General features: G+C 34.9%; 5 protein-coding genes and 2 long non-coding RNA genes across 7 annotated transcripts in view; 4 read left to right on the top strand and 3 right to left on the bottom strand.

Annotated features, from left to right (window-relative positions):
- LOC136798875 (uncharacterized) overlaps window positions 1-2388 on the bottom strand; it is a 2799-nt gene extending 411 nt beyond the window's left edge. The window contains exons 1-3 of the long non-coding RNA XR_010845452.1: window positions 2331-2388; window positions 1701-1767; window positions 1-140 (exon numbers count right to left, since the gene is read on the bottom strand). The exon at window positions 1-140 is cut by the window's left edge and continues 411 nt beyond it. This is a non-coding gene — a long non-coding RNA (uncharacterized lncRNA). The remainder of the gene's footprint in view (window positions 141-1700; window positions 1768-2330) is intronic.
- Window positions 2389-19943: 17555 nt separating this feature from the next.
- Window positions 19944-21460, top strand: LOC136798963 (beta-1,3-galactosyltransferase 1-like). Its single transcript, XM_067055649.1, has one exon. The coding sequence runs from the start codon at window positions 19995-19997 to the stop codon at window positions 21366-21368; it is 1374 nt and encodes a 457-aa protein (XP_066911750.1). The 5' UTR covers window positions 19944-19994; the 3' UTR covers window positions 21369-21460.
- A 671-nt stretch (window positions 21461-22131) lies between these two features.
- LOC136798992 (uncharacterized) lies at window positions 22132-23929 on the top strand. Its single transcript, XM_067055679.1, has 2 exons — window positions 22132-22797; window positions 23834-23929. The coding sequence occupies exons 1-2, from the start codon at window positions 22132-22134 to the stop codon at window positions 23927-23929; spliced, it is 762 nt and encodes a 253-aa protein (XP_066911780.1).
- Window positions 23930-31763: 7834 nt separating this feature from the next.
- LOC136798962 (uncharacterized) lies at window positions 31764-51246 on the bottom strand. The gene is made up of 10 exons (XM_067055648.1): window positions 51100-51246; window positions 50571-50904; window positions 49461-49581; window positions 48066-48218; window positions 47481-47668; window positions 42775-42886; window positions 35975-36118; window positions 34552-34723; window positions 33516-33620; window positions 31764-32737 (listed from the first exon to the last, which is right to left on the bottom strand). Exons 1-10 carry the CDS (start codon window positions 51141-51143, stop codon window positions 32563-32565), a joined length of 1548 nt encoding a protein of 515 aa, XP_066911749.1. The 5' UTR covers window positions 51144-51246; the 3' UTR covers window positions 31764-32562.
- Window positions 40240-41052, top strand: LOC136798961 (uncharacterized). The gene is made up of 2 exons (XR_010845463.1): window positions 40240-40444; window positions 40749-41052. It is a non-coding gene; the product is annotated as an uncharacterized lncRNA (long non-coding RNA).
- Window positions 51247-53267: 2021 nt separating the features above from the next.
- On the bottom strand, window positions 53268-54860 carry LOC136798960 (muscarinic acetylcholine receptor M2-like). Its single transcript, XM_067055647.1, has one exon. The coding sequence runs from the start codon at window positions 54838-54840 to the stop codon at window positions 53395-53397; it is 1446 nt and encodes a 481-aa protein (XP_066911748.1). The 5' UTR covers window positions 54841-54860; the 3' UTR covers window positions 53268-53394.
- Window positions 54861-67115: 12255 nt separating this feature from the next.
- LOC136798991 (acid-sensing ion channel 5-like) overlaps window positions 67116-72089 on the top strand; it is a 9502-nt gene continuing 4528 nt past the window's right edge. The window contains exons 1-3 of the mRNA XM_067055678.1: window positions 67116-67314; window positions 67582-67806; window positions 69955-70211. Of these exons, the coding sequence (XP_066911779.1) occupies window positions 67200-67314; window positions 67582-67806; window positions 69955-70211 (597 nt within the window). The 5' untranslated portion in view covers window positions 67116-67199. The remainder of the gene's footprint in view (window positions 67315-67581; window positions 67807-69954; window positions 70212-72089) is intronic.

Below are 72089 nucleotides of genomic sequence, written 5' to 3'. Positions count from 1 at the left end.
GGTGATTAGTATAATATTACACCAAGCAATACCATCCCCATCCGGGATGTCAGAATATAAACGGATGTTCAAGGCTATTGACCATTCTGGAGAAAGGGTTTTTATGGTAGTCAGAAGGTGGTTTTTCTGCAATTGTATTTCTAAAGATTGAAAGAAAAGCAATGGTGGTGAAATAGTTTGATCATAGTATAAGAAAGCCGCGGCTGGAATGATAACATCTGAATTTCTGTTGTTCCATCTCTGTCGTATTTGATGACTATTTGTTGATCAAGAAATCAGCATTTTTAATGGTAAATTTTATTGGTTTGTCATTAACACTCACTTCTCAGAGTGTTTTAAACATTAATGATATGCCCTTGATAATACAATTGCATTATAAAATGGAAAGATCAACAATAAGAAATTTAATAAAGTGCCTCAAATGCCTTCACAATATTTCAGTGAAAATATTTTAGAAATCAATGACAAAGTACATCAAGACAATACTGTGAAAATTTCAAGCCAGCACCTTCAATATTTATCATTCAAACTGATAGGAAAGTTGTCATCTTGAATATGGTTCCTATAATCTCAATTTTGGCGGAAAACTATTGTTTCCACAAAATACCCCTAAAATATTCCAAAATTAGCTCAAGTGTTCTATTGGGTACAGATTTAAAGATATCTAGCAACAAAAAAAGAATTTGTGAAGGAAAATAAGAGCAAAATTTAGAAAACTATCTACCAATAATAAAATGAGCATCTTGATGTTCTTATAAAGCTCGGAGACAGAGATGGAACAGCAATTAACTGAAAAGACAATGCGGTACACATTCCAGCCGCGGCTTTCTTATACTATGGTTTGATACTCTCAACTTGCAATTGATATCCTAATCTTTGGGACAAGCTGGAGTTTTTACAAGCTCTTATTTGATTTGGCTGGTCGTTAACCAGTAATAAAACAATTTTGTTACTTTTTCTAAAGAACGCGTCATCTCTATCACTTCAAATGACCAATTAGTGAAGTATCTTATAAAAACTCCAGCTCATCCCTAATCTTTACTAGAATTATTGACACGCCCTGTTCCAGTTACCGATTCAGAGTCTTTAAGAAAAACATGCTAAATGCCAATGAGAAGTGGAAAATATTTTAGAATAGAGATTTAAAATTTCATAATTCACAGTAATCCAGTAGGGATTCTTATAATTTCTTTACCAATTTTTGACTGAATTTTCTAAGGTGGTTGAACCCACCTATTGTTTAAGACAAGAGGGTATATAGATTGCATTTATTTTGATGACGTTTCACTATAATAATATTATACGATTCTTTATCAAATACCCCCTGTCTCACAGGCTCCCCTTTTGACAGTGTCTTAGCCTATAAAGATTCCTTTGTGTCATTATTTCCAATGAGGAGGTTTGCATTAAATGTAAAAAATTTCTTCCGACAAGCTATCGTGGTCGTGAACATCTGGAAGGTTTAGATAACGAAATTTTGCAAGACCGCGATTTCCGAGATTATTGTGCCACACCAAAATATTTTTAGATATACGTGCAAGGACAATTCATTATTTAAGAGTTTCTAGTGTAGGCGACCACTTCTCCGCTATCGGCATATCTAATTGGGAGAGTAGCCATGACGTTGAACTAGTATGTTGAAACAATGTTAACTGACTGCAGGAGAGAAGTAAAATTGATCGACATCTTGATATTTCTACCTTGTTCTCCAATCAGGATATTTGCTTTTCGTCCATGATTGTTCGTAGGCGTGCTAAGAATACATCCCTGTTCGTGAAAAAAAAACAATATTCCTAATATTAAATCACATGATCCCAATATCAAGACAATTTTATAAACACAAACACATGGGGACACAAAGGCCATCGTTGTAAACAATGATGTTTCTAATCAGGTTAATTAAAAGTTGCATAGTCATGGGATTAAAGAAATTTAGGGGAGTTGCTTAGGCAAAACGAAGTTCAGGGGTGTACCGTCAGACAGGGTACCTTTTCCATATTAGTCCCAGATAGGGTTCCAAATACACATATAAAATTGAAAGAAATCAGGGCTTCGTAGGATGCGTTATCAAAGAAAAGTCTAAAAAGTTTTGAATAAATCTAAAATTTTAGAATCTAATCTTCGTAAAAATAAGTCCAAGGTAGGTTTACACCCTCTTCTCACAAACCCACTGGGATTCCTTCCAAATTGGTCAAAATATCGTCCCAGTTGGAAAATATACTCTAATTTGTGTCCCCGCTGAAAATAAGATGAGCAGATCCTTGCAAAATATTGTGAAATTTCTTCCGTCCCCACTCAAATGCCGGGCATAAAAATAATGGAATACAAACCCCAGTGGAAATATCATATTTTCAAGATATTTCCAGGATTGGAAATCTCTTATTTCGCCCAGTGAAATATTTTTCACATTCTGATAATAAATTAGATATGTAAATATACAGTACATGAAAAAGATAAACTTTGTCATTGTAACTTGATATTTTTTGTAATGAAATTCTCATTCTGTATTGTGAAGAATTCTATGATTTTGTTTTTCATTAAAATTTAAATATCACGGCTTCCCCTTGAAGGGGAATCCTAGCTCTATTATTAAAGGTCTGTGAACATGACTGTTTTAAAATCTTACAACAAAACCAATAGTAACAAGATTCGCAAATATGCGACAAAATATTTCCCAACAACAGCTTTTAAAATTGTAATTGAAATTATTTTCTAACGATGAAACAAAAATTCTTGTCCTTACTTCTTCTTATTCCTTAACTCTATCAATCACTGTAAATAAAGTTATCAAATAAATATACTACTATAGAAAAGAGAGTATTTTACAAATACACCCTGATAAGAATTTGTTTTCTTCGCACACGCACGCGGTGATAGGCGCGAGCGTTGCACGTATAGAGGTTGTTTACATCAAATTTCTCGAGCGATACTTTGTTAAATTAGTTTCCTTGTGGTAACATACACGGAACCGTTCGCGATAGATGATCTAGACATGTTCACGGACTTATATCCGGATGACGGACTTTTGGCTATCATCCATGTTTCTTGCCTTAATAAATATTGTGTATCATGATACTAGCTGGTCTCTCTGCCAGTTTTTTAGAGAAGTTCTAAGAAATTTTACTTCCCATCGACCGGGTCGTAGGTAAAATATCTTAAATTAATGAATGTGAAAATTTTGCTTCGTGTATCTTTTAGACCACCTCTCCATATCAAATATCTGCAATTAATTCAAGATTGAAGAATTCGCAGCGCTTTTTTGGTTGCGGTGGCCCCAAGGTGTACTGGAGATCATTTTATCTACATCATTCATATATACTACTATAGCATGTTATCGTATTGAAATCTTGCCACGTGGGGCATACCCCCTAGATACCCAACAGTAGCCCAAATTCTTTAAGCACAAATTAACTTTTGGATTGGATACATTTTTCAGCATCTATTTTAACTTTAATAATATGGTATTTATTTTAATGATTTAACTCAAATTTTCTCAATTGGCGCTTTATTAAATTTTTGTGAATTTACTTTAGGTGCGGCGCGATATTAAAAGTTCAATTTAGTTTTCATATAAAAATTTCTTTTTTGTCTAAATAATAAATGAAAAAGGAAGCAGCACAGAGAAGGGTTAATAAATTTGGATGTAAATACGGATTATAAACATTGAATATTAAAAATAATATCAAAAGAAAGAAAAATAATATCAAAGTAACTATTTTTTCTTCGATAGCCAGTTAACTGTCCTGGCAAATATATTTTTGATGCCTTTTAAAAAAATTTATGCCCCAATGAATTTTTAACATTTTCACACTTGATTTTGAACTTTGAAATCCATCTTCCGTTCATAAAGACTGGAATGGAGATTTCCGTTAATTCTTCTCAATTCATGATGTAATCTTTTACACGGAAGCACACGAAATAATACGGACTAGTGGCAAAAGTCTTTTGTTATTTTGCCACTAGTTCCGGGTTATCTCGGGTGCTTCCGTGGAAAAGATTACGTCATGAATATCATGAATAGCGAGGTTTAATATTTTGATGAAAATCGCCACGACGGATGGAAAATGCTAGTCATGACGTCATAACTCGAGAATTCCGAACCTCAGTTTTGACAAATCATGTTGCGTATTTTCACAAGTGTATTTCGTTCGTCGCAGGGAATTACCCCCTATTTTCAATATTTTTCAAAACAAAAATCTCTTTGACTTTGTCGAAAAATAGTTTAAAAATCCAAATCCACAAGTGTAGAGGGTTTTCAAATTGACTTCTTTGTCAATCAAAAATATATTTCAATCCACTCAAGTGGAAAATCTTTGTATCGACCTCTTTGTCGAGAATGTATTTCAATCCACTCAAGTGGATAAAGTATACTTTTGCACTGAACTTTTATATCGGTGATCAAGCAATTATTACTCACTCTTGGAATTATTACTCAGTCTGGCACGTAGAAAAGAAAAAAACAAAAAATATGATAAAATATTGCATACACAAACCTCAGATTAACTATAAAAGTTATCTGAAGGGGAAACTGGACTCTGGACGACACTTTCAACCAACTCTTTCAATCTAGAGCAACACAGAGCATAAAAACCAAACGTGAACGCAAAGCTTACTGGGTAATTAGTTTGACAATTAAATATATGAATCTCTTTTATCACCAGTAGAATGGTATATAAACAAAAATATGTACAGGTTAAAAAGAAGAAAATAAAAAACAAGACTACGTTAAATAGAATATATGAACAGTCAACATGCGAGAACAGGGATTTGAACAGGATAAAAGAAAGAAATAAAGAGACAGAGGTCAGATCCCTGTTCTCGCTCTGATGACGTGTTCTTCTAACATTGCTTTGAAAGCAACCCGATTATCATAAACAAGCCAGTTTTGAATATAATCATTGTACTTATCAAAGATATCTGAGGGGAGTTGATCAAAACATTGAATAATACGGTGTCTTTTGCCGAATAGTGTTTCTGTGAAGGATATGTCGTTAAGATCGTTTATTCTTTGACATTTGTCGAGAAAGCTGAATTCTACGTTCGTATGAGTAGACAGTAAAAAGCAGATATAACTCTTGGTAGATTCATTAAGCACTAACTGCCTGAGCAAGTTCAGACGACGTTCATCGATAATGCTGCATACATGGGGAATACTGTACAGTCGATGATTGTCGTTTTTGCTTCTCTTCGATACATTGAATAGAGATTTTAAACAAGCCCTTGCCTGAGAATCAAGGTACTCCATCTCTGATTTTGTAAGTTCAACTAATTCAAGGCCATAGAGAAGTTTTGGTATGACAATTGTGTTGTATATAGAAACAATAGTGCTAGGATGGCAGTTACGGATGCCGGAAGCGATGAGGGAGGTGGCTACAGACCATAACTCTGCTATTCGAGTGTCTCTGTGGTTCTTTAAGCATAGATGATTTTTCTTTTTTGTTCATTGAAATCCGAGATGCGTTTTAGGGTGTCTTGTTGTGATATTTGACAGTCGTTAAGAGTCAGGGTCGGCGATTTGATTTTGGTGGGTCCAGATATGACGAATTGTGTTTTGGTCTTTGCTTGGTTGAATTTAAGCCCGTGTTCCTTACCGAAGGATGCGCAGTGGTCAATAAGAGTTTGAAGGTTTCTGAGGGTAGGACTAAGTAGTAAAATGTCGTCAGCGTAAACTATAATACATGTCTGAAGACCATTTGGTAGTGAGGTGCCAATCTGTAGGGCTTTGATGTTCGAAATATGTTCTTGGGTGTAGATGTTGTACATGTAAGGTGATAGGATGGCTCCTTGGCGAACCCCTAGACTGAGGGTGAACTGCTTTGATTCCCCAGTAGGTACACTAAATAATGTACACTAATGTACACTAATGTCTCTCACTTCAAGAATACTAGGGAGATAAACTTCCACAGTTTTCCATATCCTTAATATTGTTTTTATCTCAATAGTAATAAAATAGCATACGCCAAAGCTTTGGAAAGACTAGCTACTGACACTTATTCATTCTATTATCACACGCTTTCAGATCGCGCGACCGCTTTCAAAAGTTTACATCGAACCTCCCTAAAAAGCCGATTTTAAAAACATTTCCCCCATAAAGCGGGAAATATTAATAACAAGACTACATAAAAAAGAAAAGTTAGTTGGGGAAAAGTGACAAAATCTTCAGGCAAATCTCCGATAAAAACCCTTTCTAGAAGCTGTGACGCTGTGACAAAGATTTTCAAAAAAGTAATTAAGTTTTTCCCGACTTAAACTTTCCCTGGCGAAAAGAACAGTTGGCAATCACCTTTATTTAACTGAAAGAGATAATATTCCGAATATTCATGTAAAAATTCAGACGTAAAAGCTGAAGTTAGAACGACTTTCATTTTTCCCTAACAGCCTATTTCATATGCTTCGTGCGTTTTCGTCATGCTCATAGTTTCTAGATTGACCCCTCCCTTAGGTAATAGGACCCCGCCCTTAAGTGTTAACCCCTTTAGGAAATTAATTTAAAAGTTTATCCCCCCCCCTTAGAAAATCAGTATAAATGTAAAAATTGGAATTTTGCATAATTCAAGGAAGATCCCTCTTATCTAAGAAGACCCCTCTTAGATAAGAAGACCCCCCCCCCTTAACTGACAACTCCCCCTTAGGAAAGTCATACTTTTAACACCCCCTTGCTTTTGGTTCATCAAAACCCAAGAGTAGGGGGGGGTAGAAACTATGTATGCTATATTGTATTCAATTTACAGAGGAAAAATCATCGAGTTTAATTAAAGCCCGAAGGGTTAGAGATAACTTTTTTCATAAATTTAGTCACGAACGTCACTTGCCTCATATTCAAACAATTTCCATGGTGATCATATATTCATAAAGGTCTATTCTCAATCAAGAAAAGTGAAGCCTTAAGCTTCTTTGCACCGCTTTAAAAATGACGAATTGAATCTAGCGCTTTCTTCATTTTCACGCGGGACAGGTAAGGGAAGTGGCACTTTTCTAAGATGGGATACGGGTATGTGCAATCTGAAAACTACTTTTCACATCATCGGGTATATCTCAAAAAAAGCTTATCAACCCACGCTATCACGCTCTCCCAATATTTTGATACTAGCCATAATTTTCATTAAAGTGCCACCGCAAAAGAACGATCAAATGAGTTGTTGAATTTAGTTACTTAGAATGACATCTCATCTAAGGCAAAATTTAGTACAAATATTAACAATTTGTGTCCATCTCATAAATATCCACTTATAGAGCAGAAACATGTAGAGCTTAAAGTTTTTTTATCATCTCTTTTATTACCAATTTTATCATCTCTTTTATTACCAAAATATTGACGAGACAATAGAAATACAGTCAATCTAAGAGTGTTACCGGTACGCCATTAAACTGGAACTAAACTACTGAAAAACGCGCGCGCAAAATTATTCCTTATGCGTGAAACTATGAATGCCATCCTCAGGAACATTAGTTTTTCTAGCATTTTCGACCGGAAAGTTTTTTTTTCGAAAATCGGGCTCCGTCACATTTTGGGCATTGCCATTTTGCATCACTGTGCCAAAAATCAGAAAATTGTAAGAAGGTTGTGTGGTAAATGGCTTGATACTTGAGTACCCGTAGACTAGTAAACTAGTCGTTGAAAACAGACCCATATACGAAAAATTTAAGCTCTAAATAAAAAGAATCGAAGAGGTGAGGCTGCGTGTCTTTTCTGAATTTTCTTTTCTCTCACGCGCGCTGAATATTTGATTAGTGTTTACATTATTTGATTGACAGTTTTATTATAAGTAATAACCGACTAGTTTACTAGTCTAGAGTACCCGTTAAAGAAAATCCTTCCATTTAGCGGGCGGAAGACAAGAAGCAACAATGACAGGCTCATTATTATGGAAGTGAGAATCGAATTATTGGCGAACTTGATGAAATTGTTTGTGTGTTGCAGTCACGGTGATCTTTTTGAATGTCGTTACACCAGTTTTTATGGTAACTGTGAAATGCTCTTTCTTCGATTGGTAACCCATTCTCAAAGTGGAATCAAAACCAACAAAACCAGTGATATCTAAATTGAAAATTTGGTGCAAATTAATAATTTGAAAATAAGTCACACGTACAATGTATATATTATGAAATTGAAAGACATGACCTAGTATAATACTCCTGCTAAAAGTCTAGTGAGGATTTAAATGTCCTTCAAAAGACTTTTAAGAAGGTCTTAAATTATATGAAAGTCAGGATAAAATCACTTACTGGACAATAACTCCTACTATCTAATTTGACGGATTGGGAAATTTTAGACACTTATTATTAAAATTTAAATGATTTTTACTTGAAAATGCTGATTTTCGACAGAATTCATATCATAAAAGGATTTTGCAAAAGCCAGAATAACATTACTTTTATAGAGGTCTGCTTGTACTGCAAAGACCTTCATAGTTTAATGGATTTCTCTTTCGATTTGGATATGTTTTTTTGATCTCGTTCTTAGTGACATTTTCTTTATTATTGACACACCATTCTGTTTTAAGAGGGTTAGTAGTATCACTGTCTATATAACAAAATCAATTTTTTCAGAATCAGTTTTTCTATAAAAGGCAAAAAAAACCACCCTCCTTTGTTTCCAGAAAACATTTCATTAATGTTTTGATAACAAATTTTTTGTTTTGATAACAAATTTTTCAGGATTCAAATCATCAATGTGAACCCATTTATTTTCAATAAATAACCACATGCAAAATGGGCACCACAACTCCTTACAATGGCATGTAATGTGTAGAAATTTTTTTTCACTGTAATTAATCTCCTCAAAAAATCTACATTTTTTGCGCGCGCAGCGCGTATCTCGTTTGGTAAAATGTGCGCACGATATATACTAAATTGCCCTATATGGCTAAACTTTTTTGAAAACTCAGTGTTTCGAGTATGACTACATGACACCAAAATCTCGTGTTTCCTCAGATCGCTCCGTTTTCGCACTAAATCCTCATATTGCAGCAAAAGAACTCCTATGATTGGTTTGTTTTCCCCGTTTTCCCGCGCGTTTATTTATTTGAACCGGTTGCTATTGCCTACCTACAACAACTTGCTCTTCTTGCCAGCACATCAGCGTGCTGTGGATTTGATTGGAATGACACTTATTTGGATCATCTGGCCAGATGATTTGGTTATTTAATACTGTTGGTCTTCATCATAGATTTTCTTCTGATGGTTACAACAAAGAGAGTTGTCTACACTTTCTATACATGATGATTAAACTGCTGTTGTCAAACTATAGCCTAGCTAGGGAAGTACCACCTTTCGTACAACAACTAAAACTGTTGCTCCTTCACAATTTTTCTTTGGTTTTTGTGCTTTATAAAGAGTTGAACTGGATCATGACAAGAAATGGTTGACGATTATATTATTCTTTCCTGGTTTTGATGCTTTGTTTCCATTCTGTTGGTTGGTTGAAATAAAAAACAGAGCAGGATGGACACAATATTTGTCAACTTTCAGAACAAACTAACTGCAATGGGCCATTCCAGTTTTTACCGTGGGTAACTTGCATCAGTGGAGGCTAACATGCATAGCCCTCAAATGAAAGACCTGGCTGGTCATTAAAATACAACTCTCGCAGCTCTACTCTATACCATTTTTGTTTTGATTTAACTTTGTATTTTAATGACCAGTCAGGTCTTTCATTTGAGGGCTATGCATGTTAGCCTCCACTGATGCAAGTTACCCAATCTCACGGTATTCGTTACCCCCGAATGGACGACATGGAATTTCCGTAGCAAATTGCTTTCAAGAAAGTTCGGAATTTCCGTAACAAATCTACAAAATACCTATCCAAAACCGTGGAATTCCGTTACTGTAACCTAAAAAAATCATGGAATTCCAATACTTTAATGCAAAATTAAGTAAAATTCATGGAATTCCGATACTTTCTCTTTAAAGTTTGCCTGGAATTCCGTGCCAAAATTTATTAAAATATTTATCAGATCATGAAAGTTCGTAAATTAGTGTATGTAGTGCGACAAGGGGCAAGCAGGGGGGACACAAATTCCCAAGGCGTACCCTCTCTAACGCGAGCGAAGCGATGGCGCAAATTTTTCAACAATCTTAGCGCTTTTACTACTAAAAACCATCAGCCTTACTGTACTGCTAATAGGCAAGTATGTGTTGCACAAAATTGGGCACAAAATCAAACATTGACAATTTACTGGCGAGTAAATCTTAACTAAAATGCTACCAACCATAACTCAGAACTACTACGTTTTCAGATGAAATACCCTAGTTGTTTTAGAAAGCTGAGGTCGAGAGCTTTCCAACTGTACCAAAATTTTTGCTTAAAAATCCATTTTTAGAGCCAAAATATCGTTATTTGAAAATTGATTTTTATCGAAAAAAAACTTGGAAAAAACGCTACTTTCAAAAACCAGTGCGCTGTCGAAGGGTTAATAGAAAATGGAACGTAAAAATTTAACATGAACATATTTGCCTGAATTCATTTTATTTTGAATTTTTTAAAGTTACAAAATTTGAAAAAAAAGGGAATGGTTTTAGCCAAACAAGAGAATTGAAAATCAAAAACTTTCCTATATCTTTTTGGAAATTAGGTTCATTATGTCTCCTTTACTATCAGAGGAACGTCCTTAAATACTCCACTTTTATTTTATCTATACAACAGTTGAGTCTCTAGTATGACTCAACTTTGAATTATTCTATTTTTTCAGCTTCGAGAGAGGTTTTAAATTCGATTTTAAATCAATTAAACTTTTTTTAATTTTTCTTGCTATTTGGTAGCAAGATAAAAATCTCTCGTCTGTTCAACTTTAAGAAAAGAGCATGCACTAAGATTAAAGTCAGATTAAGGTTTGTGTATAAAAAATATTAAGAAATGAGGTAATTTTTGTTGGAGAGATATTTGTGAGTGGAACAATTTAAAATCAAAAAATTTTTTTAAAAAAATTCAAAAATGAAGATGAAAATGAAGAAGAAAAAAATGAAGATCTTATAGAAAAGTGCTATAACTATCATTTTCACTGAAGTGAATTCTTGATCATCGAACGTCATTACTGTGAAAAATTTCTGAAAAGTAATCATTACATCAAAAGATATCAAACAAAGTTATAAGCTGATTAACGTCTAAAAACCCTGTTTTCTGCTGTTTTCTGCTGTTTTTTGGGGTCAATCACTTATTAACTTTGTATCATAACTTTACATTGAATAAATATTTCAGTGAAATTTCTTCACAGTGACGACCTCCTAAGATCAAAGAATCTCTCCAATGAGAATGAAAGTTATAGCACTTTTCTACAAGATCTTCATTTTTTTCTTCTTAATTTTCATCTTCGTTTTTAGAATTTTTTTAAAGACTTTTTTATTTCAAATTGTTCCACTCACAAATATCTCTCCAACAATACCAAATTTATAAAGATTGAAGAATTCCTTCAAAAGTTATAGGTAAAAGAAAAAAGAGTGCACACCTATCGTGAACAGACTTTAGATCCTGGCCGGGTTTGGATGCAAACCTAAGAATACCGTAAGAATATTCTAGGATGATTTTTCTCAAAAGGTTAAGAATGTTCATGATGAATTGGAAAAACGACATTCTTATAAAAAAAGCGTGTCAGTCAGTCACAAAGATGTGACTCCTGCAGTGTCATATCTTCTCAGATAAGATGTGTGACAACTTGTTTAAAATCGAGCTTAGTCATTGTAAAGGGATTAAAATAAACAAGCAACATAGGAGTTTTTATCCCAACTGAGGAAGAAGTTCCACTGGGGCTATGAAACAGGGGTGTTCTAAAATCAGGATGTCTTTGAGATTAATGCTGGAGTTGGTTTTTATTTTACAAAACTTTCAGACTCCCTCCCACCACTTATTCAAACCTTTGAGTAATTATCAAGTTAGAAGTAAAAAATAAGACAAGTTCATAATTTTTGCAACTAAATTTCAGGTAAATTCGATGACCTACGAACAGTTTTAGTTGCTATATTGGCAAAGCTGGAAGAATCGAAATACCGTTCAGTTACTGTAAGATTCACCAACTTAAACAAAACTGAAACACGCACTGTGTTAAAAACAATTTTGCAATTAAAAAAACAAAAGTCTATAAAATTAATTCGATTTAGCTGCCCAGAGGAGCACCTGGGTTCATTGAGATTCATCATAGTACATCTTTCTCATATGTACTATGTACTATGGATTCATGAAAAACCTCTTCAAGGATTGAATTACTAAACTTGAAAAAAAAAAACATGAAAAAAACAAGCGTCTTTTACTTTCAATTTGTCTAAACATTGTTCAAATCATTTCTAGTCAATTCCAACCCTTTTTGTCAATAAATTTTGTCCACAATTAATCATTGACATGTCCGGTCATAAGATCAGGTGTTTAGAGATTGATCCAAACTCAACGAGGGAACTGAGAACTAGCCAAACTTTGCAATTTTCGTGTTTTGAATCCTTAAAAAGGGAATTTCCCTAATTAGCATCGAGGCCACGCCCTTTTTGTCAATAAATTTTGTCCACAATTAATCATTGACATGTCCGGTCATAAGATCAGGTGTTTAGGGATTGATCCAAACTCAACGAGGGAACTGAGAATTAGCCAAACTTTGCAATTTTCGTGTTTTGAATCCTAAAAAAGGGAATTTCCCTAATTAGCATCGAGGCCGCGCCCTTTTTGTCAATAAATTTTGTCCACAATTAATCAATGACATGTCCGGTCATAAGATCAAGTGTTTAGAAATTGATCCAAACTCAACGAGGGGACTGAGAACTAGCCAAAGTAGTGAGGTTTCTTTAAGTTTCTTTTAACTCTAGCAAGTGTCAAATTTGTCTATTTTTATTTAGTGGTTTACGGTATCTTGGCAGTCGATTTAAAAAAAATTTCTAGTCGACCCCAACCATGGTAGGGCCTGTATGTTTTTCCCTTTTACATGATCATCAAAGATATATCTACTCTTCTCCACTAAATATTTCCTTCCTCATTATGCTTAGGCAATAATGAATTAGTAAAAGTTTAGCAACTGGTGGGTGGGGGGGGGGTGCGTCATTTAAAAAAAATTGGCTTTGGCCCCTCCAGAAAAATTTTCCCACAACGCCACTGCTGATTATGGCAGAATACAAAAATTAACCCAGTTCTTAAGTTCATTTTACACTGAAATTTTGCTGCTTTTCTTCTGAGCTTCCCCCAAATCATTGGATACACTACGCTTGAGATATCAAAATTGAGACGGGGGTCATATTGGAAATTTGAAAATCACAACAGGGAACTTTGGCAAGATATTGGATATAAATTATTTATACATTTTGGAAAATTAAGTTATTTTTCTATAATAATCAGGGTGTGGCATACCATTTAAGCTTATAGAAAAAAGTTCTGATCGAAAACAGTTTTCAAAGCTCTATAGAATCTTACTGGTAAAAAACTCTAAATACAGCACGTACAGGAAAAACAAATTCAGTCCTTTGAGCTTTGCCCAAAATCATTATTTTTCTAAAAGGTTGGTAAGAGCCCTTGCCATTTTTCAATAGCAAAATGGTTCCTTTTTCTGGAAAAATATAAACCCCGTCTTTATCAAAAAGTCGCTTCCCGCTAAATCATTGCGACAAGTTTTAGTCAAGTGACTGAAATACGGCAGGGTGACTGAAGCGAATTAGAAAAACCTGCAGTTTAGACCCACAAAATCGAGGAAGGTAAAGTGCTAATTCATCCATCGTCCTAAGTTGATCAGGATCTAGACAAATCAGAAGCTAACCTTTTTCGTCGCAGAAAAACACATATAAAGAGAAGACTCATGTAACATTATTTCCAGACCATCAAAAAAGAACGATAAATAACTATTAAAAAGCAATAAAAAGAACGACAAATACTAACCCTAACCCTAACCTTAACCCTGACATATTTTAGCCATCCCAAATCCCGACCTTGTTAGTGACTACCACTCTAGACTAGAGTCTACTTCTGACTGAACTTTGCTTTTTGATGATTTTGAGTCCAGGGAAGTAGACACCCCCTACTCACAGAGCCACTGGGCCAATATATCGTCTCCAGTGGAGAATTATATTTCAATTGTTGTCCCCACTGAAAATAATCTATTAAATCAATCCTTACTGCTAAATATTGCTTTTTTTACCTCCCCATTGAATTTTCTGCCTTGAAAACAGTAGAACTTAGATCCTCAGCCATAACAAAATATGGGAATATCAATCCCAATCGAGTTTTAGTCCTTTATTCTTACCCCCACTGGCTGAAAAAATCCTAATGGGTCTTTGAGAAGGGCTGATGAGTGGGTGTGAGTAGACTAGATGATTTCGCCATCTTGATTTTTTTCACTTTCGTATTCAAAAATTATGTTATATGAATACAAGAAAATAATAATAAATATGTTCCATCCCTTAATCAAAGTTTTCTGTTTGTTTTTCGACCGGGGAGCACTGACCTTGAGGGCCGATGGGGACATGCCGCTGGGGTTTGAAAAGTGGACCCTGTCAGATATGAAGCTTTGGTAAAATTGGAGCCCTGTCAGTACGAATATTTGGAATTTTTTCCCTTTTTCACCCTAATAGTGGGAAAACTGACCAAAAACCAGACGGAAAAGTGGAAAATTTTCTGATTTCCACCTTAAAAATTGTCTGAAATAACCAAAAGTAGACCCTGTCGAATACACATTTTGAAAATTAGTAATTTTGGGACCCTGTCTAAAAAAGGGACCCTGACCACCGGCACGTCCTAGTACCCGATTTTGCCTAAGTTTCCCCTAGCCTAGTTTGATTCTAGTAGTCCACCTCAAGCAGACTAAATAATCAAGTCTACCAAATCACACCAGCCACTTATCAGCATCATCCAGTCCATCAAAAAGCTACTTTACGATGTTTAGCAACTAGCTGTTGAAGAACTAAAAATTTCGCATGCGTATAAGTCTCCATTTGGGTGAGCGGGAACATTATATGAACTAACTCTAAAGGCAAAAAGGCGGGCAAAAAAAAGACTGAAAGACTGAAAGCTTTACAAAGTATTTTTTAAAGTGAAATGTTCTAGATCATATTATGAGGTTATCGATTGTGGCTTTTTGAAAGATCGTTATTAAAGTACAAATTTTTGTATAGTTCCTGCCATGTGGGGGGGGCATACGGTTTTTCAGAATTGCGGAAATCGACCCTTTTTTCTTCGGAATTTCGGAAATCAGGCAAAATTCCTTCGGTATTTTGGAATTCTGAAATTGTTTCGGTATCGGAAATCCATGAATTTTTGCTTGGAAATATCGGTATTATAAAGTTTTTATCCCCTTTTTTCGGAATTCATACATGAAAAATCAAATTTGATGAAAAATTAGTCAGAACGAGGAAAAATACCCCAAAAAATCGGTATCGGAATTGTAAGTATTTTTTTACAGAATTTTGGAAATTTTGGCAAAATTATTAGGTATTTCGGAAATTGCAAACCCCGTACGCCCCAACCGCCATCGCAATAATGTATGTTAGTCGTTTATTTTTATGAATTCTGGACAGGATTTTTACAAATTATTTGATTAAAGGGAAAGATAGCAAGGACGGGTCAGGTTGTTTGGCCATTTATTTGCGATCTATAAACAGAGATCAGAGAAGTTGCTATTCAGTAAACTTTAAAAGTAATAGTTTACGTTTCGTAGGAATCAATGTTCTGGAAGTCTTATGGTTGAATTTCCACTATGCAACCTCATTAATTTTCAAAAAAAAATGCTTCTTGAATATTTTGAATTAAAAGGGGGTGATAGTTTAGTTAAATTTCATATAGTAGAAAAAAATCTTTCTTGATGATTAAATTTATTTTCGTAGTAAACTTGCAAATTTTCATAATTTTTTATCTATGGTGTTTTCAAATTCTGCCATCTTGTCCAATTTTAATTGTATCGTATCCCACAATGACTTGGATTGCATTGATTTGGAATGTGCAATGTGCACATAGGGCGCGTTCACACCGGAAAGTTTACTTAATTAAATCTATCAAAGTTAAACAAAGAGATTTATGATGGATGAATGCACTGGTTTATTACAGTTCTTTGTAGGTTCACGAGATCTATTATAACACGGTAATTGATTTTGCTTAAGGCTTCTCATTGGCTGATTTTTTATTGAGAGTTTCGATTTCACCCGTGATTGGTTGATATTGGTATCCATACATCACTTGAAATCCGCAAACATATTTGTTCTAATGGTCTTACTCATTAACAACACCGTTTTCACTATTTCTGATTTTTTCCTCAGTTCATTCTTTTTTGAAATCGTAAAACTTTTTGTTCACTGCACGCATTCTTTGTTTATGCTTCCTTAATAAAATCTTTTGTTTTAAGGGAAGCCTCTGCCCTACCCTTAAGACAATAGAGCTTACGACTCTTAATTAAGGAAGATCGATTAAAAATTACAATACTACGCGTTCTACTCTTTGTTAAATGCACGTTCTGTATTGTAGTCAACAAAAGATTCTCCTAACTACATTTTTATTAAGGAAGGTCTGTAGTGTGAACACGACCATAGTGTGGGGGGCGTACGGAAAAGCGGTTTTGAGCGGTTTGTCGGTTTCGGCCCCTTTTTTTGTCGGTTTATCGGTGAAGAGCTCGAAATATGTCGGTTTATCGGTGAAGGGAAAACATCACGGTGTCGGTGATTGAGCTGTTTTTGTTCGGTTTATCGGTTTTTGGAAGTCCCGTACGCCCCCCCCCCCCCATAGTCTTTTTTCTATGTTTTAAAAGTAATTTAATTTGAAATAAGTTTGGATTATAATTTTGAAACAAAAAAAGTGATTCTCAAAAAAACATAATTCAAATACAATTCAAATTATACAATCCAAAAGTAGTTCAAGGATTGCTTTTGAAATATCTTTTTGAGATGCATTTGAAATGCATAATTCAATTCAAATACAATTCAAATTATACAATACAAGAGCAATTCATGAACTACCTGTGATTTAACTGCTAAATGTGTATGAATTATGAATTGAATTGTAACTCAACCTTCTTTGAAATACATTTGAATTGCACAATTCACATTTTTAAGGGTATCAATGAACGCAGAGCCTGGGCTTTTGCGAGGAAGCGTAAAATTGTTCGGGGCTCAAATAGTAGAGTAGAATGGATTAGAGTTCTTCTAACTTCTTTCGGCTACATAAACTACACTAGACTTTCATTATATTTCGACTTGATTTATTGGAACTGGAAATCATTTAATTTTCAGTTGCACTTTACCCCAGGGGGGGTACTTAGGCAAAAATAGGTGCTGGGTATGTGCGGACGGTAAGGGTCGGGTTTTTCACCTTTCAAAGTCTCTCTAAGGGTTACAAAAATCAGGAAATTTCAAAATAGTCTCTCTAAGGGTGGGAAAAATCACGATTTTTAGAAAAAAAATTTGATTTTGAGAGAAAAAATTACAAAAAATTCTCACTAAGGGTAGGAAATTTTTGAAAATCAGGGAAAATTTTTCGAAAAAGTCTCTCTAAGGGTCACTTTTTCACTAAAATTTGGTCTCTCTAAGGGTCGGTTTTCGGAGGTCCCATCCGCACATACCCCTCATTCACCAACCCTAGTACCCCCCCGGGCACTTTACTGGACAAAGACGATCTACAGTAACTTTGGTTAGTTTGTCAGCTTTATCTACTGTTCTCTTTTCAGTAGCATGGTGAATTGACCAAAATTTGGACGATTGGGGAGGCAATTTTCCAGTTTTGGAAAATTAAAAGTAAAATACACGTTTTTTTACTATAAGGAACTTTAACTAGGCTCCGAGCCGGGAGTTCCATATTTTTCTAGAGTATTTCAGCCTGAAAGTTCCTTATCAAGTTCCTTGTTTAACAAGCTGCTAAGATAGGATCTGCTAAGTGTAAAACCATTGTATAAGTATAGCAATGGACTATAGTGCAGAAAAAACGTTTATTGAATGGTTTTCGTCAATACTAAGTGTCAGCTTTTTGTTTAGGATTTAGTCAATGTGAGCAAGTCCAAGTTTAACTCTCTGTTCCTTAAGTTGTATTCTTATTTTCAGCCTGAGCAGTTCCTTAACAACTCCTTCCCTTCCGGACCGTTTTCAGCCTCAAGTTCATTACAAAGGTGCTTCTTATAAAAAAACATGTAATAGATCAAAGCAACGATTAATCTCATTTTTAAATGTTTTTCTGAACTCGTGTATCTTAGGGGCTTGACCAGGACTGAGTGGGAGCGAACAAACGAATATATATCATGTAATGAAAAAATAGTCTATTATCGAAAAACTTTTTTGTATAGCTTAGCGTAATACTTGATCATGAAAAGCCTGAATCTTTACTAACCTTATTTACGAAATAAATAGGTCGATAATGAGATTTGATTACATTAGATGGTTATACTGTAGTTACTAGAATGAATTTTACTTCTCGAAATATTGCTATCGCCTTCCGAAAGGGAACTAGAGAGACTTTAGAGACAACAAATTTTAACGGGAAAAATTAGATCTTTGTAAACGTTACTACTATTTAATAGGGAGCTCGTTGTTTGTTTTTTTCTCATCCTTGAAGAGGAGCTTAGGGATCCCAACCCTCAGAAAGACTAATTTGAAATTCTTAGAGTGGTAAGAAGGACCTGTCGTCCTCGTAAAGCAAAGTGTCTCTTACTACAATTTCGCTCCAATTTTAAAAAAGTAGAGTTTGAACTCTGAGTTTTAACATGAGACTTAAGACTCACCTTCCGAGGATCAAAAAGCTTGGGAATTGTCCAACTCGGCTGACAATATCGCTTGTAAGCCAGTGTACCCCTCCCAAATGGAAATATTCGATTAGATGAAGTACAAAACATGAAAATTTCATTCTTGCCCGAGCTTTAAAAGTGATTATTTGGGGAGTTTCTAAACTTCGACCACGACCGGCGACCACGACCGACGACGACGATCAGCGACAAGATAAATTCAGGTTATCTAGTTTTTTTCCCTTTCTTTAACGTAGAGTGTCTCTCCTTATCATTTGAAAATATTGTATTGAAGAGCAAGAGTAGAGTACCCTGTCTCATCTAATTAGAGCCACACATGCCAAATGCGTAAAACAGTTATCTCCACACCCTGGGAGCTTGATTAGGGTATCATCGACCGTAGCATGAAGGTAGAGCATCCAGCTACGGTGCGCAAGGTTGTGGGTTCAATCCGCAGCCGGGTCATACCAAAGATTCCCAAAATGGTACTTTGTGCCTCTCTGCTTGATGCTCAGCAACTAAAGAGACGGATCATGGGTAAGTGGAGGAATCCAGGGAAAGGAGTGGCGCTCTCCCCTACCTTCGGGTAGACAGCTTTACGAAAAGGGAGCGTTCGGATTGCCCTCGACTGCGGTCGCAAACTTACTTACTTTTATGGTATCAATTTCTATCCTTTTGTATTATCAGCATCAAAATGATTAATGAACAAAACATTTTGAAATTGGTTTAAGAAGCTTTGTATTTGATCATCAGAATATTATTTCTGTCAAAATTAGTCATTTTGTCAGGATAAAGACAATAGAATAATTGATTAGATTCATCCCATCTCCAAAATTGGCCTGACTTTTTATAACTGAATAGCTCTATCTATTCATACTAAAGGCATCTCATTCAGCATAATTGAAATATCCAGTGTAATAAAGTTTACAGAAATCATGAATAATGACCAGCTGTCAATAGTTTTGTTAAAAAGTGTCACTTTGTCAACATAATGAACACTTTTTAGAATCCCGAGGACTTGATTAGGACATTCTTTACAATGGAGAGAGCAAGATAAACTCGATAAGCCATAAGTTTATTTGGTCACTGTTCGTGGTCGTGGTCGCTGGACGTGGTTTTTCAATCTGTGTTTTCCAGTCTTGATTCTTCAAAAAAGGCCGAAGGTTACTCCAAGAAATCTCGTTGACAAAAACTAGTCAACATTATTGACAACCAACAGTTACTTAATAGCTTCCTCATTCCCATGTCTGGTTTAAAATGTTTGTCGTATTTTTCTTTCTTAGCATGTGTCAAACATTAAAAAATATTTGTAGAAACATCAGTTAAAGTTTTAACAGAATGTTTCGCGGACAAAGCTCTAAACTGATAATCATCCTAGTCCTTGGACTTATTGCTTTTTTGAGTGTGTTTAAGAAGGATGGATCTCACATTAAATTCAAAATCCAATCACCAAGCAACACCCAATCAAATGATGTCAAAATAATACACGAAGAAGAACTTCGTCATGTCCAAGAATTGAGAGAAATGGTGGGAAAGAATTCACTGTCACTCGATCAAATTGCAAAATCTTTGAATGATTCATTCGGCAACAAAATCAGACAGGAAAAGATTGGCACGATCGACAACCAAAGCCCAAAACTGAACACACCCAAGCCCTCACACCAATCTCAGATTAATGAGCCAAACGTTAGATTATTAAACGAGGAAGATTTGAAACCATCTAGCAGTCAAATTTTATTCCTTGTTTTCTCTCATATTGGAAATGTGGAAAGGCGTACTACCATCAGGCGTACTTGGGGAAATCCTGATCATTTTCCTAAACAAAGAGCAATGTTTAAGAATGCAACATACAAAGTGCTCTTCATAACTGGTTTTGTGGCCGACAAGATTAAAAACGCCAAAATAGAGTCAAAAACACACAGAGACATGTTGATTACCAACCGAACTGAAAATTATTTCGATATTTCACGAAGAACACAATTTGGTATACATTGGACAATCAGAAATTGCAAATTTGACTATTTCTTTAAAACTGATGATGACGTCTTTGTAAGTATTCCGAATACCTACAAACTTTTTTATCAAGATGCTTTTGCTGTTGAGCACAAGACTTCTTTATATGCTGGTTTTATACATATGCGTGGTGGTCCTATTCGAAACAAAAATTCCAAATGGTATATTGATAAAAAGAGATGGGGACAAACAGTATACGCTCCATTTGCTACTGGGATGGCTATCATATTATCGAGAAATGTTGCTGAGCGTATTGAACCGTATTTCGAATGGAAAAATGTCTTCCCACTTGAAGATGTCAATATTGGCTTCTATGTTTTTGTTGCAAAAGTACCAAATATTGGAGTGAGGCCATCCAAAGGAAGAGAATTCGTGCTGGATTACACTGTGGCAATTTGTGATCATTATAAAAGTGGAACTATTACTATGCACCCTGTGAAGAATGAAGCTTGCATGAAAAAATTAATGCAGAAAAGCTTACAGTATATGGTTCCCAAAACGGTAACGACCCCCAAAACAGAGACGGCCCCAAAAACGGAGACGGCCCCCAAAACGGAGACGTCCCCCAAAACGGAGACGGCCCCCAAAACGGAGACGGCCCCCAACACAGAGACAGCCACTAAAAAGGAAACGGCCACCAAAACGGAGACGGCCCCTAAAACGGAGACGACCTTCAAAACGGAGGTTTCGATTGAATGAGCCATTTTTATACTTTAAAACCTGGCAAAGCTTCAGATTCAATCCTAACACATTTCCCTTGAGTCCGAAAAAAGAAAAATACCAAAATGTCATTTTTTGCATGGCTACTTTTCTTCTTCCTTTTTTTTCAAAAATTAGTTTTGAAAATCCCCTTTTTTTGGACTAAAATCGTCAAAGGTCAAACAAGATTGTAAATTAACCCTTAAAAACTGGGTCACTCTAAAAAGTATAAACATATACCAGCATACCAACTCAGTACTAAAGTTTTTCAGTAAATTCGAAATATTTCACGACAAATTTAACATTAGAGACTGCTAGTTTTTTTGCACGTAATTTTACACTCAGCCAGGCCTGAAAGACTATTGCTTTGGTATGAACTTATTTTGCAAAATTATCAAAAATCTAATTATTTCAAAGTGTCATTAATTCGAGACATGTTTAAGTGATGGGTTTTGAACAATTTCAGTTTAATTTAATCGACGTTTTGAGGACCACTAACCTTTGACAACTATTTGTATGAAGATAAAGAAGAGAAAAGTAAATTTCGACTTTTTTAAGTCGTAAAGAATCACCATAACTCCAAATTTGAGTCAAAGGTGGTCTTGTATACCCCTGCGGGCACGGTCACCATTGTTCTTTAGATACAAAAAAGTGAACAAACAACTATTAAAAACAAACAAAAATGTGATGTGATGAATTATTATCTCTGGGTGAGGAATTGACCAAACACATCCTTATATACCCTGGCCGAACATTCTAATCGATGCAAAACACCTATCAATGGAAACTTGGAACCATCAACGTACGTACAGGACGAGAAGACCAAAAGCTTGAACGAATTATTCGCGAAATCGATAAAGCAGATATCAACATCTGTGCCCTACAGGAAGTCAGACGTTTCTCTCAAGGATCAGCTTCTATCCCTATCAAAACAAATGACTTTACAAATAAATATGAAGTATACTGGAGTGGATACACTCAAAAACGAATGCATGGTGCTGGAATAGTCGTGAAAGTCAACCCAAACATTGAAGTAAGCGATATTATTTATGTTAACTCAAGGATTATTGTTGCAGAAATCACCCTCTATGGATGTCATTTGAAAATTATTTGTTGTTACGCTCCAACAGAGGAAGACTCGAAATCCTCAAAAGATAAATTCTACAGCAAAATAAGAACTCTTGTCACTAATACCGAAAGTAATCGTAAAGTTATATGTCTTGGGGACTTCAATGCAACAACATCGGCCAGTTGGTCAAACACATCACTACGTGAAAACTCAATAGTAGAAAACCTTGAATTCAATGACAATGGGGAGCGCTTCCATAACTTCTTCGACAATTGTCGTCTATCCGTCCTAAACACATGGTTCACTCACAAAAAGTGCCACAGAGTTACCTGGTATTCCCCCGATGGGAAAACACAAAAGGTATATGACTTTATTCTCACTTGCAGCTGGATTCGACAATACGTTAGTAACTGCAGAGTGCACCGAAGCTATGATTTTGACAGTGATCACCGTTTAGTTATCGCGACCTTGAATACGCCATGCACCAAAGCTGCACGCTACAGAGAAAGGAACAAAAAGAGAAAAAACGAAAAACTCGATTTGAAAATGTTAGATAACGAAAATATCAGAAATCAGTTTATACAAACTGCAATCGACAACATTAACACTAGAAATCTTGAGAATGAAAATAATGACACTATAAATCGACATTTTATCCACTCAATAAATTCTGCTGCTGAAACAAATATTCCGAAACTGACCAAAAACCGTATAATTCACCCATGGCACAACGATGAAAAATTAGATAATCTATACCAACAAAAAGACAAATTGATGACAAAAAAAAATTGACTCCGCAGATATTCAAAAACTTCGTAAAAAGATCAGATTACGAGCACGTTTTCTAAAGAATGAGTATCTGAAAACAGAAGCTGAAAAATTGAACCAGCTAGCAATTAATCGCAACCTACAAAAACTTTTCAAACGGGCAAAAGAGCAAAGTAGCACTCTTTCAAATATTCAAGCTTCTTGTCCAACCCAAAGTCTTCTCAATCACTTCAAATCTCACTTCAACCCTACCCAACGACAAAACAGGCCAATCGAACTATCGAATGATGATCTTCCCCACTATGTTACACAACTTTGACGTGACTATGATCAGTACTCCATGGGTAGCCATATGTGTGCTGCAAAACTCGAAATTCAGCATCATAATGCAGCACACTGCCACGAGTTTTTAGTCGCCAGTCAAGAACCTTCACAGAGTAGGCAAGGTATTCCCTGATCTCCTGCATGGAGGGAAGCTTACTTGAAAACAAAAGTTCATAAAAAATTCTAAGGTTAGCGATGTTAAATTGTTCTACTGTAACAGACGACAGTTTCGGTTTTGTATCTTGCAGAGAAAGTTTTAGAACACAGTTATTATCACTTGCAAACACTTTTTCTTCTTCTGAAGGACGTAGCCTCGAAACAAAATCAACTATACGAAGAGGCTTACCACGAGTTGGATCATTCGTTCTTGTTGGACGTAGCAGGATCTCGCTTTGGTTGATTGTTGGACGTTGAGGATGGAGAGGGGATTGAAAATCAAGATTCTGTTGCGTTCCCACTAAAGGGGAAGGGTTTACAGCAGACGAAACGATGTGTGGAAGGACGGATGTTGTTGTAGTTTGGGGAATCCGAAGGAATGCTTGATCCAATCCAATAGACGTTTGGGGGATTCCCTGACGGGCGGTTGATATGGGCGCTAATGGTGGAGCTGATGAAGAAGGGAGGGCGTTTGAAGATTGGGCGGTTGAAACTCGAGAGGGTGCAGCTTGTCTACTGGCTCTCAAACGAAGAATTGCCAGTCGTTTACTTTCAATTTCTCCAGCCAACCTTTTTTCTTCCTCCTCGATATCATGCCTTAGGGCCCGGGGGGGCACTTACCTTGACGACCGACGGGGACGTGCCGCTGGAGTTTCAAAAGTCGATCCTGTCAGAAATGAAATTTGATGAAAAATAGACCCTGTCAGAAGAAAAATTCGATGAAAAACCTACCCTGTCAGATTCTACTGTAAAAACCTATACCCTGTCAGATTCTACCCTGAAAAACCTACCCTGTCAGATTCTATGTTAAAAACCTACTCTTTATACACGTGTTTCGCGTTTTTCGTAAAATATAACATGATATCAACATTTCCAGGCTAAAAAACTACAGCATTGCTTAAAGCCCTTAAACATTAACCTCAATACCTGGAAAACCGACCAAGAGAATCGACGACGAGAGTTATGAAATTACAAAGTAAACATATCTTTAATATTGTGTGTGAATGTGTTTCAAAGCTAGAAAGGTACAATATTATAGATGTACAAGAACAAATAGAACGCTAAAATTTCAAAAACGTAATAATGAACGTAGATAAATTTCCGATATCCGTTTCCAGGATTACCGTAGGATCACATAAGATTCCCATTCCCGCTCTAGCATTACTGGTGCTTTTCCGGGATCATTCCGCTAGTTTTCCCGGGCATACTGGCAGAAAAAAGTGAATTAATCCAAGCTGGCAAATCATAAAACGCAAAAAAGAAGTAATGTTTTGATTATTTTTATAATCGGCCAACTTGTTCCATTGTTTTCAACTAGTCGGAACTAACTATCATCTGTTTTCAAGTGGCAAGTGGAATGTTATAGCAGGAATCGGAATCAAAATCAGAACTGACGAAGTCTAGGTTTTAAAGGACTATTTTGCAAGTATAAGCTTTAAAACGACGCTTTTACAAAGAGGACGAGAGGATGTCAATGAGACTAATACAGAAGAGTTGACAGTATTGTTCTGTTCTACAGCTGTTCTAAGCCTTCAGCGGAATGTCTCAACGATATGGGAAGAAACAAAACATAACAGTTGAAATAAAAAATCTGAATCAAAATCTACAATAAAGTCTTGCAACATCTAGTAAAATCTGTTTGCCCCTCACAGGGGTCTGCTCACTGCCGCGTCAAAACGATTTGCAAAAGAACTCTACATGCAAAAACGGCAAAAACAGACCCTGTCAGACACACACCATGAAATTGCGCCCCTGTCAGATCAGGATTTTGCAATTTTAGATACCCTGTCAGTAATTCTGCAACACTGAAAAAGGTACCCTGACCAGCGGCACGTCCCCGTACCTATTTTTGCTTAAGTGCCCCCCCCGGGCCTTAGGGTTTGTTCCTCATTTTCCAATAAAGATAGTTCTTCCCTTAGCATATCAATTTGGCTATGGGCGGCAGGAAGTCCACTTCGCTCATCCAAAATGGCAGATCTTCGTTGTAGCTGCCGTTAATTCTCTTGTTTTTGGACTGGATTCAGGCGTAACGTTCGGTGGTGAGGCTGATATCCCTGTGCAATTTGGTCCAGGTATGCCAAAATCATGTCTTACTCTTTCAATGTGACACCCAGGGCATTTTGAAGCTCTGGCAGATTTGGATTCAGTAGACTTTGGTGACAGTTCAGTGGAAGACATATTGATGGATACAATTAAGGATTAGCAGCAATTAAAATCAGTAAGATTGTGATGATAGTAGTTGATAAAGTTAGCAAATTATAAAAACAGCAGTACCAGCAAAATGAAGAACTGAAAAGGACTGGCCAGGTACCCTGTTCTGCTATATGTATGGGAGTCTGAAAGAGAGGATAAATGGGAAATCTGAGCCCAACAGGGCAGACACAAATCAAAACAAACTGATGTATCTAAACTCTGATATACCTACATATGTTATTTTCTTAGCCACCCCGGTGAGCTTTTAAACTCTACCGGGTTGCTGAGACAGGGGTGTCAAAGAGCCACCTCAGAAGAACAATCAAATAAGGAATAAGGAATTTGGAAAGAAATTTTACTGATAGTCGTTACTTCTGTTAGAGTATCATCTCATCTGAAGCAAAATTTAGTCTACAAATATTAGCAGTTTGTGTCTATATCTCATAGATATCTTCTTATAGAGATAATATAAAGTCATTTATCTGTTTTTTTTGTCATCTCTTTTATTACCAAAATAATGATATATAATGATTTATTTATATCATATTAAACGCTACTGTACTAAACTGCCATTTTACCGTAATAATCAAACGACAAGTTTTTGAAAGGATAAAAATTTCTAATTTGCGTTGCTCAGAGCGGTTAATAACTACTTGTGGTTTAAATAGGGAATTTCCCCCCAAAAAAGGAATTTCCCTTAATTTGACTCCCTGAGGTCATAAAAGAGACATACAGGGTGTCCCTAATTAAAGTATCGAGTTTGAACATGCGATTGAGTAGAAAGTTTTATGTGCGTGTTCACAAAATTGTATTTTAAGCTCTGCCTCTTTTTCTCTTTGTCATTACGATTAATTTATACGTTGCAACTACCTTTTGTAATAAGCCTGTGTGATGGAGAACGTTCTAATATTTTAGCGATAACACGGGATGTTTGGGAGAGGATAATTACAAGGTCTCAAAAGAAGGTTGTCTATTGCTCATTCCGACATCGACTTATAACCTGACTGAAATTCGAGCCGTTACTAGCAACCCTGCGGGGCCCAAGGCGCCGAGTATGCACCCGGCACAGTGACAAGCCGTTACTAGCAACCCTGACCCTACCTAACTGTTAGTTAATCAATTCCAAACAACAAAACCCCCGGAAAATTTAAAATGTCGGAATGAGCAATAGACAACCTTCTTTTGAGACCTTGTAATTATCCTTTTCCCGATAACACACACAAACTTTTCTACTCAATCGCATGTTCAAACTCGATACTTTAATTAGGGACACCCTGTATAGAGCTTCTTTGAAAATGGGTAATCAGATCAAAACAAATCCGAAAAAGTGTTTTTAATGATGATAAATCAATAGAAATACAGTCAAGCTAAGAATGTTACCGGTACACCATTTAACCGGAACTAAAATACTGAAAAACGCGCGCAAAATTATAAGATGGTTTCCCTATTATAAGATGGTTTGCCCAACTTCCTTATGCGTGAAGCTATGAATGCCATCTTCGGAAGCTTTAGGCTTACTGCGGTGGCAAAAATTTTAAAAAATATCACTTGATTTTTCAAATGATATAGCTTTCATTTCTGGAAGAAGCAAAACGTAACATATTTCAAGAAAACAATCAGCGCAAGAATAGGTACGACTGCCAGATGTCTTGCTTGAATTTCGGAAATGTGCAACGTTCAATGCAGTGTTTAGATCAATCGCGAAGTCTTCCTCTCCCATACTGTGAAAAATCTTTTAAAGGAGAAAAAAGTAAAAAAATGTTATTACAGTGACAGTTGACGCTCTTTAATTCGACGTTCTACTATGTGATAAGATCCTGTAGTTTTTGATGAAATCTTGTCTTTGAAGGTTTTTTGTACTGATGCAATCGTTCAAAACAATCAATTTTCGCTTATGTTTTTCTTCTCCACCTCTAAAATTCAATATTTTTACCTCTTGTTTATTGGATTGGGGAGACTTCCCACTATTCGATACGCTCACGTATTCAATGAGAATCCAATTCCCGAATTAGAGAGTGTCAACTATATGTATACGTATAATATGAATGCTTAAGAAGAAATTTTCGTCATCTGTTGAGCTATATGCTGATGAAGTCACGAAAGATGACGAAAATTTCTAGTTAAGCAGTCGCTTCATTTTTTTTATATTTTACAAATTTGCTGCTTTAACATTTTACGTTTTCTATAATATGAATGTATTTATATAAATTTTTACAAAATGCAAACTTTCCTTTATGGAATTTCCCTTTTATAGGGCCTTGTTTTATATTTTGGTGCAGTTTCAAAAATTATTTTACTTGTCAGCTGTGTGCTGTGCTGTATCAGTTCAGTACAGTAGTGTTAGAGCTATATGATGATGGAGAAAACTGTTCGCTGGATAGAAAATAAGTTAATCTCAATGTCTGAAAAGGACTCAATTTATTTATTTTTCCTTTCAGCAAATTCACAGGTTTATAGAAAAGTAGTGCTATTGGACTGCTGGAATGTGCTAATATAACTGAATAAACAGATAAAAGAGCTTTTAGAAACAGAGTGAAATTCATAATGTCTACCACCATCACCAAACCAACTTTTTAGGAATGCTTTTAACGCTGACATTACCTTATTCTGTTTTACTGCCCTGTTTTTTGTTTGACTGCAATTTATCACAAATCATTTTTATTCTTGCCTGTTTATGTTTTGGACAAAAATCCTGGTTGACGGAGAAATCCTTTAGAAGGAGAGCATTTTCAACTAGGTGGTTAAACAGATTATATTGAGACAGACTTTAATACTGTTCATCAAGCAAGGAGTAAGATGGAGATTTCAAATATGGATGTTAAGCTCGACCAGATTATATCATCAAATACATCTAATATTTTACAACACCCCCTTCTCACAGACCCACTGGGACCCCTTATTCCCACTGGAAAAAAATGAACAAAAAATCGTCCCCGGTGGAAAATTATCCTCCAATTTTTTTCCCCACTGAAAATAATCAAATAAACTAATCCTCACTGCAAAATATTTACTACTTTTCCCATCCCCACTGAATTTTCTAATTAAAAAAACAGGAATTGAAATCCCCAGCCATAAAAATATGGGAATATGGATCCCCATCGAGTTTCAGTCCGTTATTTTTATCCCCGCTGACTGAAGAAATCATACCGGGTCTGTGAGAAAGGGTACTTAAAGGACATCATCTCTATGAGAAGGGAGTGTTTTACAATTCTTCTGGGACTTTGACTATTAGTGAAATGTTCATGAAATGATTTTCCTTCAAAAGAAATCCTTTTGTGACTCCGAGCTGTGTAATAAGCAAATACCCGAAAATGACTTTGTTTTGTCAGTTTTGCTTTGTCGAATATCCATCAAGCTCGACTAACTATTTTTAGATACCAGTGGATACCCCTAAAAGAAACCCACAGCAAAAAAAAGGTACCCCCTATATCCTGATAGAGAAAACAATAAGGGCTGAAACTTTTTCTGGTGAGTCTAGGCTACCTATGAATTTCTTCCCTGTGTATGGTATTTTGTAAAAGCTGCTAAGAAAATTTTTATTGCTTGGTGAAAAAATGCAGTTTTAGCGATTTACCCCTTAAAACCTACAAAATGGTTTTCTTGAATAACATTTTATAAAATAGTCCTTTTGGTCTCAAATCTTGAACAGTGATTCACTTCAAAGTTACTAATGCTACAATTAAATCATTGGTACCTAAACATTATCAAAACTGTACGTTAAAATCAAATTACACCTTAAAACATACACTAATACACCTTAAAACCTACAAATATTGACCCCTTGCTCACAACTTATTGAGACTGTGAAATTGCAATTCAAATGCTGAACCGTGATTCACTTGATCAAATAGTTGCTAGAAATCCATTCCCCAAAACAATATTTGTATTTTTTCAGGATTTCATATCCATAATGCAATTGCACCTGTTTGTTTGTCAAAAAACGGCTTTGAAGGGTCAAAACTTTTATTCACTTCATTTTTGATGTATGTTACTAATGTTTTTCAAAATCTCCATCAAATTTGTGACATGTTGGCAAGGGATATGATAAAGCATTTATCATACGCTTTATCATATCCCTGATGTTGGTATGCAATATGACCATATTTTGAGAAAGTCGATTTTCATTGGCCACTACCATAAATTAAATTTAAAAATAGAACTTTGACGGCCTTACGATTTCTTTGGGGTGTAACCATTGAGTTTCAAGCCGAAGGCTAGAGGTCAATCTCTAACCTTTCTCAGGCAAGAAAAATTGAAGCCTTAAAATATGCGCCGTATTTTTGATGACGGATTGAATCTAGCAATTCCTTTGTTTTCGAGTGATATATTTTTCAAAATGAAGCGGTAAATTTTAGTTTCAATCTGTCATTTGTGTAAAAACCAGGCGGGTCGCTCAAGGCCGCGCAACTTTGGTAGGATTTGTTGGCTTCAAATCCTACCAAGGAGATTGACCTCTAGCCTTCGGCTTGAAACTCAATGGGTGTAACCATGGAGAAGAAAATGATTTTTTCGTACCTACCATAAGTATAGGTACCTAAAAAGTATAGGTTTTATGACTTTAAATTCATTTGTGTAATCTCTAGGTCCGAAAAACATGATTTTTTGAAGGGATAAAATTTTCAATAACTTCGAATTTTACGACACTTTACGATAATTAAAATTCTTGAAATTAGGTATTTTATGAAAGTACCTAGAGATTGTAAAAAAGTGAATTATACAATATTAAATTAAGTTTGGTGTTTAAGAGAGCCCAAAACCCAAGTTTGTAGGTTTTAAGGGGTGTCTGGTTTTAAGGGGTATCCACTGGTACCTAGTTTTTTTCTTGTGGAATATTGTGATTTATCACTAGCACATTAGCATGAAACAAATACAAAGGAAATGAATATGCGGATTTTCTCTGGTTTCTCTAATCGACCCTTACAGTCTACTTTAGAAAGCCTTAAAAACTTCTCATAAAGTTAGGTTCGGTAACTCATTTACCTTTTAATTTTGTTTCCAATTATCATAGCGCCAATGATTCAACTTTGTTAATTTGTTATCGTTGAAAAGGTATTAACGAGTGTTATAAATTAAAATAAAAAAATTCTGACACCGTAGGGGTCGAAGTATTTAATTAAATGTGAATTTATAAATTATGTGCATTAATTATTTCTATTTCTACGGTGTCGAAAAGTTTGCCGACATACATGCATACATTCACAGCTTCTATAATCTAGTTATAAAGTTGAGAAAAAATCCATTGAAAATTTACAATAAACGTCTTCATCGACATGTTGATGAATTTTATTAATGTTTTTAAACTTCTTTTATACAAGAGCAAGAAAATCCTTTATGAGTCTTGATTGTTCTTAGTTTTCTTGATGCTTTAAGTCTGTTATTGTTCTTATTCTGTTCTTGTTCCTAGGAAAAGGCTGAGGTATCTTTTGGTACCCTATTTTGAATAATTTGACCCTTGATTTGCTTAACATTCTGCCATTCCAGGTTCCCATAGTTTGTTCTCATTTCCTTGTATCTTTCAATGTCATTGGTTTTATAAAACGAATGTAGAGGATTATTATTTTTTTTTTTTTTTTTTTTTTTTTTGAAACAAAAACACGTGTACACTACGAACATATATTACAAAACATTACTTAAACATAAAATATAGTCCCCCCCCCCGCTAGGAACTAACGTTATATCGCCAGAGGAACTAGACTATGTAAAAAATAAATAAATAAGTAAATAAAAAAAAAAAAATCTTGGATTAGGAAGCTACAATTGTTAGGTAAAAGCCTAAAATAAAGCACCGCTAAACCTTCCAGTTTCGTTAAGAAATTCAACAACAGAACAAAGAATAGATTTATTTAGATTTGAACTTAAACTTTAATCCCCATATAATAAAAGCCGACAGAAAAAGGAGGGTTAAGCGGCGGATGAAAAATAATGCCTAGGGTCTGAAGTTTGTCGAACAAAGATTGTCTTGCATGAGAATATATAGAGCAGTGCAGAAGAAAGTGCTGAATGTTTTCAACAGAGTTAGTTCGGCAACCACAGAAAGGGTCTAAAGTGTCGCGGAAGCCATGTCTAAATTTATGCTCGTTGAGATGGCTGAAACCGACCCGAAGTCGATGTCGATTAAGAAAGATCACTCCTTGAATGTCAGGAACATCAAAAACATGAGATTGCTTGGGTCTCAAAAATTCATAGATTGCTTTTTTGAAAGTTTTAATTGAAGGTAGATCTCGTATATTACCTCCCAGAACATTCCACTGAGATATGCAGTACGGAAAAAAAGTGTTACGGAAACGCTCAGTTCGTATATTAAGAGGATAAATAGGATTTCTTGTTCTAAGGCCACCTGGTGCTGTAAGTCTTACTGGCAGGTAGTTACGTAAATACGAAGGGGCTAAATTATTAATAATTCCATAGAAGAATGTCATTCTTCTAGCAAAGCGCCTGTCAGCAAGACTTTCAAGACCAAGTTCTGAATATAGTTTTTCTTGAGACGTTCCACGAAAACAGCCTGTTATAGCTAAACAGGCATTATATTGAATAGATTCAAGCTTCTGCACAAAGGTAGCATTTCCTGGGCGGTCATATACGATATCACCATAATCAAGATGAGGCCTAATGAAAGATTTATAAATGGTTAGTAGAGATCTCCTAGGCACATGCTTGCGAAGTCGGTTAATAAGACCAGTTAGATTATGGTTCGTATGGCTCAAGATATTTTGTTGTGATTGTTCCGATCGTAGTTCCATCAGGCAGATCCATACCTACATAAAAATAATCATTTCCATTGTCTTCAATAAAGTGCACCTCGACATAATATTTTTCGTTCGCTTGAAGATTGATTTCCGCATCGGAATATCTTATGTCTCTAAAAACAAAAAGAAGAGAAATGGGGAGATTCCTACATATTAATCGGTTAGGACCATGTCATTACCATTGGCGGTTTTAGACCCTGTCGAACTTATCAGATGAATAGATTTGTAATTGTAATTTCATTGTTTCTTAACGAGCGTTGCACTCCTTCGCATGTTTCCAACGCACTTGCTCTATATTAAACACAGAAAGTGTCGACGTTATAATTTTGCAACAAAAGAATTTTTAGGGCTCAATTTTTTTCAACTCAGCGAAAGAACAACTCAATCAATACCTCTTTGCTATTTTGGTATTTTTTTATGCTGTAAGAGCCCTGACAAATTAGGAAAACCTCTCACTGCCGACGGCAACTTTCTTGCCAGTTCAAGACTTGAATCAATTTCAATTGAATATGAATTGCTGGATAGTCAATACACCTAATAACCTTCACCTAAGCACGGGGAAACTGCTGCGTTCGGGTTTACCAAGAAGCAATGAGATCAACAAATGCCTGAAGTCGTCGTGACATTCTCTTGCAAATTCATTACCAAAACCCTTAAAGCCAACCGCGCTGCTATACGTTGATATATTAGGTATATTGAAATTGCTGTATTTTTGAAACTTTTAACGGGCACAGAGAGTGACGTCAAAGGAAGTTTCAAAATAACGTCAGATAAAGGCAGAAACGACGTTTTCGGTTAGCAAAACAGAAAGATATAAAAATGAAAACTGATGAAAATCTTTTCTCCGGGCCATGAAAGAGTGAAAAATAAAATGAAAAAAAATATACTAACGGTGGTGAACAAAAATTCAGTGTGGACAAAATGGTACGCTTGTTAGCCGGGTTACTATCAGATGAAATATAAATCGTAATTTCATCATCTGAGCAAGTGAAAAATCTAAATAAAAAAAAAATAAAAATAATAATCCTTGCGGTGCGCCGGGTTAGATTGAGACGGGTTTGCATTTCTAAAGGAGTAGCCCGCTTTCTGTTATCGCCTTAATCCAGAGGAATGTAAAGAGATGGAAAAACAGCTTTTCTGATTACTCAAAGTTCAACGATCACTTCTATTGAAAATTCTATTGTAAAAACGTTGATTAGGTCATTAAATGAAAGTCCAGAAAAGACGGCTCGCCATACAAATCGGACGGTTTCTATGATTTGACGATGAAAATGAATATTTGTTTTTCCTTTTTTGCCGATTACTAGTTCAATTTTTAAGAAGAAGAAGCAATATTTTTTGCACGGCTGACGATTACATATATTAATTCTTTTACTACCATGGCGTAATTGTTTTTCAGCATGTTTTACAATACAAAGCGTATATAGTACGTCACAAAGAGTCAAACAACATTGCATTGTCAATTTTAATCGATTTTCTCGATTAATTAAGTATAAACCCGAAGAACTAAGAGCAAATCTCTAACCTTTTTCAGGCAAAAAAAAGTGAGGCCTTAAAAAATGCACTGATTGAATTTAGTGATTCCTTTGTTTTCGAGTGATATTTTTTCAAATTTCTTAGTTTCAATCTGCCATTTGTGTAAAAACCAGGCGGGTCGTGCTAAGCCGCGCAACTTTGGTAGGATTTCAGGGGCTTCAAATCTTACCAAAGAGATTCGATTCTAGCCCTTCGGGCCTATACTTCATTGTTCAGAGCCCTTAACTTATACCTTATCAGCCAAAACTTAGTCAGCCCTTAGTGACTAAATTTTGACGAGGTGACTAAAGTTAGGGCCGACTAATAATTAAGACCGACTAGAATTAAGGCCGACTAAGTTTTGGCCGATAACGTAAGTTTGTTCTTATAAAAATTATTTAAGTGCTATTACCTGTAAGCACCCGTTTGTGGGGCAACAAATATTGCTTTTTGAAGGACGGAGTATTGATCGTCAATGTAAATCATCCCAGCTAATTGATCCATGTACCCAATGTGTGCTGGTGGTTGACTGCTCCCTGCACCCAACTTGGTTTCCCATACCATTGTCATCACTGGACCTCGTGCTAAAACAAGAGGGTGCATAAGGTGATTTTAAACCACGCCAAACTTACCAGAGGAAGTGATTTGTAATTCTGATTTCGTTGTATTTTAACGAGCGTTGCACTTCTCCGCATGTTTCCGAAGTACTTGCTCTATTGTCTGAATTAAATCTGTTTGAGAGAGGGAGAAAAAGTTGTAGCCCTTTCAGTCACAGAGCTCTACACTACTTGAAAAAACAACAGAATTTTCAAAGTGTCGTCTTAGTTTGAAAGATATTGTTAAAAGAAATGGATAAGCCAAAAACAACCTATTTTCACAATAAAATTTCAAGCTTTTTTTCTCCTTTTTGGAGCTCCGGGAAACCTCTACATTCCGTATTGGGCCTTTATTGGAAAAAACCTGGCGGGGTCCAGGGACTGAAAGGGTCAAAGAATACAAATTCTCTTAATACAATTTTATGGATAAGGGATATACAGCCTTTTATTTGCCATAATGATGGTAAAAATATAGTGGGATTGCTGGGTATTGAAGCATTTTTCAGATCTCAAAGTTCGTGGGCGAGAATAACGATTTCAGAATTTCCGCTTTATTTCCATTCGATATTTCTATTTGGAGGGAACCCAGGGACACTGACATTGATGGCCGACAGGGATGTGTCACTGGAGTTTGAAAAATGGACCCTATCAGATATGAATTATGGTAAATTTGGGACCCTGTCATAATGAAAGATCAACCCTGGAAATTGTCAAAAATTACTAAAAGTCGACCCCTTATCAGATATCTTCACAGCCTAAAGAAGGGACCCTGACCCCCGTATCAAGTTTTGCCTAGGTACCCCCCGGAAGGGTGCTTATTGTCTTTTATTAGAAGCTATATTGTAAGTCATATTGAAATATTTTTTAGCTTTTGTATACTCAGATCGTAAAAAAGTATTAAGTGTAATGTTAAAAAATGTTGAACCTCAGAGTCAAAACTCTACATCCCCTAAGTAAGTTACAGCACATAAGAGTTCTTTATTGTTTTAAAATTTTGCAGGGGAAATTCTCATCCAAGTGAAGAGACAAAACGCAATCCTTGTGAAACATATTAAAAGATGACAAGATTAAAGATGTTAAAGATTCAATAAAGGAAAGGTCTTTCTCCCAAGTATTTAAACTATTTGACGTTATATATAATGGTAGGTATTCCTCCGGCCCTTTCCACCCTGACGTTCTTTCGTCCCAAATTAATTCACCCTGGCTTCGGAGAAGTTAAACGAAAATAAAATTTCATACGCATGCTTGTGAAATGAAATTCTTTATATGTTCTTGCATGTTGTTTATTTTCATTGTCTCTACCAAGCAATATTGTTGTGCCATCTCTGGGGTTCCCTCCGCCAGAAGGGCGTAGAACTTTATGATCCAATTGTAATCCATTTTCTATAAAGTTTAACAAAGGTTGTGTTATATGAGAATTTATTCCAACGAGAACTATAAGTTCGGCAAATTCATTTAGTATTGACAAATTTAGTTCTCGTGGTCGGGTTGGTTGCATTTTCTTAGTTTACTGGTTTTCGTCAAAATTTGAAACTCTCCCGCCGATTTTTTTCCGTATATCGCCATAACGCCATACCACCATTTTTCCCGCCGCCTTTACTATCACTGTAACGGACGATAACATTGTCTACCCCTCCCTCTCCCCTTAAAATCCCAAAATTGACGAAGTGGTAATGGTCATAGATATCTTATATAAAACACTAGATAGAGATAATAACAATAACAACATATGTTTTAAGTGTAGCATGCTCCGAAAAATTCATAAGCTTTTAGGCAGCTGGAGAATTTTTTCCACGAAGGGCCACTAAAAATCTACGACAGCTACTCTGTATTTTCCAAGCAATGACAGGTGAAGCAAAATAATGCACCATCTTTCTTGAAAGTAGTTCACAGTAGGTCACATTTCGGTACCGGCAATTTGTCCAATCAAGCACAAAAAACTTGAATGGCACGAAACGACGAGGCGAAAGATAGGCTTGATCGATCAAATTGCCGACACCGAACTATGGTCTATCTATCAAAGATTGCAAATTGCTAGAGATAGAATAGCTCTATCTAGTGTTTCAAATAAGATATCTGTGGGAGTTGGTTTGAAAAATATTGGCACTTGTTTCACCTGTATTTCACAAACCAGAATAATGTCAATTCAGGCTATTTGACTACTGTGAGCACCGCAGCTTAGCTTTCTCTAAAATATATGCTATGGAGACAAACTGTAAGAATTTATCGCGCATGTCTCAATCAATCGCATTAATATCCAAAGAATCGAACATGGAGAGCACATATCCCCATGATAAGCTCAAGTAGGTTTTTATATTTTATATTTCCATTTATTTAAAACTCCTGAGACTTTTGCAATACTCAACAGAATGTAAAGTACTTGCATGCATGTTCCGTTCAATCAATTTTTGACGAAATTTCTCGTCAAAAAATTGAATTTCAATGGTTGATTAAAAGTTTCAATTTTAGTTTTTTATTGCCAGAAATGAACTGAAATTTCCAGTATCATCTTTGATTTTCTAATAAAAACTTTTTGCATTGAAAATTGAAAATAATATTTTCAATTACTGAAAATTCTGTCGTGAAAAATTGAATTTGACAAAATCAAACCAATTTGTAAAAAAGACGTCTCGGATAAAAAATTTGAAAGCAAAGAAGACGAAGGAAACAATAGTTTTATTCAGTCGCTTCTTTGTTAGTCTAAGTTATCTCTACCTCAAGGAATTAGCTCATTTGAAAAAATTTTTGGGCAAATTTGGGCCAAAAAACGGCTAAAAAACGGGTTTTTTGGACTTTGTGAAAAATTGGATCATTAATTTTTTTTGATTTTTTGCATGAAAGTAGGGTACTATCATAGGTAAAAGATGGTTCAAGCAGAATTTTGCAAAAAAATTTTGTTGGCTCAAAAAACGCATGTTTATCTATAAGAATTACTATTAATAAGCATACATCAATGTTCATAGTCAAATTACTCAATTTTTTTATGAGATAGATGTTTTTTTTGCTCATGAGGGCTTACTTTTGTGTTTAAGACAGGAAATTTTAGTTGCTTGGCGTGTTCTTATAGAAAAACTGGCCATATTCGATATTTTTTTATAAGCACATTATCAATAACTTAAGGAGTAGCTTTTTTCGAGATTGGCTTTTTCATTCTTTATGATATTTTGCACAAAGATGCATAACTATAAACCTTCGAATGATGGAGTCCATTTCAAATAATGTTATGGGCAAATTTGGCCAAAAGAACGGCTAAAAACGGGTTTTAGACTTGTAAATAGTATCATTGATTTTTTGCATGAAAGTAGGTAAAGGGTCAAGCAGATTTTTGTAAAAAAAATTTTTCGGCTTAAAAACGCTCTTTATCTATAAGAATCTATAAGAATCACTATTAATAAGCTACATCAATATTCTTACCGAATTACTCACTTGTTTGAATTTTCAGGGTATGTTCTTTACATGTTTTTACTTGAGAACTTAAAATAGATTTAAAATCAGTACTTTTTTAGAAATCTGAGGCTCAGATTGTTCTTAATTTGTTCTTAGGTTTTGGCCTAAATTTCAGCCTCGTGTTCTTGTAAAATTGTTCTCATAAAAAAGGGCGCTGCTCAATAAAAAAGGCACACTGCAGGACTATGAGAGACCAAAGAGTATCCGAAGAGTATATATTACGTAAAGGAAATTTTTCCACGTGAAATTTATGTCATAGTGTATTTACCCAGAGGGAAATTAAACTGCAAAAGACCTGAGAACTAGACAGCAAAAAAAAACATTCTTCATTTTTGTTCTTTTTTGGTACCGATGAAACAGAGCATCTGTTTTCTAAAGCAGCGTGGTGGTTTTGTTTGTCATTTATTTTTCACGACACAATGTTCAGTATTGAAAATATTATTTTCAATTTTCGATGCAAGAAGTTTATATTAGAAAATCAAAGATGATACTGGAAATTTCAGTTCATTCGGGCATAAAAACAAAATTGTGAAAATTTGCAATCAAAAATCAATTTTCACATTTTTAACCGAAAATTGAAAATTGAACATGCCATCGAAATTCAATTTTTTGACAAAAATGTCGTCAAAAATTGAATGAACGAACTGCACACGAAGTAGATGACTGATTGGGACTGATTTTCTGAAAAGATATTTTTTCACATGTAAAATTCCGGGGAGAGACAAGTGGGTTTCTCTTTTTTCTAATTCTGTTGAATAGCAATTTTTAATTATATTTCCAGTAAAAGTATATATTGATCGCCAAGCTTAGCTTTCGAAAATGTTAAAAAAACGTTTGTCGATATCTATAAGAAGGAATTTTTTCCTTCATTTTCTTCATGTTCTTTTAAATTTCAACGGAAAAAACAACAGTATATTAATGTCCTTCCTACCAGAGTTTTGGAAAAAGAGGATAAGAAACGCCGCCCCTCGCTTTTTTCCTATTCTTTCCTTTGAATTCGGCCCCTTTGAGAAGCAAGGCTGTAGAATGTTAGCAAAGAAGAAGGCCGAAACAAAATGGCGTTTACGTACAGGTTAACCAATGTTCAAGAAAGAATCCTTGAATAAAGCTTTCCAGTGGGTTCTCTGTAAAAAGAACTGGGTAGTGAAACTTGATCTTTGGGGGTTCCCCTGAGAAAATCGAGGAAATTTCATTCTAATTCTGGGAGTAACGAGGCGGACATAGCATGCTTGAAATTTTGAAAAGTGGTACTCATTTCTCTCTGGCTTGTATTGCACTGAATGTTTTTGTGTTGCGACTAATTTTTATGGTAGTAGGAAGGTTGATGTGCCCACCTACCTTATTTTCCATGGCACTCTCTAGAACTCTCGCTTTATTTTAGAAGGGCAAAAATCGATTGATATTTTTGTTGTTTTTTCAAATTTAGATGAGAAAAATAGTTTAATCTTAGAAACTTCCTCATGGTAATGGAATTGAGATTCAGTAAGTATACTTGATTCCTCTGGGTACTTTGCTTATCTAAGGGAAACATGACTTTTGGGTTGGAAATTTCAAGTTTCAACAACAAAAAATCTCAGAAAACAAATTTGAGGTATATTTATAAATTGTGACTACCTGAAGGGCCATGATTTTGACCAGTCAATGGATTGACTCAGAAGCTGCAAGGCTTTGGTTCTTTAATTCAAATATTATTTAGTCGTGGAATTTACATTTTTTTAACGATTGGGGTAATTTATATAAGATTTCCATTTTATATTTTTCAGGTAGTTTCATATTCTTTGTGAAAGGCGTTAGCACACCGCCCTAGAAATATTGGCCATCCAAGTACAGGTTGCCGATGCAACGACGATTGACTCAAGGATCAGACATTTTTGATGTTACTGTCTGTTTTTTCTCTATAGTTCCAGCAAAAAGGTCTCTAAAATGAGTGGGAACTATGAAACTTACGTGTATTATATATTTCAACAGGAACAGAATGGAATAATAATGTTATAAATTTTGAAAAATTGGTACTCATTTCTGCTCTGCTTGTATTGCACTGATGAATTTTTTGTGTTGCAGACATAATTTTTATGGGTAGTAGGAAGGTTGATTGTGACCACCTATACCTTAGTTTTCCATGGCACTCTCTAGAACTTCTCGGCATTTTGATTTTAGAAGGGCAAAATCGATTGATAGTTTTGTTGTTTTTTTCAACTTTTAGATGAGAAAAATAGTGTAATCTTAGAAAAACTTCCTCCATGGTAATGGAATTGAGATTCAGTAAGTATACTTGATTTCCTCTGTGGTACTTTTAGCTTTATCTAGGGAAACCATTGACTTTTGGGTTGGAAATTTCAAGTTTCAACAACAAAAACATCTCAGAAAACATAACTTTGACAGGTGATATTTATAAATTGTGACTACCTGAAGGGCCATGATTTTGACCAGTCAATGGATTGACTCAGAAGCTGCAAGGCTTTGGTTCTTTTACATTCAAAATATTATTTAGTCCGTGGAATTTACATTTTGTATTTAACGGATTAGGGTAATTTCATATACAGATTTCCATTTTATATATTTTCAGGCTAGTTATCATATTCTTTGTGAAAGGCTGTTAGCAACACCGCCCCATAGAAATATTGGCCATCCAAGTACAGGTTGCCGATGCAACGACGATTGACTCAAGATTATCAGACATTTTTGCATGTTAACTGTCATGTATTTTTTCTCTATAGTTCCAGCAGAAAAGGTCTGCTAAAAGATGAGTGGGAACTGATGAAAACATTACGTGTATTATATATTTGACTCAACAGGAACAGAATGGAATAATAATGTTATGGTGTTGATGTTATATTTATGGAAAAAGTGGATTTGAGCGGTTGGACCTGTATGCCCTTTGAAAGATGGATGTCGATAAATTGGGGATTTCGATATACACATTATTATATGTAAATGTTCTCTGGCGAAGTGGATTTTGATGCAACTTCTTTTTGGAATCTTTATTTCGATGTTTGTTTTTTATCCACGTTGTCCTTGGAAACTGAATTTTGAGGCATAAATACATATTGCATGGTATAGATGAAATGGATACATGCTGTGATGATAAGTCTACTTGATTTGTCTATATTTTGATTTGGAGGCTTTTGCCCTGGAGCTACCCCTTAATTTGGGAAGCACGTCAAAACAATTCATCAAATCAGGGAACATGTAGGCCAAAACTACCAAATGTAAACAAACCAGGAAGAGCCAGAAATGCTTCTATAATTTAAATTTAAATTGTGCACTGGACTATTTTGACAATCACATATTTTCAGTCTGATATTATTTTTAAACTGTATTTTTCAAATTTAGATTTAAATTTTTTTAGCATTGAGTCATACACCTTTTGCATTTAGTGTTCATGGAGCAATAATACAATTTTTATCAGCTTTGAAGTCTTAAAATCTGTATGAAATGTACTAGTCAAGAACACAGTTGGAAAGGCTCATTTTTATTGTATATCCAATTTTTTACTTCAAGTAAAGTCAATGGTGATTGATTTTTCTTCATGCTATGCAATACACATTGATTTGAGGTGTATAAGGAAGTTGAATTATACTGAAAAGTCTTTTTGTTCTTAATCTTTTGCAGCAGTTGCAAAGAAGAGTCACCTGTGATTTATATTCAGAGAAATAGTGAAGTCATATTATGCACTGAAAAAAATACAAACTAACAATGACAATCTGTAATTCAAATATACATATACACTGTGGAAGAATATTTAATTTTTATACACTATTATTTGTTGGGTTGGATGGAAATGCATAGTTTTTTTAACTTCATTTTTACGATGTTTTTGTATATATAATATTTTTTCTAACATATCTGGGAAATCCCCTGGTGATGTCTTCGGTATAATTTTTGTATTTTTTCAATGGTATTGTAAGATTATTTTATATTTTGTTGTCTAGAACTCATAAAGCTCTTACAAGAAAGCCTTCATGGTATTTATGACCTCCTGGCATTGATATCATGAATGATCATCGTTTCTTTTTTCCTTTTCTTTCCTTGACATTTGTTGTTGTTTTTTTGTCCTCCAAGGTTTTATTTTCAACCTCGCTATTCCTACTGAAGAGGCCTTTATGGTATTGTTTCTTAGAAACTTTAGCCCAAGAATAATGATAAACTAGTTTTACCAGCTTCGTTTTAGGCTCGCAACCCACTGCATCCCTTGTCCAAAGTAGAAAAGTGCTTATAAAAAATAACAAAATTCTCGATTTCAGAAAGAAAAAAAATTTCACTTTCGATATCAATCACGGCTACCATTTTTTGTTTGTACTTCTAGTCTTGTGCGCATAACGAATCAAGCGCTCTGATTGGTTCAGAACGAAAACAATCGATCGGCCGGAGACATTTCAATAGAAACAAAAGATTCTACAGCCTAGCTTCAAATAGATGAATAGCGCATTTCTTATCCTCTTTTTCCAAATCTCTGTTCCTACATTCCCAACGACACCAAACTTTTTAAGATTTGAAGCATTGGTTGAGAAATAACAAGCAAAGCGAAATTCAGTGCACACTTATCGTGAATGGACTTTAGACTTTGTCCAATAACTATTTAATATACTTACTAAATGTTCGAATCAGTAACTGTTCTTTTCTGTTGTATCGTGGATTTTCATTACAAAATCCATCTTCTTTTATTCGCAATATAAAATCATAAGCTACCCTCTTGAAACAAACCTAAAAATGCAATGAAATATACAGCAAAACCTCTAATTTGAGGACAATAAACGTCTCCCCCTGCTTATTGATTTTTGAAAGATTTTTTCCGACTCTCCTCCGTTCCTATTAGGACCCTTCCCTTTTTATCCATTTTGAAAATATGCTGAATTGCTCTAAATAGCCTGGTTTTAGCTTATGATTACCTTGTTTTCGGAAGAGGGGTTTAGAGGTATAATTTTCGGACACCCTTTTTATTCGGACCCCCCTGTTTATTAGATTAAAAAAAATCCCCCTCCGGATCTTAGAGTATCAAGGAAACGAATTAATGTCAGCAAGAGGTTTCCCCCGGGGGGGCTACTAGGTTTGCGAGGTCCATTTTTTCCAAATTTTTGTTTGATTTTCACCAAATTTTGGTCAAAATTTTTGGAAATCGTGACCCTTTGAGAGAGAGATTTTTGATTTTCGTGATTTTGGGACCCTTTCAGAGACTGACTTTTGAATTTGTACCCCTTTGAGAGACTTTTGAAGATTGAGAAACTTCAAGCTAAATTAAATCTTGATTTAATTCGTACAAGTTAGAATTACGTTCTAAGGCATACAGTAAAAAAAAACAGAACAGTTACTAGAAAATTGGTTACCAGAGAATGTCACTTACACGTTTTTTTATAAGAACATCCAAAAATTTTGAAGCTTTTGGATGTTCTTAACTTTTTGGGTTTTAACCCTAAAATGTTCTTAATATGTTCTTCTTTTCTCCATTTTATGACCATTTTCACTCATTTTCCTCTAAAAAATCGGGTGTTTTCGAGTCCTCCAAGCCTCTTAACTTGTTCTTAGTATTTTGGCTATCATAGCCTTATGTTCTTATGTAGTTTGTTCTTATAAAAAGACGTGTATTTATTATTTTATTGACCCGCAGGAAAGGTTACTGACTGAAATTTTGTAAAGTAAGATAAGATGGTTTAAAAACATCATAAATTGTACAGTAGAGCCTTCTTAACACGAACCTCTTCGACTAGTACGTCTCCATCTCATTCTTTCCCTTTTATGCACGGGTTCGAATTATGGAGACGCCACTGTATTTCATGTCTAAATCTAGGTACAAAAGAATTACCGCTTATATGCTGTATTGTACTTAAGGCTATCTTCTAAAGAAAATTGTTAGCTTTTAAAGCAATTTTGCGATGTAAATTGAAGAAAAAATAAACCAATCAGCGGTTAAGAAACAAGAATTTAAAGTCAGATCGAATCATCTATATTATAATACGCTAAAATCGGAACTCTCCAATTCTCGCATGAAGCTTTTTCGCTAGCGATTTTTAAGCAGACGGCAATTCTTTTTCGCGCCTTTTCTGTGTTGGTTTTTACATTAGTAAAATTTCAGCTTTAAAATGAAAGCCGTGAAAAACATTTAATCTTTTCTCTCTTTTTCTTATCTTCTTTTTTGAATATTTTCAGGAGCACTTTGAAATTGAAGACTCTTCTTTTTCTTTTTCATTTTGAAATATTTAAGTTTCAAATTTTCAAAGCTTCCATCTGGGGGGGTCGAACCACTGATCGCTTGCATGTTAACCAAACGCCTTAACCAACTGAGTTAACTCGACGATGCAATTACTGTGCATTCAAGCTATAAATTGAATTCAATGCTCTTTAGAACTTTCACTTTTGTCTTCTCATTTCTTCAACCTCTATATCTATATTATAATACGCTAAAATCGGAACTCTCCAATTCTCGCATGAAGCTTTTTCGCTAGCGATTTTTAAGCAGACGGCAATTCTTTTTCGCGCCTTTTCTGTGTTGGTTTTTACATTAGTAAAATTTCAGCTTTAAAATGAAAGCCGTGAAAAACATTTAATCTTTTCTCTCTTTTTCTTATCTTCTTTTTTGAATATTTTCAGGAGCACTTTGAAATTGAAGACTCTTCTTTTTCTTTTTCATTTTGAAATATTTAAGTTTCAAATTTTCAAAGCTTCCATCTGGGGGGTCGAACCACTGATCGCTTGCATGTTAACCAAACGCCTTAACCAACTGAGTTAACTCGACGATGCAATTACTGTGCATTCAAGCTGTAAATTGAATTCAATGCTCTTTAGAACTTTCACTTTTGTCTTCTCATTTCTTCAACCTCTATATCTATATTATAATACGCTAAAATCGGAACTCTCCAATTCTCGCATGAAGCTTTTTCGCTAGCGATTTTTAAGCAGACGGCAATTCTTTTTCGCGCCTTTTCTGTGTTGGTTTTTACATTAGTAAAATTTCAGCTTTAAAATGAAAGCCGTGAAAAACATTTAATCTTTTCTCTCTTTTTCTTATCTTCTTTTTTGAATATTTTCAGGAGCACTTTGAAATTGAAGACTCTTCTTTTTCTTTTTCATTTTGAAATATTTAAGTTTCAAATTTTCAAAGCTTCCATCTGGGGGGTCGAACCACTGATCGCTTGCATGTTAACCAAACGCCTTAACCAACTGAGTTAACTCGACGATGCAATTACTGTGCATTCAAGCTATAAATTGAATTCAATGCTCTTTAGAACTTTCACTTTTGTCTTCTCATTTCTTCAACCTCTATATCTATATTATAATACGCTAAAATCGGAACTCTCCAATTCTCGCATGAAGCTTTTTCGCTAGCGATTTTTAAGCAGACGGCAATTCTTTTTCGCGCCTTTTCTGTGTTGGTTTTTACATTAGTAAAATTTCAGCTTTAAAATGAAAGCCGTGAAAAACATTTAATCTTTTCTCTCTTTTTCTTATCTTCTTTTTTGAATATTTTCAGGAGCACTTTGAAATTGAAGACTCTTCTTTTTCTTTTTCATTTTGAAATATTTAAGTTTCAAATTTTCAAAGCTTCCATCTGGGGGGTCGAACCACTGATCGCTTGCATGTTAACCAAACGCCTTAACCAACTGAGTTAACTCGACGATGCAATTACTGTGCATTCAAGCTGTAAATTGAATTCAATGCTCTTTAGAACTTTCACTTTTGTCTTCTCATTTCTTCAACCTCTATATCTATATTATAATACGCTAAAATCGGAACTCTCCAATTCTCGCATGAAGCTTTTTCGCTAGCGATTTTTAAGCAGACGGCAATTCTTTTTCGCGCCTTTTCTGTGTTGGTTTTTACATTAGTAAAATTTCAGCTTTAAAATGAAAGCCGTGAAAAACATTTAATCTTTTCTCTCTTTTTCTTATCTTCTTTTTTGAATATTTTCAGGAGCACTTTGAAATTGAAGACTCTTCTTTTTCTTTTTCATTTTGAAATATTTAAGTTTCAAATTTTCAAAGCTTCCATCTGGGGGGTCGAACCACTGATCGCTTGCATGTTAACCAAACGCCTTAACCAACTGAGTTAACTCGACGATGCAATTACTGTGCATTCAAGCTGTAAATTGAATTCAATGCTCTTTAGAACTTTCACTTTTGTCTTCTCATTTCTTCAACCTCTATATCTATATTATAATACGCTAAAATCGGAACTCTCCAATTCTCGCATGAAGCTTTTTCGCTAGCGATTTTTAAGCAGACGGCAATTCTTTTTCGCGCCTTTTCTGTGTTGGTTTTTACATTAGTAAAATTTCAGCTTTAAAATGAAAGCCGTGAAAAACATTTAATCTTTTCTCTCTTTTTCTTATCTTCTTTTTTGAATATTTTCAGGAGCACTTTGAAATTGAAGACTCTTCTTTTTCTTTTTCATTTTGAAATATTTAAGTTTCAAATTTTCAAAGTCTTTCAAAGTCACCCTCGAATGTCTACCCACGATGGCTAGCCACGATGGCTAAAGGACTTAAACGAAAGAATATATTTACAAGATATTTTTCATTGTGGTAATTTCTAGCAATGCAAGATCTTCATTTCTTCCCAGGCAGTTTTCATTTAATTTGCATTCAATTTACTCTATCATTTTAAAGTTTTCTTTTCAAAAACCAACTTGATGAAAGTAGTATCAAAATAGTTTTAATTTTCTTTGAACATAAAAAAAATGTCTGATGTAATTCTCCTCCGAAAATACAAGAAATTATATTAAGTGATTTGACAAAAGATGTTTTCCTTTTCCTTGCAAAGTACAAGAAATTACTTCAATTAGTTTTCCTTGGAAAATTCAACATATTTTTTTAGGTAATTTTCCTTGAAAAATACAAGAAACTGTACATAAGATGATTTTCCTTGGGAAATACAAGAAATCGTAACAGGGTATTTTCCTTGGGAAATACAAAAAACTGTATATAAGATGTATTTTCCTTGGAAAATACAATAAATCGTACTCGGTGATTTTCCTTGGAAAATACAAGAAATATGTCTTAACTATGTTTCCTTGGAAAACATAACTAACTGTTCGTAGAAATTTTCCTTTTACATTACTAAAACATATTTCGCATAAGTAAACAAAATATGTGTAATTTCTAAAGTGAAAGCGAGCGAAGCGAGCGTAATAATCATGTTAAAGAGTCGTCTCGGACGACGCCGGGACGGCTAGTCGTATATAATAACTTGTGTACGCAAGAAGGGTATTTTCTTTACAGTTTCTCGGTGATCTTATCTCTGTTGTTCTTATTTCTAACAGCCCTTATAAAATGGTTCATTACATGATCAAATAGAATGTAGTTCACCTGTTTTTTTGAGCATGCATGCCATAAAGTTCCTTTGTCTGGGTTAAAGATAAAGTATGAAGCTGTATCTTGGCAATTTGTGGTTTTATATCGATAAACAACGGGTTCTGGAATTCCAGTGCAGTCTCCTGATTTTGGTTCTAAGCACATGTTGTATGTACTTTCAGTTTCAATTCTTGTTAAAACACCTGTTTTAATAATAAATATGAAATTAAACAGTTAAGTCAGTAAGTTTGCAACCTTAGTCGAGGGCAACCCAAAGGCTCCCATTTCTTCAGATGTCTTCTCAAAGGTAAGAGAACTAAATCTTTTCAGGCAGATATTTTGGATCTTTGGTATGACTCGGCTAGGGTTTGAACCCACAACCTTACGCAGCGTAGTCGGATGTTATGGACGAAAGTTAGGTTAGATAATTACTATCCTCTGTATCATAATTATCTATTTAAATTGAGGATTGGCTGCCACCCTTGCTGATGTTCTTAAAGAAGTGGAATAGTAATCGGCCTTTAACGGTGGATTATCCTGGCATCTCGATTCGGGTTTAACTGCCCTCAGCAGTGCACTCAAAGTGAAACTGGAATCTACCTTCAGGTAAGGGGCAAGTCAGCTTGACAGGTGCTGTTTCACCAGGAAGCAGGAGATTATATTTAAACGTTGGCCCATGTGTAGCGTTTATGGTTTCCCCAGTAATCAAGGTGTAAGTTTTTCTTAACACTTCTTCGCAACTTGAAACCATACCTGAAAAAAAATCAATTACCATCGAGAAAATCACTAATCAAAAATCTTTTCTTTTAAACTCCTTTTTCAGGTGTAAAAAAGAGGGCTCGAAAATGCGAAGAATTTCGAATAAAACGAATTGAGTCTTACAGAAGCTTTTAGATATCCTTTCAATTATTTTGATTCAATTCAAGAATCCGGGCCTTTGCCTGACCACATTTTTTCAAAGCAAAATTAGACAGTCTAGAAGGGCTAATTTTCAAAAAACTTCTCCTGTCGGCGCCAATCATAGTGGCGCTTCCTTAGACACTAAAATCGATAATCCAAATTTATCTGAATGGAAGCCCAAATGCACAAAAATATTGCAAACCTAGGTTTGCGCCCCGTAAGCCTACGTTTATGCTTTAAAACCTAGGTTTAAGCATCGTAAACCTGGGTTTGCGTCCCGAAAACCTAGGTTTAAGCTTTAAAATCTAGGTTTGCGCCCCGTAAACCTAAGTTTGTGCTTTAAAACCTGGGTTTACGGGTTTAGGGCTTTTAACTTAGGTTTATATGACTAACAAATCAATGCTTATTCTTCCCTGAACCTATTGTTCTCGTATTTCTGACCAATAGGAACTGAGAAGCGAATTCCATAACTGGAAACCAGATATATTCCAAACAAACATTTCACAGACAAGATTATGAAACCAGACTACGGTACGGGTTTGCTACCACCACAAGCAAAGCCAAAAGATGGAGCCTGCCAAATTACACTCGGCCACTTATCAGCGCCCATCCAGTCTATCAAAAAGCTATAAATAAGTATTCACACTGTAAACCTAGGTTTACAAAGTGCAAATCCAAGTTTTAAATTGTAAACCTAGGTTCACGGGGCGTAAACCCAGGTTTACGAAGCGTAAACTTAGGTTTTAAAGCATAAACCCAGGTTTACGGGGCGTAAACCTAGGTTTGCGATATTTTTTTGCGCATTTGGGCTTCCATATATCTGGTCGCCGGTCGTGGTCGCTGGTCACCATTTCTGGTTGATGTTTAGAAACTCCCTCATTAAGACAGTAGTGAAATTGAAATACATTGAAATACATTACGACAATAGTATATCGCAAATTGTTCTCAAAGTCAAAGTATTTTCTCATATTAGTAGTTATTTACTGGTTTACTGTGTATCACTGTTCTTATTACTGAGGACAGTCAGTGAAAAAGATCCTTTTACTTTCCCATGTAAATACCTAGTATGACAAAGAAAGCCCAACATTTTATTACCTGTGTATAAGTCACAATTCACACCACCCCATTCGCCCGAACAAACTTCTTCAACGGCCGGCAAACAAGTATCCTCACAAAACGATTCGGTGCAATTGTTCGATGGAATATATTCTTTCGTCTAATATACAAAAAAACGTGATGTAATTACAATTGATGCTCTCTTCTTGATATTTAAGGAAAATTTGATCTCATCGTACAAGGGAGCGTATCGAATAGTAAAATCGTTCTGTTTGAGGTTCCCATTTCCGCACTAAGATTCATTTATACCACTTTTTTAGCGAAAAAAGACCAGTATTTCGGGTAGCTGAAAAAATAAGCTTCGGAAAGTTAGGCAGTTTCGTGAGTAAACACAAGATTTTCGTACCTTGAGTAGACTGGAGTCGTTTATAATGTGTGTAATACAGTAATATAGGCGTTATATGATAATAAGATTATCGTTACGGGATTTAAGTTTGTGTAAATTGTTCCCTATATTACTTTTTGCTTTATTTCTAGTATGTCTGAATTATTCGTCTAGCTTGCTAGAATATACCTTGAGTAACAAAACCTTTCCAATCGCATGCTGGTTATGCCGGGAAAAATATTGGAAAGATACGGTAAATTGATAAGAATACGTAAGGGAATCTTATACAAAACGACGATAGAGAGTGTCATTTATGAGAGTTTCTCTTTGACGGTAATTTTCAATGTTATTGAAAAATATCGTATCAAATAGTAGAGCGTCAAATTATAGAGCGTTGTCTGTACTTCTATTCGTATTTAATTGATAATTCTTTTCTATACAGAAACACGCCAGTTTTGCCAATAGTGACAAATTTTAAGCAATTTTTCTTTAGCTTAGATTTACCACAACTGGTAAAAACGAGGGCATTTATTCACGTAATGAATACTATGGATAATAACGTGCGTCATAGCAGCTAGAGATGTTATTAATTGATTTCTTTGTAAAACCATGAGAATGATAGAGGGAACTTCTAAAGCAACTTTCTTCTTTCAGGCTTTGAAATTTTTAAATAAATTTAAAAAAGTTACCTCGGAAAATAATCACGAATTTCTCTCAAAAAACCATGCAATTACATACTAGATTTATAATGTGAATTTTCATACCCTTTTATTCGTAATAATCCGCCCGTATCTCCACTTCTCCACCAAAAGTCGCGAAATAGTTTCGTTCTTCAAATTTCTCTTGAAAAAGAGACATGATTTGCTTCTTGAATGATATCCGAAATAAGGGCATGTACCTGAGCCTGCATTAAAGCACAAATGTGCACATTCGTTAAATGTTGAGATCGCTCCATGTTTTGAATGAATATTTTTGACAATCATAAGACTGTGAATACGATATTTGGCGTCGTCTTTGGCTCCACACGTCTTATCGGTTAGGTCGTTTTTTAGTTCTTGAGAATGAACGTGCTCCGTGCAAAATGTTGCAAAAACAAATCTAAAAGCAAAAAATATCTCAATTATCTAAATGTTAACATCATGAGAACATAACTAATTCCCGGACAAAAGTTTGAGTCGAAAGAGTCTAAAGTCTGTCTCAATTTAATTCGCTATTTAAATCGGAATTCTATCAAAAGTTAAAAAAGCTTCACCGGGACTGTGAGACAGGGGTGTATCAAAAGCAGGAACTTACCCTAAGAGAAGTGTATTAGGCAAATTGCGTTGAACAATTCGCATTTTCAAATCGAGAAAATCTTCCTTTTTGATGCGATGTAAACTATTTAGATTTGTTCAAAATTTTTTGATCATCTCAATAAACAGGTTCTTCTTCTCTTTGATAGATCGCGCAAAAAAAATTGGTGAAATTTTTGCGAATAAATTTTATACAGCAAATTTGTTATGCATACACGCTTTATTATATAAGAATACACTTTATAAGAATGTCCATGATGAAAAAGGCCAAAAAATTAAGAATATGCTAAGTTTGTACGCCTAAAGTATATCTCCGCGGATCTAGAAGAAGTTAAAAGAAGCTTGTTTTATAGTTCGTTGGATAGCTTAAAGTCTTTTTTTCTAGCTACTCAAGCGAAGAATGCCATTTTTAGAGCATTTTCAATTATAAATTGTCAATTACCCTAAGTAAGGCTCACTCCTCTCACAAAAATACCATCCTATGCTTAAGACGTATGTACTAAATGTTAAATCTAGTCTGAATTAGGACCCTAACCTAAGAATATGCTGTAAGAATATCTTAGGATGATTTTCCCAAAAAAGTTAAGAATATCCATGATGAAATGGATTTACCCTATTCTTATAAAAAAAAGCGTGTATGTTAGTGACAGCTTTGTTCTGAGTGTGAATTCCTAATTGTATTAACTTTTGACAGATATATAAGATTTTATGAATAAATAAATTTGAATACTGAAATCCTACTCTATTGCTAATCATTATCAAATATAGGTATGTGTCAACGAATGTTTACAGCGCCACCTACTATTTCATGTATAATTTATTACGTCACAAAATGTCAATAGTCATTGTTTCATTAAATTTCCATACAGGAGATATATAGACAATTCTTTTCAAGTGAAAAAGAATTATTGGGAATGTGTAGATACCTCCTGGATTGAAGTGAAAGAATTGGCAAAAACAACCCTTGGAAATGTTATTTTCATATCTTTAAATAAGGGTGGATGAATTAAAGTCTCTTACCCTACTGGAAATTTTAATATAACTTTTTACCACCACAAGGAAAAATGGAAAAACACTCCTTTGGACCCCTAAAAATTTTCGTCCGACTCTCCTCTTGAAACCCTCTTGGATTGACCCCTAAAAATGTTCGTCCATCCCCTGTATGAACATAAAATGGAATGGTCCATTGCATGTCTATTTCCAAAGAAGGAGTTAGGAGAAAAGTTTATCGGTGGAAGGGGCTGAAAATTTATCGTATCTTAAAGTAGGCCAACATTATTTTCTTTTTTCAGCCGAAAATGACCAACATAACCCTTTAAGTACCAATGACGGCATACTAAACAAGCCCTTCTGTAATGCCCAATTTGAGTTAGAAATCGTCATATTTAGTAGGAATTGGATTGGGTTTCATGGTCAATCAAAATAAAATCAAAAGTGAGTCTTTCCAGCGAGATTTTAAGCCAAAAATTCAAACAAATGCAAAAATTTGATAAAAATTCACTTTTTGACCAGATTTTAACCGTTTTGACCATTTTTGGTCAACGAGTGACCCTGCTTTACTTTATTCTGTCCTCAAGCGCATTAATTTGAAGTTTACTACTGGGCACCTTTCTATCATTCCCACCCCGCCATTCCTAAATCAGGCGGCGCCGAAGGCGCCTAAAAGAAAGAAGAGACTTTAAGCTATCCAACGAACTATAAACAAGCTTCTAACTTCTTCTAGATCCGGTGATATACTTTAGGCGTACAAACTTTTGCAAGCAGAAACTTTTACGAGGACGAAAAATCGAGAAATTCACGACATTTACGTTCGCGAATTTTAACGGAAAAATATTTTTCGCAAGCATAAACTTTCGCCAATCAAGCCGTAAAATTGAGAATTTTCACAAGAAAAATTGGCATGGAGGCACAATCTTTCCAATGGTGTATGTTTTTTTAATATAGCATCAATAGACGCTAAGAAATCATAGGTGGCTTTACACTATGTCGAACTTATCAGACGAAGAGATTTGTAATTGTAATTTCTTGCCTTTTAAGGAGCGTTTCACGTCTTCGCATGTTTCCGACGTGCTTGCTCTATTGTCTTAAATCCCCCAGTGGAAATTGTCAAAAATTTAAAAGACTTTCATTGTGTTTAAAAAATATCATAAGATTTTTTTGAGTAACCTGGTAAGTGTATTTACAAAATATATTATGTAATGTAATAATAATATACATAGTATAAGATTAAATTCACCAAAACTTATAAATTAATTATTAGTGCTGACAGTCACCTGGGGAACCAAAATCAATGCGTTTATCTTTTTTTCCAGAAAACCTCTTTAACCCGATTTTTGAATTCACGGTTAGCAAATGCATAGCATACGGGATTAAATAGGGAATTCAGCCAACCAAAGATGTAACAAAATCTCCATAAATGCTCTGGTAAAGATATCTTTAAGATTGATCTTGCTAGTACGGTAATATGATATGGAAACCAACAAATAATAAACGCTGTCGAGACCAATAAAATCCATTTCAAAGCACTCCTTTTAGTCTTTTGTCTACATTTATCCATTTTTCGTTCACATGAAGTCTTCCGTTTTCCATAAAAAGAAATATTGGATGTTCTATGACGTTTTGTCCCTACTGTTGAATTAAATCCAAGTTTCATATGAAAGTCTAACGTATTCAAAGTGAATCTTCGTTGTTGCTTTGGTGCGGTTTGAGCAGTAGTAGATTGTAACTCGTTATGGTTCTCCAGCTCTGTCGTCATAGTGGCAGATCTTGGTCTTGGTGATAGCATTAATGTTTCTGTAACTGTTGGGAATCTCATCCTTTTACCATCCTCAAAATGTTTTCCTACCTTTTTGACGCCCATTGTATCCAAAGAGTTGACCCGAGAATCTCGTTGGCTGGTACTATTAGCACTATCTAGAGAATCTTCTATAGTTGAAGTAGCGTCCTTTATATTAAATCTTTGGTTAATATGTCCTTTTTTATTATCACATAAGTCAGGTGTAGATTCAACGTCATCTAAAGTATTAGAAAATGAGGCTATATTCTCAACTGCTTTGTTTGGTATAACATAGATTTTCTTTTCAACTCCACTGATTCTTGAAATCCGTCTCGATATACAGAAATAAATTACCAGTAATATAATACTGGGAGCGATATAGCTCAAGACTACAACTATAGATGTTATAGTAATATCATTTTGATAGAAATGTATGTTACATTCGCTCGATGGCATGAATCTATCTGGGTCTTCCTCAGTAAAGGGATAGATCAGGATGGGCAGCGGCCAGACCAAGACTGGTAGCGTCCATATAAGAATCACACATCGTTTCATGAATCGAGCATCGCATTTCACTTTATGAGTCATCGGGTGAAATATCGATCCAAATCGATCAAATGCGATAAAAATGAGACAAAAATTCGATGCTGTTCCTATATAGTGATCTAAAACCAACCATGTGTAGCAGAGACCCCGGCCTAGTGGCCAGTGACCAATCATCAGTAAAACAGTATAAGGGTTGATAGAAATCAAACCCACGAGTAGATCCGCTACTGCTAGGGAAAGTATAAAATAATATTTTGGTTTTTGTAGTTTTTTTGTTATTTTGAAAACATAGATGACAATGGCGTTTGGGATTATGATTGAAAGACTCATGAAGACCAGACCAAATCCAATCAGTGATAATTCTAAATCTATAGTTTGATTTGAATTCATTTCTTCGTTATTTGATGTTGCGTTCGTCATTTTTGTTTTGTTGTTGTTACTTTCCTAAAAAACATCAAATGTTAAGTTTAAAGGTCATTATTTAGCAACAGATATCTTATATTAAGCACAAGATAGAGCTACTCCGTCCCTATTTGAATCAAAATAATCTGCGCATTATTTCGCTTCACTTACCGTTACTTGGCTCTATCTAGTGTTTTATATAAGATATCTATGCATTTAATACATCTCCTATCATTCTCCTAAAAAACATTTTTTACATAAAAGAAAGAACAACGTTCTGCCGTGCGATGTACAGGGTGTCCCTAATTAAAGTATCGAGTTTGAACATGCGATTGAGTAGAAAAGTTTGTGTGTGTTATTGCTAAAAGATAAGAACGTTCTCCATCACACAAGCTTATTACAAAAGGTAGTTACAACGTATAAATTAATCGTAATGACAAAGAAAAAAGAGGGAGAGCTTAAAATACAATTTTGTGAACACGCACATAAAACATTTTACTCATAGTTGTGTTTCGACTCGATACTTTAATTAGGGACACCCTGTATAAGCAGATAGAACAATGTCTCGTTATTTCTTGCCAGCCGAGTAAGCTCTTCACGACCCAGCTATTTGGATGCAATTTCTTTAATCTCGTTGAACAGAAACTCTTAAGCGGCTGCATCATTAATACATTCACGTGTCTTTGCTGTGAGCGCTCAATTATAAAAAGCAGACTTTGCAACTGCAAAAAATCATTTTCAAACAGCATTGCTATCAAGCTTTCTTAACTCTAAGCAAACATTTATGTAAATGAAGCCAAACTAAATGTTGTGAATGAAAATACCAGCCAATTTGTAGTCGCAATAATTGAGCCGTGTTGAAGATAATTTTTGTTTTTTAATTGTTGATTTAATGGTATTCCTTTGTGAGGGTAAATTAGGCTTTCTTTTTTCCATTAATAAGCATATTGTCAGTATCATTTATCAGATCAATCATCTCAAACACGTACGAAAAGAATCTATCATTTTAACGTACTTTTATGTCGAAACGTACAAAAACTCAATCGGAAAGTTAGCTTGTTTATTCCGTGGGAGGTGTTCAGCAGTTACCAAGGTAACTGGTATGAAAAGCAATTTTAAGATATGAAATAAACAGGAAAACCCAAGCCACAAGACAAGGAATTTCCCTTCAAGGAGGGGAAATTACCAGTGGAATACACTTTTTTTATAAGAACAAACTATATATAAACATAAGGCTTCAACGGCCAAATTTATTACCTCTCATTATTACTAGTCTGCGGCACCTCCAAAATAACTTTTCTTAAGTTGAATTCTCTTTAACTCGAGTCTCAAATCTCTATAAATCGAAAAAACCTTATTTCAAAATGAAATTCCCTCAGCTTAAGAAAATGTGTGTTCCCAGTGCGTGTTCGAGTAGCAGAGACTGCAATGTAATTTTCCGTATTGCATAAGAGAAATAACGGTATAAGTAAGTAAGTCTGCGACTGCAGTCAGAGGCCACCCGAAAGGCTCCTCTTTCGGTCTACCCGAAGGTAGTGGAGGGCGCTACTCCTTCTCCCGGGATTGCTCTACTTACCCTTGATCCTTCTCTTAATTGCTGAGCATCCAGCAGAGAGGCAACAAGTAGCATTTTGGAAATCTTTGGTATGACCCGGCTGGGGGTTGAACCCACAACCTTGCACGCCGTTATAAGACATCCAAACAGCACTCACCGCGCAAAACTTTCTTATTAATTTATTGAAGAATTTATTATATAATTTATAATATTATATAATTTTAGAATCTTTTAAAGATTATTACTGTCTCAATTTTCTAAATAAACGAAACCCTCCTTTAATACTCTGATAAGCAATCACAGGGAAGAAGAAGATTTGCTTAAATTCATTTGATTCAAAAAATATATACAATATATCAATTCTCGTCTGTAAAAATTAAAATTGGTAAATTTTTATCGGATCTTTGAAATTCTTCATTGCAATTTTTTAAAAATTTTTGCAATACACCGTTTAGGAGTCTCACCTCCTCCACCGTGTTCCACCGTTAAAACGGTAGGTAAAAATGCGCATGTTGTGCGCAGATATGTAATTTTTGCGCAAATATGTAATTTCTGCGCATATATGTAATTATTTTGCGCAGATATGTAATTTCTGCGCAAATAAGTAATTATTTTGCGCAACTATGTAATTTCGAGCTGCGCAGATATGTAAAAACACGATCTTTAAAATCAATGGTACCCCCTTGATAGATTTTACCATTACTTTTACCTTTTTAAGACTTAGGTATTTTAGCTAATATCTATCACAAACAAGAAGTAATATCTTATAAGCATCAACTTTATAAGAAAAATATCCATAAATTTTGAATGGAATAGAATAGGGCCTTAAATGAAAATAATTATTTTTCTTATAAGCATCATCTTTATAAGAAAATGATCTATAACTTTTCAACCACTAAGTTTTAGCTTTCGGTGATTGGTTTTTCAAAGCAAACATGGAATAGCGCCTAAAACGGATACGACTATTTTTCTTGTAAGCATCATCTTTATAAGAATCAAAGCAATAACTCTTGATAGACGGCCATATACCTTTCGGAAATTAGTTCTTACAAAGTAAACAAGGGACGGCACATAATATGACCATATTTATTTTTCTTATAAGCATATACTTTATAAGAATCAAAGCAATAACTCTTGATAGACGGTCATTTACCCTTCAGTTATTAGTTTTTACAAAGTAAATAAGGGATGGCGCATAATATGAGTATTATAATTTTTCTTATAAGCAACTACTTTATAAGAATCAAAGCAATAACTCTCGATAGACGGCGATATACCCTTCGGTTGTTAGTTTTTACTAAGTAAACAAGGAACGGCACTTAATATGTGCATATTTATTTTTCTTATAAGCAACTACTTTATAAGAATCAAATCAATAACTCTTGATAGACGGTCATTTACCATTCGGTAATTAGTTCTTACAAAGTAAATAAGGGATGGCGCATAAGATGAGCATTATCAATTTTCTTATAAGCATATACTTTATAAAAATCAATTCAGTAACTCTTGATAGACGGTGATATACCCTTCGGTAATTACTTCTTACGAAGTAAACAAGGAACGGCGTATAAGATGAGCATATTTATTTTTCTTATAAGCACCTATTTTATAAGAATCAGCTTTTCATAGATGGTCATATACCTTTCAGTATTTAGGTCTTACAAATTGAACAAGGGAAGGCGTATAATATTATGAGCATAGTAATTCTTCCTATAAGCAACTACTTTATGAGAATTGAATAACTCTTGGTAGAATGGTATATACCCTAGAATAAACACCCCTCCTGAAAGTCTTAAAATTAAAAAGACGCCCAGGGCGTTTATTCGAAAAAATACGGTAGTTGTTACAAAGTTAACAAGGGAGAACATGTTAAGAATATCTTAGGCTGAAACCTAAAAAAAAATAAGAGTATCCAAACTCTTTAAAAAAATGCGAACCCATCTAGAAAGGTATAAGCAAAAGATTCGGATTTTCTATTTATCTTATCAGTACAACCTAATAAAAAAGTACAATATAATGAGATCTTCGATAAAACCTTTACTCGAGATCTCGCATCTATGTAATAAACTTTATTGATTTTGTAGATATGGATTGCATTTCTTTACACATTACAGTGAGATAAAGTAAAATTATATTGGTTTTCTCTAGCAAAACTTCCTAAAAAAACTTCCTTTTCCTTTTCATGGTTCGATCTACGAGCAAAGTCATTATATTTGATTGAATTATCCAATGAAATAGAGTGGGATTATTGACACTGATTGTTACAAGATATTGAAGAAAATTACATGCCTTTTTTATTTTCCCCTTACAAATTAAACTAAGGCAAAATATTCAACTTTAAGCCATCTAAAAGGAGACAAATTATTTTTTTTCTAAGTGGAATCAGCATTCTGTAACGGCTCTATCGAAAGAAATAGGGAATTTTCCTAAATCTAACATTAGTTTATAAGAATTTTATAAGAACAAGGATTTTTTTCTAAGTGGAATAGGCTTTCAGAGATTTGATTTATCAAACAATAGCTAAAAATATTGTTTAAAAGTTATGAATTGTGTTCTTATAAAATGTTGCTTATAAGAAAAATAAATGTTTCTCTTTTGGGCACAATATAAGTCATTTAGCACTGTCCCCTAGTTGCTTTGATACAATCGCCGAAAGCCAATATCACTTTGATAAAAAGATATTGACTTGTTTCTTATAAAGATGATGCTTATAAGAAAAACAACAATTGCCAAATGTCTGTCACAGTCCAAGAACAATGCGATTAAATACTTTGAAAAATTAATGTTAAAATCGAGTCAGTTTTTCAAAAAAGGTCGTGTTTTACATATCTGCGCAGAAATTTAATTACATATCTGCGCAGCTCGAAATTACATAGTTGCGCAAAATAATTACATATTTGCGCAGAAATTACATATCTGCGCAAAATAATTACATATATGCGCAGAAATTACATATCTGCGCAGAAATTACATATCTGCGCATAACAGTAGTACTGCTGGTAGATTGTTTGACTTCACACCTTCAATAAGTCGTCTCAATGCAAGGATCTGGGACGCTGTCGATTTATCTGGTCTGAATCCGTTTTGATTTGGGCTTAGATGGGGGTCAAGAATTGGTTGGATACGATTAAGGATCATACGGTTTACCAGTTTGGCGACAATAGCATTAACGATATACCACGGTAGTTTCCACCTTTGCTGAGATTGCCTTTCTTTGGTACTGGGATAATGTTACTGATTGACCATTGATCAGGTTTATTAGCATTCATGAGTAGATCGTTCGCAAAATCTAGAAGAGGTTGTTCAATATTGCAGAGCTTGATTACTTCAGGAGGGATGTTGTCTATTCATGATATTCATGATGTAATCTTTGAGCCTAAACAATAGATGTGACGTAACAACTTTGTCGCCATTATTGGTGGCAAAAAAATTGTCCCGCTAACCTATTTTGTATTGAAACCGGGGGTTTACGAAAAAGAAAGCTTAATATCTTGTGACGTAATATAATAGAATTAAATATCTTTTGGAAATCTATTGCAGATAATTAAAGAATTTCAATGAACGAGTTTTTTCTTTGATTTGGAGTATTTGGACTTCTGTATTAATCTTTTCTTATTTTTTTCCGGGGGTCCTTGCTTGGAAAACATTGGGGAATGCATTTGTTTTGCCACCAATAATGGCAGCCAAATGTTTTGATTCGGAGTGTCAATCAACGAAAAGATTACATCATGAATATCATGAATTAATTGGACTGGCTTGATCTGGCTTTAACAAGCTCATCCTGTGTAAATGCTCCTGTTTTGAAAGGTAGATCGCTGAGAATGGTTTTGATTTCGCTTTGATCGTCATTTATAATAGGCTCACGTCCAAGCAGATCTTTAAAGTGCTTATGCCAATTATTCACACGTTCCTCTTTATTTTTGCCTTCAAGGATGCCCGATTTCCCTTTCTTACGTCCGGAGATGCTGTTTGATTTCCATGCTTCACGGTGCTTTTTAGAATGGTCCATCTCTTCAAGACGACAGATTTCGTCTCCCATCACTGCTTCGTAAGCTGTTTGAAGTGCCGCTTTATTTCTCTGAAGTTTGCATTTATTGTTTGGAGTTTGAGATTCTTGGAAGATTTTGAAAGCGTCTTGAACATCTTTTCTTGCCTGAACTACTCTTGGGTCGGAGGATGTTTCATTTTTGTGTTTATTCCTCTTTCTTGGTATGAGGCTTTTGGTTGCCTCATCATTGGCTTGAATGAAGAAGTCGTATCGCTCGGTGGCATCAATATTGTCATTATCATCACACAGGACAGCAAATCTATTTTGCAAGGAAATTTTATTAAGACGTCCTCAATCAATATGTCATTTTGAAATTTTCAAAATTTTCAGTTTGGACTTTACATCACTGAAAATCTTGAAGTATTTTATAAAAGTCATAAATTCTACATCCACAGGGTCGTAAATTGAAGGGAAAACAAAAATATGTTCATAGTTTCTCACCATATTACCACCGGGCTTCATGATTAGATTTTACGGGGGCCCATACCTACGTTTTTAACAACCAGGGCTATACTGTTAAAAATCTTGTCAAACAAATTTATGCCCAAAACCCTCTAAATCACATTTCCAAACTATATGGTCAAAATTTTGTGTTCATATTTTAAAGAAATCGTTAAATTACAAACCTACGTTTTTTTGTTTTTTTTTGTTTTTTTTTGGGGGGGGGTTACTAGAAAAAAGTTTCCTATCTTTAAGCGATCGAAGAATATTGTTGAAATTTAAAACTTCTTTTCCTCTAGATTTGAGAGAAATTTTAGATTTAATCAACGTTTTGGGGACCACATACTGTCTATACATCAACAGACCATCTGCTTACTAATTTCAGGTGGATGATTTTACCCAAAAAGTTAAGAACATCAACAGATATAAGAACATCCAATTTTTCTGTTATGACGTGGTACTTTTTAGGTCCATCAAGGTGATTTTTAGACTTCTACTTCCACGATGGACTTGATGGTAAATTGCGCCTAAACACGTGACTAGCAGGTACATATCTCATATCTTTGTTAAACCGTGAATGATAATTTGGGGATTTCGACCTCAATTTTGAGCGATAAGATTGTTTGTTGGGCGGACACGCCTTCCAGAATATGTTATTGTTTGTCCACATACACTCTTTTGTTTTATAAGCATATAGGAAAATCGGGTCGAGGCTCAATATGCTTAGCAATGTCTTATTTTCCGTCTTAATTTATACTTATTTTTATGTCTAGACTTCGATTTGTTGATTTTCTTTGGGTTCATGAAAATTTTCGAATTCTTAAGTCGGAACATTGCTTCAGCTCATACAATGAACGTTTTATTTGTAATTTGGTGCCGCAAGCGAAAATCTTTAGTCAAAAAAAACTCAACAAGTAACCCTAAAAAGGTCAGCTTTTTAGAAAAGCTTTCACGATTTTTTTTTGCATTTCAGCTTGGAAGTTTAGCATTGTCCTTTATTTTACCAGAATTGAGCCTAAGTATGCTTATAAATGTTATGCTTATAAAAAAGTGCATATCAATACGTCTTTCTTTTATTCGTGTGTACGATCGACTTTTAACTGTTTAAAGAACGTCATCACTTTGAAAGTACGAAAATTGATGAGGTTGTACAAAAAAGTCCCCTATGGTTCTGAACCACTCCTAAAAGTACTTAGTATTAACTAGACGGTTCCCGTCGTCGCAAACGCCGGTTAACGGTTTTGCTTGCACGTCAAAAGCCTTTAAAATACTATAATGTCGGTTAATTCCTGACATTGTTTCGGCTTAAAACGCCGAATACAATAATAAAAATTATACTTCTAAACTTTCTACATTAGTCAAAATTTTGTGTCTGTAAGCCTCGACGATATGTCTTTTTAAGATAACGGAAGTTTGTGTTCAATGAAATGCCATAGTGACCCTGTCAAAATTATCGAGGGTACCCGTCGTTGCAGACCCCCAAAGGTGTCTGAGGTGGTGAGAGGGTTGCTTCTAGGAAAGAAAAAGCCTTAGTTGTGAAGGAGAGGCTCGCGCTTTGCGATTTAGCACTGAAGGTTTACCCGTTTGTTGGCTTCACATGCGGACAGCTTAAGACCGGCGCATATGCAATGCAACCAACATTGAAACCTTTTTAAATAATGTTAGACGAAGTTTAATCATCGAACAACAATGTTGGATTTTGTTGCGTGTGTTGATATAAGATAATTCGAAATCGTGCAACAAAAATGCCACACCTTTTTATTTGAAACTTTGTGACGTCGCAGTACTTTTTCATGAAATTGACGTCAGAACTTTTTTCGTTTACAAATAGCAGTGTAGAGTCTTCTCTAATCCGAGTTTTCTACGCTTGTCAAACTTAGCGCGAGACTTTTTGTATCGAAGGTGGATAGGTTTTCCAGCCGCGGCGTTCAAATTTTAGAAACCTTAACATATGTTACTGGGCTAGCGTTACAGACATTTTTCATAAACTCATTTAGTATAGTACTAGACGGTTCCCGTCGTCGCAAACGCCGGTTAACGGTTTTGCTTGCACATCAAAAGCCTTTAAAATACGATAGTGTGGGTTAATTCCTGACATCGTTTTGGCTTAAAATGCCGAATACAATAATAAAAATTATACTTCTAAACTTTCTACATTAGTCAAAATTTTCCCGTTTGTTGGCTTCACATGAGGACAGCTTAAGACCGGCGCATATGCAATGCAACCAACATTGAAACCTTTTTAAATAATGTTAGACGAAGTTTAATCATCAAACAACAATGTTGGATTTTGTTGCGTGTGTTGATATAAAATAATTTGAAATCGTGCAAACAAAAATGCTACACCTTTTTATTTGAAACTTTGTGACGTCGCAGTACTTTTTCATGAAATTGACGTCAGAACTTTTTTCGTTTACAAATAACAGTGTAGAGTCTTCTCTAATTTTTTTTTTTTTTTCGAAAAAGAAGTCATTTTTTTTTAGTTCTGTGAACTTTGAATGTTAACCAATATTTTAACTTTAGAACAAATTTGCTATATATAGTATATACTATTACCGGAGCCAGTCCCGGCACGGGTCTTTTGTGTTACAAAAATTAATTGTCTTTAAATAAATAAATAAAAATGAAAATATTTTTTAAATATCACACCTCACGACCTCACTCACGGAAAGACGACAAGACTTCGTTCAGCTTTTGATCTTTCAGTGCTACTTGGTCTGGGGTAAATGTGCGACTCGCACGTTCACCTCTCAGACAAGCAACAACTGATCGGATCAAGATGAAGGAAATCTTGCGTCGAATCCCGGCGATCACGACACTCTTCATGCAATTTTGCTTCTCTGAGATTTTCTCAGAAAGTCTATTTAGAAATATCGAACATTCACGGGAAGTTCCGCCAGTAGCACCAAAAATCAATGGTGTGAAAGTCCCTCTCTCAATTTCCTGGATTCGTTGGTTATAAGCTCTTTTCTTCTGCTTCTCAAAGCTTGCTAATGTAGTCTTCTCTAATGCGAGTTTTCTACGCTTGTCAAACTTAGCGCGAGGCTTTTTGTATCGAAGGTGGATAGGTTTTCCAGCCGCGGCGTTCAAATTTTAGAAACCTTAACATATGTTACTGGGCTAGCGTTACAGACATTTTTCATAAACTCATTTAGTATAGTAAGATAAGATAGAGTTGTATAGTTTCCCATGTAATTTTTCAAAACATTTAATCTTGATTCTATTATATTGCTGAAAATCACCCTGTAGGTTATGACTCGTTTGTTTTAAATTTCCACAGAGCTCTTAGTTAATTAAAAGCTCTTAGCTTGAGACGTGAAATTTGTCCAATCAAAATCATGTAACATGCAAAAGTTTCTTTCAGTTTTAGTTAATTACACTTTTTTTTTTTATAAGAACCAGTAAATTTTTGTTGAGGCTCGGCTGTTCTTATTTTTTTGGCACTTTGAGCCTCAAATTGTTCTTATCCTGTTCTTATTTCTAAGGCAAATTTGGGGCATTATGGGGTATTTTTGGGTTCGTACCCTAATTTCATTAATTTGGCCCTTATTTTACGTATAACTCAGCAATTCCAGGCTCAGGGTTGTTCTTAAATTGTTCTTATTTTTTGGCGATTTTGAGCCTCATTGTTCTTATAAAATTGTTCTTATAAAAAAGAAAAGTGTAGTCTTACATAGCATGGTTTCGTACTAACATGTTTTATACACCTTTTTGACCGTCAGGCGCGTGCCACTTTATTATTTAATTATCTCCCTAAACTCGATCCAATCCTTTTTTACATCTTTTTCTTTTGTCTAGACTGGGACGGTTTTTGGTTGGTAAAACTGACAAAAATATGCCCGCGGGGCAATTGGCAGGTACGATCGAAAAGGTGTATGCATTGCGTACCTACTACCATTGATGAAGTCATCGAAAATGTTTATGTCATTTTGTTCCTTATATGTAGGTTTACAATTTTTGTGTGACAGTTGAAAGTACGAAAATTAATGAGGTTGTACAAAAAAGTCCCCTATAGTTCTGAACTCACCCCTAAAAGTACTTAGTATTGATAGGAGTTATATAGTTTCCCATGTAATTTTTCAAAACATTTAATCTTGATTCTATTGTATTGCTGAAAATCACCCTGACTCGTTTGTTTTAAATTTCCACAGAGCTCTTAGTTAATTAAAAGTTCTTAGCTTGACACACGAAAGCTGTCGCAAAAGTCATGTAACACGCCTTTATTCACTTTAGTCAATTAGTCTTACATAACATTTCTTTCGACAGAAGTGTTAAGATTTCATTTTTTCGTTTTATTTTTTTTTTCAGTGATGGTAGCCTCAATATCCAAGCGGTTAATCGTTATCTTGATGTTTCTGCTATTTACAACCGGCTTGGTCTACCTAAATGATTGTAAACCCAGGGTTGGCTAATCTTTAGGTTTTTGCAATATTTGAATTCAAGTGGATAAATTTTCGCGTGTACTAATTTTCGCAAGACGAGAAATTAAAGATTTCACGTGGAATAAATTTCGCGAATCAAGGGTCTTTAAAATTTTCGCGTTGATTAAATTTCGCAAAAAGTGCCAAAATTTGCGAAAACCGCGAAAATTTATCTACTTAAGGATACTCTGCTTTCTAATATATGAAGACAAGGCGGTAAACCAGAAACAACAAAATATTAAGACACCCTGTCTCACAGCCCTGGTGGTAATCTTTTGGGGGATCAATCAAGCGGGGATCATTTTTGGACCTACCTCCGGGTGCCCCGGTGGAGGTTCTATAAATTAACCCATGTCCGTTCGTCCGTTCGTTCGTTCGTCCTTCCGTCTGTTACTAGCTTTTCTCAGGATTGGCTCGTTAGTTTTTTCTGATTTTTTGCACAATGATGCAAAATGGCAATGCCCAGAACGTGACGGAGCCTGATTTTTGAGAAAAAATTTATTTGGGCAAATTTGGGCTAAAAACTACCTAAAAATAGGGTTTTTTGGACTTTGTGCAAAATCCTGTTATTACTTTTTTTTGATTTTTTGTACAAAGATGGAGGGCAAGATTCTCTAAAGAATGGCTTAGGTGGTTTTTCCCAGAAAATTCTTATTCGCCTTAAAAAACGGATTTTCGTATTTTGGGGGAAATTCCCTTTAACCAAATAAGAAAATATAGCTTTTAACAATGTTGACTCACTATTTTTTTCTGATTTTTTGCACAATGATGCAAAATGGCAATGCCTAAAACGTGTCGGAGCCCGATTTTCGAAAAAAAATATATTTGGGCAAATTTGGGCCAAAAACTGCCTAAAAATAGGGTTTTTTGGACTTTGTGCATAATCCTGTCATTACTTTTTTCTGAATTTTTGTACAAAGATGGAGGGCAAGATTCTCTAAAGAATGGCTGAAGTGGTTTTTCCCGGAAAATTATTTTTCGCCTTAAAAAACGGATTTTCGTATTTTGGGGAAATTCCCTTTAACCAAATAAGAAAATATAGCTTTTCTCAAAGTTGACTCATTATTTTTTTCTGATTTTTTGCACAATGATGCAAAATGGCGATGCCCAAAATGTGACGGAGTCAGATTTTTAAGGAAAATCGTTTTGGGCAAATTTGGGCCAAAAACAGCTTTAAAGGTTTTTTGGAATTGTTTAAGTGATTTTCGTATTTGGGGAAATTCCTTTTTACAATTTTACATTATTCAACACACAAGCTTTATTTTTCCATTCTGAATTTTTGTACAATTATTGTCACTTTTTTCTTATTTTCATCTGATGTTAATCATTAGGTAGGTCCATTCAGCATGTTGCTTGTTTTTAACTGAAATTCCAATCTACAATCAGTGCGGGAATATATTGGCAATTTTGGGTATTTTAACGTTTTTAAGCATTTAAAGATCGGGCGAGAATTTTAGTTTCAGTTTTTGCTTCATTGGATTTTTCGACTTGGGAGGGGTTAAGTGGCTTCCAGGCTACATTCTCAGCCTTATTGGAACATTTTTGAGCTTTTAGATCCTGATATTCTAATGTTAAAACTCAAAGTTAAGAACTGTACTTCAAAACACTTAAAAATCACTTGCGGTTTTAAAGTTTCAAGGGAATTTCCCTTTTGTGCCAAATATTTCAGCGCTGATTGTAAATGGAAATTTTATTGTACCAAGGTTAAAAAATCCAACGGGATGGTTTTGGAGTGCAATATCTTTAAACATTTAACTTCGAATGGGGATGAAATTAAGGTAATTTTCCGGTGGGTAGAGGTCTCGGCGGGTCTGTGACACAGGGTTATATCAAAAAAAGGTTCCCACCTAGATATCCAGGCTACAATAAAGAGCTGTTTGAATTTTTTAGAACCAAAAGACAGTGAGAAAAAATGAAGACAGAAGCGGATATAAGCATCCATCATAAACCATTAAAAACACATAAAGAATTAGTGGAAGAATTTTACTCTGGCATAACTCTTCATGGATTTCGATTTCTCTTTGAAGGTACAAACTATCGCCGCGTCACCTGGTTTCTAATCTGTTCAGCAGTATTTGCTTTCTCAATTTACCTATTCGAAAGTCTTCTAAATGACTACCTTGCTCATAAAGTTAATACCAGCATTAGCCGTAGATACGCAACTGGAAAGTTTGACTTTCCAACTATCGTTATATGCCCTTCCGGTAAGGCTATATCATCAGCAAAATATGACAACTATCCAATTGATATTGGAATCGATGATTTTAGAAATTTGAAAAGATATCTTTCGTTAGGCAATAAGGAGAAGGACCACAACAGCAACAACACAGGCCGTTTCATTCAGGATTTGATTCAAAAAGGGATTGATACGAAAACAAAGTTTATCAACTCTTACGATCTTCCGTTTGAAGAAATTTTCCAATCAGACGTGTTGGAACATTTAGCACCAGGAGGAAGCTGTAACTTTTATGGTCAAAAATGTGACACCTCTTGGTTCACAGCTCGTTACATTCAAGAAGGTAACAATTTTTTTTTGCGGTATGTTAAATAGTTACTAACCTGATAACAGATGTGGAGTTTTTGTAACATTTACATTGAATTTCAGAAAGATGCTGAACTAACTGACGATCTATGTAGAGGTGAAAATAAACAATCTGTTCTCAAGTTAGTTAGCCTTGGAAAAGTTGGTAGTGTTAGATTTGTGTGAATTCTCTTCTAACTTAAAGATGGATAAACCAGCTGCGCTGGAAAGTCAGCCAAAAAAGCTTAGAATGATTAAGACGAAGTATAAATAAAAATCTGAGCTCACCTTACAGTATTTGCTTGGAACGTTTCAGACGAAAAATGATTTGCACACAGTGGAATCCGTCCCAATCAGAAGTTAGAAGGCAAATTTATCTCACCTTAGGAAATTGGAACGAAATCATTCTATCATCCTTTGGCCTTTTGACAGCTTTCAACAAATTTACAATGAAACTAAAAAATTGAACTATCATTTCAAATTATCATTTGAACTATTCATTTCATCATTGATTATTTCCAATGATTCCAATGACACTGGTGATTCCAACAATCTCCACTGTCACATCATTATTCTGGTTCATCATTGCCAGCATCTCATTCATAAGAACCATCTTCACCAGGATTGCATTCACCAGAACTATCAAATCCATCTTCAGAATCCACCAGAATCAACGATATTTGCATTTTGAAACCATTAGGGCCACCATTTTCAATTTTTTTTTAGTTTCGTTGTCATTTTTTTCAACGACGAAACGAAATAACAATTTATTTTCAGTTTCATCGTCAACTTTGTAGTTTCGTTGTCAATTTTTTCAACGACGAAACGAAATAATAATTTATTTTCAGTTTCGTCGTCAATTTCTCAGTTTCGTCGTCAATTTTTTTAGTTTCGTCGTCACACTGGGCGAAATAAGAGATTTCTAATCCTGGAAATATCTTGAAAATATGATATTTCAATATACACGTCTTTTTTTTTTAAGAAACACACTTTTAAGAAACATGAGGCTCAGAATGCCTAAAAACTAAGAAACATCTAAGAAACATGCTGAGGCTGAGAATGAGAAAATAACATTTTTTAATTCGGTTTTTTATAAGAACCTTCCAATCAAGGCTAATTATGTCAAAAAGTTTAGAAACATGTAAGAAACATTTAAGGCTCAAAAGGCCGATTTCTTAAGAAACATTGAGGCTGCTTGGTAAAACTAGTTTCTTAAAAAAAAAAATCGTGTACTGTTGTAAATATGGAAACATGACTTTTCTATATTTCCAAAGTTGTGGAAATGTCATATTTCATGATATTTCCAAATCTGAAATATCATATTTTCAAAATATTTCCAACTTTTGGAAATATGATATTTTCAAAAATTGGTAATATTTTGAAAATATGATGTTTCAATGAATTTCAGATTTGGAAATATCATGAAATATGATATTTCCACAACTTTGGAAATATAGAAAAGTCATATTTCCATATTTACAAAAGTATATGGAAATATCATATTTTCAAGATATTTCCAGAATTGGAAATCTCTTATTTCGCCCAGTGCAATTTTTTAAGTTCGTCGTCAATTTTTTTAGTTTGTTAAAAAATTAAAGGAAAATCTAAATGGCACTAATGGGCTTCCGTAGTTGTAAGTTAACGGGTTTGTGCTTCCCGACGGATCCTTACAGCAGGACTAAAACGGAGGAAAAAAGGAAAGTTTTTTGAATTCGAATACTTTTATTGAGACTTATTTGACCAGATTTCGATCTTTCTGGGGAAAAAAAGTTAAACATTTTCCTATTTTTCCTGGGATTGAAATCTAAGTTTCTGATTTTCCTACCCTTCCTAACGTTCCAAAAAAGCATCAAGGGGCAGCACATCCGTACTATCCGTGCACTTGCCTAAGTAGCCCGTAGATTTTATGAAAATAAATCTTATCGGAGTTTTTGATTTTTTTGCATTGTGGGATTGTTTTGGGGGTATAACAATAGAAATCTTTTAAGAATTCCTCGAGGGAATTCTATTGTAATACCCCCGAAACAATCCCATAATGCATCGCTGTTTTAGAAAAATTAAAAACTCCGATAAGGTCTATTGCCAGAGCTCCGAGTGTTCCAAATATAGGTTTTTCTTATTAATTTTCTCGTTCTTTATTTTTCAGATTCTTGTTACCAATTCAATGGATTGGAATCGTCATTATCGCAGTCTTTAAAAGCACCGAAAAGATCTGGTGGTTACTTTAACGGTTTTGATTTAGTATTGGATTTTGGAAAAGCCATGATAGAAAACCTTTCCTTCTCTAATGTTGTTATTACCATGTTTGAGAGTTTCGGGACACGTGATGATCACATACCGATTAATGGAGTTATTCAACTTTCCACTGGAACAACACTTTTTGCAAAGATCACCGAAAAAGAGGTATTAAATCTTAGTTTGGGGCCTAAAACCCCCATTTGGTTGGTATTCTCCCCCACCTACTCTTTTTCCAGGGCTCCCCCAATTGGAAAAAATATTTTTGTGACCCAACATTTAATCATCTATTTGAAATGTTATATCTAACTTCTGCAATTTCTACCCCCACTTCCCATAAAATATCCTGAGATCCCCCATTTGCATTAGTCTCCCCATCAAGGTGAAAATATCCACTTCCCCTCCATCAGGACAAAAGTTGATCCCCCCATCTTTCTGGGGGAGGATCCCATGGGGTTCCGCTTGAAGGAAACTAATTTCTATATATTATTTAGAGGGGGTTTATCTAAAGAATCCTGCATTACTAAAAATAGACAAAAAGAACGACAAATTATGCATGCGTGTTACAATGCAGGATCCTTTAGAGGAACAGACTGTTATAAGCCTCAGCAGAATAGTAGAAAAACGTCGAAGCAACGTTGTGTGCCAGCTGGGCTGTGACGCTTATGGTAGTGAATATTTAGATCCTGTTGCTAAAGATACAAAACAATTCGAAGCAAGGGTCCAACCTAGTGATAATTTCTAAGCCTTTTAAAAATATAAATTTCTTCCATTCTGTTTAAATAGAGGAGTAAAAAAACACAGTGTTCTCCCTTAAAGTTTTGTTTAGAAGCTTTGACCAAAGATTTATTATACACTGGATAAACGACTCATAAAACGATGGAGAGCGATCATTGTATTTTCATTGTTTCAGAAAACAATTGATGTTCTAGCTTTGTCCGCAAAGGACAACTGTCATGGCGGCTCGAAGATGTCTAATTTAAAAAAATGTTTATCAGTCTTATTTTTAAAAAGTTCTGTAGCTCTTTATTTTTGTACATTTGCAGAAAAAAAGTTTGAAAGTAAGGCTAGCATTCCGAGCTGGATACATTTGTGAAATGTAATGTGAGAAAAACATCATTAGACAAGAAATTCACGCAAAATGCTTATAGTGACACGAAATTTTCAATTTTCAATTTTCAGTCTTTCCAAGACTGTCCCCAGAAGAGACTAAATTAACATACATAAGACTCGAGTGTCTTGGCTCCACTGTGGTATGAAAATCCTTTGGAGGCACGTGGTGGCAAAGTGGTTTTTTTGAGGTTGAAGTTTGAAAATTTCCGGTGTCAACATTAAATTTCTTATACACAACACGTCTTTTGCATCTTTCTCACAGCTTGAAACGTCATAACGACTTATAATTAGCAATTAAGTGGAAGAATCTGACTCTCACAGGAAAGTTTTAAGTCTCTTTTGGGAATTGGATGAGTGATTTTCGATAAGAAATGCAATACAAATGCTTCGAAAAATCATTTAATGAGGGAAGGAGAGTGAACAATAATATCATTACTGCGGACATAGCTAGTACACGAGAAATCGGCAAAAATCTGTTACTTTTATATCCAGTGTATAATAAATCCTTGCTTTGACTACTATCCATGAATTATGCAGTTTGTTAGATTTCTGTGAAAATAACCATTTGAAATTACTAGACATAATTTAAAAATATCTAAAAAATATGATTCTATCCCAGCTGGCACACAACATTGTTTCAACGTTCATCTAACGTTATATGGACGTTGTAAACATTAGATGGACGTTGAAACAACGTTGTGTGCCAGCTGGGATTACGTACAGACAAAGTTTATACGTCACATTTTGGTCTCTAACAGTGGATCTTAATTATGCAATTCCGTCTAAATAGACCTTTTCATAAATTATATCACGAACATCACTTGCCTCGTTTTGAAATTATTGCCATGGTGATTAACTCCCAGCCTATTTTATTACAATTACTTTCTATTCATAACAAAGATCATTTGATGTCTCAAGGGATATGATCACCAT

This window comes from Clytia hemisphaerica, unplaced genomic scaffold (genome assembly GCF_902728285.1).
Source record: "Clytia hemisphaerica strain Z4C2 unplaced genomic scaffold, Clytia hemisphaerica genome assembly, whole genome shotgun sequence".
Classification (NCBI taxonomy): domain Eukaryota; kingdom Metazoa; phylum Cnidaria; class Hydrozoa; order Leptothecata; family Clytiidae; genus Clytia; species Clytia hemisphaerica.
This window is presented reverse-complemented; position numbering and strand designations above follow the sequence as displayed.

Excerpts from the sequence above, each read along its gene's own strand:
- LOC136798963 (XM_067055649.1), top strand. The coding sequence starts at position 19,995 with ATGTTTCGCGGACAAAGCTCTAAACTGATAATCATCCTAGTCCTTGGA.
- LOC136798992 (XM_067055679.1), top strand. The coding sequence starts at position 22,132 with ATGCAAAACACCTATCAATGGAAACTTGGAACCATCAACGTACGTACA. Across the intron at positions 22,798-23,833 it reads CCGATGGGAAAACACAAAAG|GACGTAGCCTCGAAACAAAA; the intron begins GTATATGACTTT and ends CTTCTTCTGAAG.
- LOC136798962 (XM_067055648.1), bottom strand. The coding sequence starts at position 51,143 with ATGCGAATTGTTCAACGCAATTTGCCTAATACACTTCTCTTAGG. Across the intron at positions 50,905-51,099 it reads CCTAATACACTTCTCTTAGG|ATTTGTTTTTGCAACATTTT; the intron begins GTAAGTTCCTGC and ends TTTTGCTTTTAG. Across the intron at positions 33,621-34,551 it reads CCACAAACGGGTGCTTACAG|ATTTTTCACTTGCTCAGATG; the intron begins GTAATAGCACTT and ends TTTTTTATTTAG.
- LOC136798960 (XM_067055647.1), bottom strand. The coding sequence starts at position 54,840 with ATGACGAACGCAACATCAAATAACGAAGAAATGAATTCAAATCAAACT.